Genomic DNA, 72,089 nt, shown 5'->3' with positions numbered 1-72,089 from the left:
ATGAGACTATCACAAAATGCTTGTTAAATAGTGCCATTGTGACCTCTTATTTTACTTTTTGAACGGACAGAAATTTCGGGTTTCCCTAACAAAATATGGACACTGCTATTCTTTCTATTATATTGAAGGGTATACCCATCTCTTATCCACAACCCCCCGTATACCACTGAATGAAATTTAATTATACTTTCACAGATTCTTTATTACATGATACAATTTTGCTGTGCACCTCCTTTTTTTTTACATTTTGATCCGAGACTTATTTCGGGTTTCCCCTAGCAAAACATGGACACTGTCCTTTCTTTCTATAAAATTACAGAGTGCCCATCTCTTATCCGCAACTCCTCGTTTACCACTGAAAGAATTTAATATTTCACAGTTTTTATTACATAATGCCATTGTACACCTCCTATTTTACATTTTGATCTGACACTTATTTCGAGTCTCCCAGAGCAAAACAGGGACTTGCCATGATTATAATCATATGGGAATCGGGGGTATCATTTAGTGGGCTCGGTGCTCTAGTTTGTGACCCATTGATCTATCGATCTCCATCCATTTATAATTTTATATATTCATAGTTTCATACATATAATCTTTACATGTTTAATTTTATTAATTAAATATATAATATAATTTTGAGCTTTACGTTGCCTTACGAACTTCACCTATGAAATGTTACCTTGACAAAACTGAACTACAAAAATATGGAACTACATATAGTATAAATATTAATACATCTAAGAAAATTACAGAAATTAATTATGAATTTTTTTATACCACTCGCTTGAAGGTGTATAGTGATCGGGATATGTACGTCTAGCTGTACGTCCGTCCGTCGGTAAGTCTGTCACGCGTTGGGGTACATTCTTAAGGGGATGAAGACTTTGACACAATTTCTCTAGTTCACGGCATTAAAATTTTTGAAAAACGAAATGAAGACAATTTTTTGAGAAATCCTCTTTCCATGTATGAGATCTTGATAATTTTTAATGTTTGAACTAATCCAGTCAAATACTGGAGACATGAATGATCTCAATACACTTTTGTGACAGCTAGCGAGACAACTTTTAGGATGCAACCAAATGTACTAGTAACATCCTATTAAAACGGGAAGAGACATAATTACATGTATTTATTGCTTAAATGCATGTGTCATTTCGTAAATATTCATATTGTATTTTCTGAATTTAGGATAAATCTACAAGGGAATGCAAAAAAAGAAAGAGTTGTTACATTTTATAATAAACAAACAGATTCATTTAGATTATGAATTGTACTGCATATCTTTCCTTAGTAAAGATCAAAACTATTATACAACATAAATTTATTGATAAATGTTCATATTAACTGTTAAAATCAACCTAATACTTCCCTAGCCCCCCTATCTCTATGACCATATTATCGTATTTGAGGACGGTTGCCATTATCTATAGATAAACAAACACTAGTAGTCTAAACAATTGTAGACTATGGTTCAATATTATTAACGCGCTATATGTCCGTCACCCATTGACCAATACTGTCCACTGCATTTGTTATCTATGTAGTGTTATGATTTGATCTAGGACAAACAGAAATTCAAAATCTAGGTGACCGGGTTCTCTCATAAGGTATCATCAAACAGTTGATATAGATCTGGGTCCCACTGTTTCAATTTCAAAATTTTGACAAAGAGTACTAGTAAAATGAAATTTTGAGATTAGCACTATCTTTAACATTCATATCTTAACGAATTTTTAAAAAAAAAAACATTTCTTTGCATGCAATCATAATTTGCAAGCTTTGACAATCAGCTAGAAAGTTGGGTCTTTAATGCTTGTGAAATTGTTCTTTGCAAAAACAATCTCTTGTCTTTTTTATTGTGATACAAGTAATCAACATTCAAATTTGATAGCTAACAGTTCTATTCTTTTTTATATGCAATTCATTCAAACTTAAGATAGGAAACTGTAAATTATTGATAAAATCGGCTGTTAAAGTGTTAGTAACATAAGAGCGGAAACATATCAGAGATACTTGGTTAACAATGACACAACGTTTACAAGAAAAAATATTCAAAACCGGAAACAGGAAAAGACTCAAACATAATTCATATATTTGGAAAATCTTCTGCATTAATTTTATCTTAATTTCGTCAGAAAAAGAGAAAGAAGCTGCTGACCAAGAATAATTATAAAAATAACTAAACGAATGAAATAAATGATAAAAATTGACAACCTCCGAATCCTAAATTTTTTTTCACATTCCAGAATTTGGCAACGAGCACTTGTCATTCATTGCAAATGCCTGTTGTCTTCTCAGGAGTTATCAAAGGTGAAAATTTCAAGGACAGGGTAGCTTTTAAAAGCAATTTTGGAAAATTGCATTCAAGATGGTTATCTCGAAAAATAAGTTGTTTTGATCAAAGGACCTTTTCTGTGAACAGCAATGAGTGATACATACCAGTATATCTGTTGATAGTACGATATCTCTAGCTGTGGCCAAATATTTTGTTAATAATAAAGATTCTTTTTACATTTTATCAATGATTTTTGTTTAATGTTATTGTTTATTTTATTTACAAAAAAATGAATTCATATCACAGTCAAGAATTTTGGGAATGCGGGCTTGATTTTGTTCTAATGTGTTTTGAAATGTAACATTACCAATTGTTTACTTAATGTAAAATGTTTACTCGCATAAACATAATATGTTGCTTTAAATCAAAATACTCAAAATACACTGTATATATACCATTTTACTGAAATGAGTGTACTAATATAAATGCTTTGATTGAGAACAGCCAAATGAAACGTAGTGAAATACATATTTAACGGCGCATACAGTGACATATAAAACCTTTAAAAACTTTTTCATCTCTGGAATCATTTGATGTACGTCTGGGTCTTTTTCTCTCCGTGTTTTTATTTTAACATATCCTCTGCCAAATTTTAATTGCTCTTTACTCATTACATGAGTTTCTTTAAATTCAGCACATAATAAATGACCTAAAATACCTTTTTTTCTTCTTCAAAAACTGCATTTCCTTAGTTTCTTTTTTTTCTTTTAAAGGGTAAATTTCTCAAATTAAAAATCTGAAATCTCAAAAATAAACAAACTGTATTCAATATAGATAAAAAAAAATACATTTGTTCAAAGTCTTAACACTGCTGTCAATACGTTTCTATCCATGTTTTCACAGTTAAAATATTATTAAACAATAAAAATGGATATTATTAAATTTCTACTATCACTTTTCTTTTATTTTTAAAACATTGTAACTTCCAGGACTTAAAATTTTAAATACATGTGAAAATAATATTGTATTTTGATGCTACTTTTGGTACAATATACGTTATAAAATTTTAAAATATTCTTTTTCGCCTAGGTTGAACCTTGTGATCCATGTACTAAATCTCCAAATAAATAATAAATATTGATTATACAATGTCTGTTTATGAAATAGTCGTTTAATTTCTAATTAGGTTAGTGAGAATCTTTGTTTATACTTGCTTTATTCTCCAATTCAAACAATACCGTAATTCGAGGTCATAAGACAGCCATTATCAAGGCTAATTAATGATTCTGACGCAGATACCTCATGACAACAACATATTAGTCGCTTTAATTCCTGATATATAAACAACACAATTCCAGGTTTGGGGTTTTCTTACAACACTAGGACTACACATAACCTATTATTTAAAATATATTCTACATGTATTATATTCTTTTTCTATGTGTTTGTATCTTTTCCTACCTCCTCTGTACAATGTTTGTTTGTACATTTAAGAAAATAAATCATTGTCATAACCTATCTATCTTCTATTAATTTTTACCAGGGCCAAGGTTATTCTTGGATATCATTATTTACGCCTTGCAATATCTATGTTCATCTAGATGTTTGTTCTCTATGACAGACAATAAATATAGCTTTAAAGAAATAATCTATTCACCCGGTCAGGACTTGCGTTAAAAGGGGAATAATGTAGAATTTTTAAAATTCAAAGTCGTGTGTTTAAGGTTCATGACTGTTTAGTAAAACTGAAAGCAAACACTGAGTTTTTTTATGAAAATGAATTATCACAATGCAGCAAGAGATAAAGTAAATAATTACAATGAGTACATGTATAGATTTATGGCAAAATGTTTAAAAAAAAAAAAAAAGAATAAAAAAAATTAACAAAGTGATTTTTGTGAATACAAACATTTTTTAAAAGGCGTTATTAAAAATTTGATATAGAGAAAAAGGGTTAAAACTTGTCTATAAATATTTCCTTCTATTGTTACTTTAAATCATGTTTAATTATATAAACTAATTTATAGAGTCAATGGTACTCATAAGCATTGCTGTCTTACGAACCGTTCGTGTTTTTTTTTTAAGTGAATGAAAATTTTTTGACAGCTGGAACAGTTTTATTTTTTTTCAAATATATTATTTTGCCTTGACCTATTTTAAGTTTTTTACTATATGATAACATTTGTATTTGGTAATCACGTAATGCTGACATCACATTCATATTGAATTTGTTACTACATGTATCTATAAGCAAATGTTATATACAATTTTATAAATATACAATGAAACTCTGTAATCAGGTTTACCCCTTTAAATTTTATAACAAGTTCGGTAACAAATTTCAGCCTCAGAGAATTGTTCATTTACAAGGTTCCTCAGTATCACATATCCTCTAATTTCAATATGTTTGAAATATCCCTTTTTTTGAATTTTCTAAATTGTGACATGGTTAACTAAGTGATGATAATAATGTCACATTTTTAATACTTATTCTTCCCTACATGTTGTACAATTTTGTTTCTTGAAGAATATACCGAGCGATTTGAGTACACATGATCTTAAAAATATGTTATTCATTTTTTGACATTGAATACTGTTTTAAATTTTGAGAAAACAAATGATATTAAAAAGTTTAAATCCTTATTATTAAGACATTCTGTAACTTCTCTCCTCTATTACGTCTCTGTCCCTTCCGGTTCAATAGTGCTTCTCTCCACTGAAGAGTTTTCTTTCCTGCTCACACCTTGCAAAAATTCTATCAATTCTGAAAAAAGAGACATTGTTTAAAAGAATGTTTCTTTTTTTTAAATAAAAAACATTGAGTTTAGTTGTCACTTAACAGAAGGAAGAAATTCTTCAAAATCGTATATCAGTTTTGAATATTTGTAATATACCAAAGAACCAATACATAAGAATCGAATGGATTTGAACTACCATATCTAAATTGGATTGCGAAACTTCATAAAAATCCTTACAACGATTCATAGCAGGAAGTAAATGTTCAACCAATTGCAAGCATCTTTCTTTATTCCTCACTAAGATATTAACAGTAGTGAAGGAGAAACTTCAAGAGCATTGTGCAACAATATATTCGAGAAGTGTAAATCAGATGTGGATGTTGCTTAAAAATTCCCAGGGACCTTTGGACAATTTGAAATCATAAGATTTTATCAAAATCAACATCTTTAAAACTTACGACTTTTCAACTTTATACACAACCATTGCACACGATAAATTAAATTCCATGGGCCCGTTTTACAAAGGGACTTACGACTTAAGACCAAATTTAATTCTTTATATAACTTTTTAATAAACATCATATCGAAAATTATTTTAATCATATTAAAAGAAATATGGTAAGGTATTTTTACACAAATAATTTTGAAGATAATTATTAATATTGCAAAATTTTACAATCACCTGAAGTTTTTGGTCTTAGTCGTCATTTCTTTTGTAAAACAGACCCCTATGCTTTTTGATATCATTGACAGCAGGTTTTTCAATAAAAATTGAACTCGTAAATTTATGAACCTAGTCATTGGTCATTTGCAAAATATTTTTTGTTACAAAACATTCTGATATAAAACAGAAGTACTCTGAAGTTCACATAAAAAAGATACTTAAGTTTCTGACTGACAATATCTATGTTGTTTTTGGAGAACAAGTCTTCCAACAATCTATAGCAGGGTACCAATTATTATGCCTATTTTTGTATTCATATGAAGCAGAATTTGTCAAAAATCTTATAAAAAGAAGAAAACACTTGTTGTGGCGTTCAACTCGACATTTAGAGATATCGACGACGTATTGTTAATTAACAATGGTTATTTCCATTCTTATGTCGATACGATATATCCCAGTGAGGTTGAGATAAAAGATACCACAGAGTCTGAGATATCTGTTTCATCTTTAGATATTTTACTTGGAAAATTCGTTAATGGTAATCTAACAACCAAGCTCTATGATAAGCTTTATGATAAACGGGATGACTTTAACTTTTCAATCGTCAACTTCCCTTACTTAGGCAGCAACATTACCTGCATATGAATTTTATATATATCTCAGTTGATTTGATACGCAAGACCATGCTCTACGTATGAATACTTTCTTAAAAGATGTAAATTAATGACAAACAAGTTGATGAAAGAAGAATATCAACAGTCTCGTTGAACCGGAAGGGACTGAGTCGTGATAGAGGGGAGAAGTTACACAATGTCTCAATGGATAAGGATTTAAACTCTTTAAAATAATTTGTTTTCTCAAATTTTAAAACAGTATTCAATGTCAAAAAATGAATAACATATTTTAAGGTAACGTGTACTCAGATCGCTAGGTATAGTTCAAGAAATTAATGACAAACAAGTTGATTATCAACAGTCTCAAAGTCATCATTTTACGTTCTATGGTCTGAATTTATCATTGAGTCAAATGCTGACTTACGTTTTTCATACTAATAGTTTGTTCATTATTTATACACTAAATTGACGACGGATCTTTCCGTTATTTCCCGATCATGACAAGGAGCACATGGCGGGTGTAACCGGTCGGCAGGGGATGCTTACTCCTCCATGGCACCTGACCCCACCTCTGACGTTTTGGAGGTCTGTGTTTGCTCTGCTCCCATTTTATATTGTTTAATGGATTTTGTGAAATCTTGAATACTGTTCGTTATCTCCATATATTTCATCTTGGAAGCACATAAACATATAGATCGACAGGTTGACGGGTTGGCAATATATACGTCAGGTAGACAATTTGATATTCTCATTAGTTGATGAGTTGACTGGTCAACAGATAGAAAGGTAAACCGGTTGACGAATGTGAATATGTTGAAATGTAAAACTTAGATTTTTGTCTACTTTTCAATCTGTCAACCTGTGTCATTTGGCTGTCAAACTTGTGGACATGTGTCTTTTTGTCAACCTATCGACATGAGTCTTTTTGTCAACCTGTTGACGTGTATATTTGTCAACCATTCGATTTCTCAAGTTTTGTTGACCTTTGTCAACCTGCCAACCTGTATGTTTTATTTTAAAAAATGCACTTCATATTTAGATTGAATGCTTTAAAGGGTTTTTATTATTAAAAATTAAATAAGATATTATAGTTTTTTGGGTTTTAACTTTCCATTTTTTCAAACTTTATTGAAGGGTTTCTAGCATGTCTCATTTTGCTTTGATATGACAAAGTTTATAATTAAAATAATGTTTTAAAATCTTATTCATTAAAATGCTTTGTTTTTTTTTTGTCATTTTAATGTTAATGTACTAGATTCATTCTCAATAATACATGTTTATTAAAAATTGATTTTATTTAAATAATCCATTGATAATTAAATAATCTGGAATCTGTTATGATTTGTACATTTGCGTACTTTAACAATAGGAATTTTTTGTGCCATATCATCACATGGCTGTTTTTTGTTTTATTTTATACAAAATGAATCCTGCATCACAATATTTGTATTTTATCAGTTTCAGCATTTTTATATACGTGTGTGTTCCAGAATAAAAGAATAATGAAATCACACTAAATAACACGGTATTTTCCTTTTCTATAAATTGGGGATAGTTTTACAGAAAAAATCAGGAAATAATTGATAGAAATCCGAGGACTTGACAAATATATATTTTCTTATCATTCTTTTTTTTTTATAAGGAGAGAAATATTGCTATCCATGCTTTTTTGAGTCGAATGCAGAAAAATAACCCAGGTAATAAAGTTCAAACACAGGCATGTAGGTAGCTATTTCAGATTGTATGATGCAACAGAACAAATTCAAAGTTCTTTGACGAACGAAAAAAAGAGCTCATGACACATTTTACTGAGGGTGAACACAAGGTCTGTTTTGGGTGCACATACCCTCAGTTTCTTCAAACTTACAGCAGCCACACTGTTCAGTAAAAAATCCAGGGGATGGGGTACGTGATATCATATCAAACTATAGAAAGTGAAGAAAACAAAATTATTGGATAGTTGTGTCCCTTCCATAATGATGACTTTTCGGGTGACCTTCATTTGCGTGTTAAGAATTTTCCTGTTGCCCCTTCCCGCTCCATGCAAATGGTGTTCCTTTCTATGGGCCTATACACACACTTATTCACAAGCTTAGTCTAATCTAATTAAAATAAGATGTTAGATCCGCTCGCATACTCGCTACACTAAGCTAGATCTAACATCTAATTTTAATTAGATTGCGCATAGCCTTACCTCGCCCTGTAATTTTTCCGACCCCGACTGAGTCCAGTTTCTTGAACTCCGCCATAACAATCCCAGCCTCGTCTTCCGTGAGTGGCTCCTCCCCCGCAGTCGTGAGGGTAGAGATTAGATCCTCCACCGAAATCTTTACATCCTCCACGGATTCCTTGCCATCTGTACCGTATAACTCCTTAATGGCGCTCACTAACTGTGTCTGGATCTCCTCTTTTGTGCTCCAGTTTCCTTTCATCCATGACACGAATTCTTCTTTGGTGATGTAAGATTTATCAGCTTCAAGTAATTATGTAAATTAATTGCAATAATTAATTGAAAATTAGATATGATGAAGTTATTGATATGGAAAAACCCAACGAAGAAAACGTAAAAACATTTTTAGTATATCGTGATTAAAAGCACAAAATGGTTGTTAATAGAACTATAATTATTAGCACATATATTGAAATTTGTCCTTATTAAAAGAGGAGATGTAGAAATTCATTTGGTGTCTAATGAGCACTCCAGTTTTAAAAATATTTTCTTTTTACTTTTCTAGGTTAATTCACTAGCTGGCATCAAAATTGTGTTGTCCTTAAAGTCCAGCAAAATATTAACATGGTAAAAGAAACTAAGGGTTCGAATCTTCTCTTGTTGATTGTTTAGATATATTAAAGTGTGAGTTAATCTGCTGAGAGATTTGAATCTTTTGGAAGGTCACAGATATACTGAAACACGATTTTATCTCCCTAAATACATATATATACTAAATTTGGCGCTCCAGGCTGACCCCAGGAGTGTAAGGATCCCAACCATGCCCGGGGCTGATCCCAGCAGGCATCAAAGAAACATCAAACCATGCCCGGGGCTGATCCCAGCAGGCATCTACGACCGAGAAAAACCATGCCCGGGGCTGATCCCAGCAGGCAACTGAGAGCGAGAAACCCATGCCCGGGGCTGATCCCAGCAGGCATCTACGACCTAGAAAAAACCATGCCCGGGGCTGATCCCAGCAGGCATCTACGACCGAGAAAAAACCATGCCCGGGGCTGATCCCAGCAGGCATCTGAGAGCGAGAAAACCATGCCTGGGGCTGATCCCAGCAGGCCAGTGGAAACTAAATACTAGTCTAAAACTATAACAATTCAACAACTACCTATGTATATGAATAAAAATTGCATGAAAAAAGGTGTAATATATATAATACTAATGAACAAAAAACAAACATAGACTTGGGGGTAAAATTCCCCAGGAATAGACGCCAAATGAACGAAGAATGAGTGAAGCCCCCAAGGATATGTATACAGTATAATTTCAGAGATTGTATACAAAAAAAAAAAAAATTTGTTAAACTTTACATTACATTTCAGGTTTTAAAATAGCAGCCAGTTTCAGAGATTGCATACAACATGTAGGAATGTTAAGCTTAACACTATTTTCCAGATTCAAAATGGCACAGTCTTCTTTGAGCTCTTTTAATAGCCTCAGAATCAGTTCTAATATATCTCACATAACAGTCTGAAGACCATCTTCCTAAGTCTTTTATAACGTGGTCTTCAATCCCTGCTGCAGCAGCAGCTGTGGCGGCACCTATTCTGAAGGAGTGTCCTGCGTAGTTAGTATCATTCAGGCCAATTCGCATAAGTAAAGATCTCAGCTGTTGTATAAAAGTATCTCTAAGCATAGGTAAATGGTTAAATTCATCATCAATAAACAAGGGTGACTGAGGATTACATGGTAAGGCTTTCCTAGCTTGCAGATATAGACGCATAGTATGTACAGGCTTAAAAACTTCATTTTCATAAATAGTAATATTTACACCTCTAGAAAATGGATCCGTTTTAGAAGATCTCAACTTTAATACATAAAAATCAATTCCAAAACTGACATCAATAATTTGTAAAAAATGTTCGGAATTAGCCTTCTGACAGGTAATTTCTCCACATCTAAGAAACCCAAAATATGCACATGAAAACATACATTTTAACATGAGATCTACAAAGGGAGAAAAAGCCCCCATATCTAATACCTGCCATAATTGCTTCAAAATATTAGGTGTTATCGGTAGACGCTTATCGTTTATAACATTGTTCTGAGATCTTTTAACACCACGCAATACATAATGAAGCTGATCACACCCATTCAAAATATCACCATAACCTGATCTTATATAATAATACCTTATGCCTGCTAAATACAACTTAATTGTGTCATATTTTAGTTTTAAAACAGATTTACAATGAGTGACAAAGTACACTAACAAGCTCTCATTTACTGAAGGTAGACAAGTAGAATGGAACACGATTCCACTCATGCATACGAAGGACAGAAAACACTGTAAAGCTGAGCTATACGTTCGCTTGGTTGAACTGCACAAGGATGAGTCCCACAGATACTGGAGCTGATCTTTTAGTTCTTTAGCAACTCGAAATGATGAAGGCAAGGCGTTGGAATCGGATCGGCTTCTGGTGCAAGGGACCGGAATTTCTTCATCTGATAACGAGAAAGAGAGTCTGCAATAGTATTCTTAACACCAGGGATATGTACAGCATGTATAACATAATGATTGCATGCTGCATGAAAGGTTAAGGTTCTCATTAATTTCATAATGCTTTTGACTTTCGATCTTCCTTTCTTTATAATATCAACTGTTGCTTGATTATCACAGTGAAAAAGAATGCGTTTCCTGGGCCAGGCATGACCCCATAGAAGACAAGCCATAACAATCGGATAGAGCTCAAAGAATGCCATAGATGTTGTCTCTTGAGAAAGGTCAGCAGGAAATTCTCCTTGAAACCATTTGTTTTGATAGAACCCTCCAAAGGCTGTAGGGGTAGCATCTGTGAACAACTGCATATCTGCAGCTTCTGTAACATTGTCATCGATGAAAAAAGACACTCCATTCCAAGATTGTAAGAAGTCTGACCACATGGCGAGATCTGCTCTACACATACTGTCCAATCTCACATGGTAATGCAGCTGCTCAACAGTTGTGGACAGGGCTATAAGATGCGAGACGAAGGATCGGCCAGGCAGGACAACTCTGCATGCAAAGTTAAGATGTCCTAACAAACTCAGCAATTCTCTTTTTGTACACGATTTACGTAGCTTAAATGAATTGACAATATCTAATATCCTCTTTATTTTTTCTTGGGGTAAACGTGCCTCCATCTTAATAGAATCCAGATATATTCCTAGATATTCCAATTCTGTGCTTGGTCCTTCGGTTTTCTTCTCTGAAAGTGGGATTCCAAGTGTTCTAAAGATCCCAAGAAATTTGTCCATAATTCTATGGGCGTCACAGTGTGGAGGTACCACCACCAAGAAGTCATCTAAGAGATGCAGAACATTTGGTATGTTGTATCCATGTTCAGCAATCCAACACACAGCTGACGAAAGGGAATCAAAAATCTTTGGACTAGATCTGCTGCCAAAAACTAAACGTTTAAAGAAGTAATATTGTTTGTTCCATTGAATTCCATGGTAGGGCCATAAATGGTATGCGATAGGCATAATCTTGAATGCATCAGTGATGTCCGTTTTAAGGAGCAAAGCTCCTTCTCCATGGGATTTGATAAGCTGTATAGCATCATCCATAGTTACATAACTAAGAGAAAATTCAGACTTGTCAATGAGGTCATTTAGGCTGGGATTGTCTTCATCATTGTGTGGTGCTGACATATCCACAATGAGACGTTTTTTCTTCGAGTATTTGCTCTCTGCTATGCCAATAGGGTTAATTCGATAGTGTTCAAAGGGAATTTCATCAAATGGCCCATATAAATAACCCAATGAAAGTTCTTTTTGTATAAGTTCTGTAACACTGTCTGAATTAAGTGATGCTGATCTTAAGTTCTTACATTCATGTGAATTCTTGGGAAGATGCTGAAAACCAGTATGAAAACCAAGTCTAAGTCCATTGAGTAGATAAGCTGTATATTGTTTATCAGGGTGGTCTGCCAAAAGAGTTTGTAACATGTCAATGTTCACTGGTGTTGAAATTTTGTCGCTGTAGCTTTCTCCTACATCTTCTGTGGATTGTGAGCCCCAGTCATGTGGGGCGCAGTCGAGTTTTTTGAGTAAGAACAGTTCTGTTTTGAATGTTCCCCTTTACATTCAATGCATAGGTGTGCATTACGGCATCTGGGTAATTGGCAACCCCTGACCCCATTAAAGTTATTGCAAATTTCTCTTCCGTCATGGAATTGCCTTTTCCTTCCATAAGAGTCCATGTCTCCATATCTTTTATCTCCAGTGGGACCATTTAATGGACAAAATCCCGATAAATGCAGTGTGCTATTGCATGTGGTACAGGTTTGAGCTTTACTGTTGGCAAAGAGGTTGCAGAAAAGCGTGTTGTTTCGTACCGACCAGTCCACTAAAATGTTGTTGTATTTCAGGTGTGATGCGGCCATGAGGCTGAATTGCCGATGGTACTCGTAAAACCCCTTTCCTGGATATCTGGTAGCCATGTCTATGATATCACGTTCGTATAGATCTAATTCTTGTCTTCTCTGGGGGTATGCTTGGCCCATTATGTTTTTATGAATCCCAAAAGCCTGGATAAATTCTCCAATAGTAAGAGAACGTAGGAGTCTTTTATCAGGCTTCTTATTCTCCTCTTTTTCATCTGGAGGTGAGTAATAGGGAATCAACAGAGACGCCAGATTGACGTCCTTACCTGCTGTGATCTGCGAACGAATCTGCGGCGAAATCGTTTCCACCAGAGGAAGGGACTCTGCAGCAAATCCATAGCGGGTTCTCCGAGGTTCCGCCATTTGTTCCGCTGAACCGGCCGCCGCTTCCGAAATGCGGGCAAAAGCTGTATCCAATGTAAAACTGTCTTGGGTCGAGGAACTAGTAGTGGCGGACGAACTTTCTTGGCTAAGTGGGCGGCTAATTTGGCTCTGCGCAGTACTGGAGGCATTGGCACTCGTCTGCAGACCAGCTCCTTGTGTCATAGAATTGACCTTCGATGTTAAATTTATAACGTTTTGTTGCAAGGACTGAACTGTTGATGTTAACTTTGAAACGATGTCCACCAGCGTGTTGTTTTGACGGTCGCCGCCATTTCTGTTTTGGTTTAGTGTATTGTGGGATTGCGGAGCATCACTGTTGAGCTGATCCGTTGCATTATGGGATCGCGCACTTGCTACATTGTCTGTATGTAAACGAATCAGCACAGACCTGCGCGCATTGCCTGGGAAAGCGATCCCGCGAGATTTTAAAGAATCTTTCAATTGTGCGGAAGTCCAATTTTCCGGTAAATCTGGATTATAACTGTAGGGCACAGTTCTTGTACGCTTGGGTCCCATGGCGTAGAATCAAGATAAAAAATCACAAATATCCTGATATAGAATAAATTGAGTTCAAAACAGATCCACAAGCTATTTAAATGACCATGTAACAATACAGAGGTATGTATTACATAGCGTAAATCGGTAGAAAATTAGGGAAAACGAACGAAAATAATAGCTGCAACACAGAGCGTCTAGATGCGAATGGAACAATACAGACTCCCCCTCTAGGCATCAATGCCCCTGGTTACTCTATTCTCATTGGTCAATATCATCTCCCCTGTCTGACCAAATTCTAAAATTAGATATGCTGCCCCACAACAGAATTATGCAAACTTTCTTGTTATATAAAAGACTTTATAGTAACAATAGTTAAACAGGTACAAGTGAAATAGAAAATACATTGTTTATAAACAATAATTTAATTCTATTAAATTTCAATTAAAAGAGGATATATAGAAATTCATTTGGTTTCTAATGAGCACTCCAGTTTTACAAATATTTTCTTTTTACTTTACTAGGTTAATTAACTAGCTGGCATCCAACTTGTGTTGTCCTTAAACTCCAGCAAAATATTAACATGGTAAAAGAAACTAAGTGTTCCAATCTTCTCTTGTTGATTGTTTAGATATATAAAAGTATGAGCTAATCTGCTGAGAGATTTGAATCTTTTGGAAGGTCACAGATATACTGAAACACGATTTTATCTCCCTAAATACATATATATACTAAATTTATTGTATATAAAGAGAGAAGGCATATCTAATTGCCAGGCATACGTACGGTCTTTATCGTGTTCTTTGAAAATCCTTTTGACGAATGCTTCTGATGGACACAGACGTAGACACTGCAAGATGGACCTAAAGCCTTCAGCATTGACCAACCCAGTGTCGGGATCGGCATACATATGGAAATATCTTTCAACCCCTGGCAAGGAAACACGTTTTTAAGGTTTTAAACATTTATCTTAAAAACATAATTATAATTCTATAAAAAAGAGTTGCACAAAATTATTTCCTTTTTCCAGTGGGATTTTTTAAAAGAGAAGTATTATTAAAAGAAAACAAAACAAGTATAAGGTAATAAAAATTATTGTGGTAGCAAGCTTTATACAGTGTTACAGATTTACAAAATATCGATAAAGCAATGTGTTCTTCAAAGCAAAAGTAAAATTTAAATTCTTACCATCTTGATATTCGGTAGGTACATTGTCCTTCATTTCAAAACAAAAAAGATAATGTCGATATTAATGCCTATGTTACAAGAATGAAAAGTATCAAGAAGTCACAAGAATACTCATAAAATCTAATTTACACAAGTTTAATCTTTATTTTAAATCTTACCATATTGTGTGTTTCACTCAATGAAGTTCTTTATAATGGTGTTAAAACATTTAAACTTAAATAAAAGAATTAACACACTGCATCATTAACTCTATACAAGAAAAGCAAATTTTCAAAGAGGTATATTTAAAGAACTTTTAAATGACTTTCAGTATATTGGTGTGTGTGTGTTTTTTTAATAATTAAGATACAATTGTTTACTAGTCATTATTTATGTAACAAAATACATCATAGTTTGATAACAATTCTCAATATGAATTATATGATATAGAAGAAACACTGTGCAGTAGATTCCTTCTTTTAAAATATGAGATTTTAACTAAAAAATTAGTAAGAGTATGCAATTAGTTTCAGTCCAAGTTTAATTTCCGCACTTTAATTGTTTGAACAGTAAGAAGATATGAACAAATTCAAAAGATTGATAGGTTCTTTTATGTATCATGTTTTATATTATGAATAAAATTGTATCCATTTTATGCTTTTCAAAGGAATGATATTTCATAATTTATTTCATTATTGCAGCTAGCGGCTAACAAGGCTAAGTAAATTCTGCTTAGATTTCCTTCTATTTTTTCATTCAAAATATATAATGAGAAATCGGATGACATAATCTGGAATGTCTGTATGGTTATTTTATGGAGCTAGAAAATTCTCTGTAGCATAAATGACCTTATTTTAATTAAAGAAAAAGAAATCCCTATGTACAAAGGAATTGCACGTGGTGGATTTTAAATTAGGACAGATAAAATTTAGCGTAAATGAACGTGTCGACATTCATCATTTACATGTACTGCCAAAGATTGAATAGAGCAAAATTTTATAAATACATGATTGTAACAATGGAGAAAGGAAGTTTATCTTTATTTCAAACTTATTTTCTAGCAGTCAGAAACCGAGTATTTGTTTACAAAATGGACATTTTTAATCTCTTATTGCAATAACTGACGCAATAATAGATTTTAATCTTTTTGTTTCCTCTTCACACATTAGTTGGAGTTACAAGAATTTTAATAGCGTCGTTTAAAGTCAACAAGTCCAGGCTTTTGGATATCATTGACAGCCTTTTCAATGAAAATGAAACTCGTAAATTTTGTTACCTTGTCACTGGTCATTTGCAAAATTATTTTGTTAAAAACATTCTGATTGTACAAACAAGTACTCTGAAGTTGAAATGAAAGAGATGCTTGAGTTTCTGATTAATAATACAATGTATCTATCTTGTTTTTGAAGACCAGGTCTTCCAACAATCTATTTGAATTCCAATGGGTACCCATTGTCGCAACCACGGCCAAAATGTACGATCCTTTCCCATTCTGAGAGAGATCTATATGGGGACTCCGAACCGTGTCTTGAGACGATGATGGGTACCAACAGCGCCCCGTTTTTAGTAGTCCTTTTTGTATTCTTATGAAGCAGAATTTGTCAAAAATCTATTGCATGAACAGAAGAAAAAACTCGTTTTGGTCTTCAACTCGACATTTAGGTAGATCGACGACGTATTGTGAATTAACAATGGTTATTTCTTTTCTTATGTCTATGAAACATAAATAGAGAACGAAAAATATTCAAGATCAAACATCCATAAACCAATACAAAATAGGACAAAACATATACACGGACCTCCAAAACATCAAAGGTGGGATCAGATGCCATGGAGGAGGAAGCATCCCCCGCCGACCGGTCACACCCGCCGTGTGCTCCTTGTCATGATCGGGAAATAACGGGAAAATCCGTCATCAATTCAGTATATAAACAATGGACTAAATTAGTATGAAAATCATCAGTCAGCATTTGACTCAATGATAAATTGTATTTACTAACAATGCCATTGTATCGACCATAAAACTTACGAAATGATGACTTTAAACGATACTGTTGATATTCTTGTTTCATCAACGTGTTTGTCAATAATTTACCTCGTTTTAGAAATTGTTCATACGTAGAGCATGCTCTTGCGTATCGAATCATCTTAGTTATATAAACTCCGTATGCAGGTGATTTAAACAATAAAATGCTTTCTTTGTTTGTTGTTACTGGAATGAAAGGAAGCAGCTGTTGCAGAAAAAATACATAACCCGCGTAAGCGGGTTATGTAAATTTTTTCTGCAATAGCTGCGACTGTTCATTCCAGTAATAACAAACAAAGAAAGGCATTTTATTGTTTATATTTATATCTGTTTAAATAATCAATTAAAGTAGGGTTAAAAAGATTAATTATTGTATAAACGATGCGAACGTCTTTATACGTTTCATTGATGGAACAGCCACTGATTAAGAAATCTGTACCGGCGACATGCCTACTGTAGTTTATGCAGTGATGAACGCAATGGGGTTTCTTTAGAAATAAAGGAGAAAATATTCAGTGGATGTAAATATAAAGGTATATTGCTGCATAAGCAAGGGAAGTTGAGGATAGTAAAGTTAAAGTCATCCCGTTTATCATAGAGCTTGGTTGTTAGATTACCATTAACGTCTTTTCAAGTAAAATATCCAAATATAAAACAGATGGTCCGACTTCGAGGTATCTTTTATCTCAAGCTCACCGGGATATATCGTTTCGACATAGGAATGGACATTACCATTGTTAATTGACAGTACGTCGTCGATATATCTAAATGTCGAGTTGAAGGCTAAAACAAGTGTTTCCCTCTTTTGCACGTATAAGATTTTAGACAAATTCTGCTTCATATGAATACAAAAATACCTCTACTTATAACGGATCGCAAGTGGTACCCATGGGAATTCAAATAGATTGTTGGAAGACCTGGCCTGGGGGCCATAAAACTTAGACGAGCTCACTTTTGGTCTTGGTCTCACTTTTAACAAAGGAATATATTGTGGAAAAGTGAGACTGATATCAGACGGGAGCTCGTCTAAGTTTTATGGCCCCCAGGCCTGGCCCCGGGATCATGAAGCATCTTAAGCTAAAGTCAAAAAATGCCTTAGATGCTGAATTTTTTTTAGAGGTCAAGCAGACCAAAATGAAAATGCCTTCCGATTTTGTATCATCAGTCTGCTGTTGTATGCAAATTATGAGTTTCCTTTCACAAGTTTTAAAGATTTTATAGATAATTGAAATTTTGACTTAAGTCTAAGTCTGTTTCATGATCCCGGGGCCAGGTCTTCAAAAATCCTTTAGATATTGTGAATCTGAAATTCAAGCATCTTTTTGCTGTCAATTTAGAGTACTTGTGTGTACAATCAAAATGGTTTCTGATATCCCGATGAGCTTGAGATAAAAGATACATGTCAGGCACGTAGCATCGTTTTTGAAAGTGGGGGGGGGGGGGGGGGGGGGCCAACCTCAGAAAAATGTTCTTACTTACCTAAAAAAAAAACGCAAATTGAAAATTACCCAAACTCGAAAATCCTATATTTCGTGGGGGGGGGGGGGGGGGGGGGGGGGGGGGTAGTGGCCAACTTTTTTCAAGGCAAAGTTCCTTTCACTGCCAATTTTTTCCTATATTTTCTTCCTATGTATATACTGTGGTCAAAAGTGGGGGGGGCCAACCAGCTTTTCAATAGACATTTTCTATAGTAAAGGTAATGTTGGGGAAAAAAGTGGGGGGGCCAGGCCCCCCCTGGCCCCCCTGATACTACGTGCCTGCATGTACCACAGAGTTTGAAACAGAATAAGCAAATACAATTTATCATTGAGTCAAATGCTGACTGACGTTTTTCATATTACACGTAATTGTTAGTCCATTATTTATACTCTGAATTGAAACCGGATTTTCCCGTTATTTTCTGATCATGACATCGAGCACACGGCGGGTGTGACTGGTCGGCAGGGGATGCTCACTCCTCCATGGCACCTGATCCCACTTCTGATGTTTTGGAGGCCCGTTTTTGCTCTGCTCCTCTTTTGTATTGTTTATTGACTTGTGATCTTGAATACTGTTCGTTATCTCCATATGTTTTATTGTAGGTTTTATTGGATCGATTAATGTTCATTATCTTTACCCTTCCCAAATTGATTATGAAAACCTGAATTATCAAATGGAGGACAAATCAAGAGTACTGAAATTTGAAAATTCAAATGGCAATCATGCTCATAATTGCAATTAAAGAATAAAAAATGTAAGCAGAACCAAAACAGACATCTGAGATCAGAAAGAGAATCAGGTGCCGTGGAGCAGAAAGCATTCCCATGTCGACCGGTCATATTAATCGTGTGCTCTTTGTCACGATCGGGTAAACAGCAATCAACGTGCAAATAAAGCCCCGACAACTGCATGAAAAATATTATTCAACAGTATACTGTATTGTACTGTGTTTTAAATAAGGTCATTGTATCAGTGACGATAGAATTTACGAAGTTGTTAATATCCTTGCATCAACAAAATTGTGAATAGCTTGACAATGTCTTGTTTTGTAAATAGTTCGTTTTTAAACATGTTCTTGCGTATCGAGTCATTTATGAGATAACGCCATATGCAGGTGCATGGTAATTGTATTTTACTACATAAAAGTGAGGAAAACTGACGATAGAAAAGTTGAAGCCATCAAGTCTATCACTAAGTTTAAATACTTTGCTGTATAGTATGTAACAGATGTGTCCGATTCTGTGGTGTCTTTTATATTGAAATACAACGCAGGATATGTGAATGACTTTACTGTCATAGCTTTGTTATTAGATATGGGCTTATTATTATGTTGAGTACAATATTAAGCAATCAATGTCGCTCTCTAACAGAAATATCCAAATATGAAACAAATGTGTCAGACTCTGCGATATCGAGTTCAATGGGATGTGTTCAATAAATGTAGGAGTGGAATGGATATTAATTGATAAACAATCTTATATTCATTAATTGTGAAAAGGACAAGGCAAGGAACTTCTGTTTATGTAGTTAAATCGGAATATGTTTTGGGGTGTCTCGTACAGGAACGTTTCAAAATTTCAACCTGGGGTTCATAGAGGAGCCAAAACTCAAAACATCCTGTTTTCTTTCCAAAACTCTTTAATTTGAAACTAATATCCGCTTTTAAAGCAAGCTGGGGGCGTGGGGGTCAACAAATTAACCATCAGATATAAGTTCATTTTAGATGTGATATCTTAAGCTGCATGTCAACTATCAGCAAAAAAAATTCAACATTTTAGTTTTCGATCATTTTTGTATATTTTTATATGGAGCACTTCTTCTAAAGATCAATAAAGTCTAAAAATGGCTACAACCACCCAGTCATCTTAAACATGAAAATTAACATGCATAAGGTAAAAAAAAATCAATTTAACTTGCGTACAAAATTTAATGCAAAATACGAGTAATGAAACAATAACATTATTTTTTAATAGAAAAACGATGAAACCGAAGTTTTTGACATTTAAATATATTTAGACACTTTCACTTCCTGAATAACCGATTCAAGATCGAATTTCAAATGTTTTTAGACCAAAAGTAACTTCACCGCATTATTAACATAAACATTGGATCTTAAACTTAATTTACATACGTTTGAAAAAATAAAAAAATATTTCAAAACTTTTAGAAAGAAACATAATCTTAGCAATCACATGAAACCTAGTTCTCTTTTTTAAAAATAAGTTTGCAACAGAAATCTTGCATTTTTTTTTTCAGATGAAACAATTCAGTGAACCGTGACTAGTCTCTTTCTTTGAATTTGAAAAATGATCTGTTTCTGGCGACATATTTGAAGAACATCATATTTTCCTCGGCTTCGGCCTCACTGATGTAGTTTCCGGGGTCATTCGGTATAGCACGGACATTCTGTCGGCTGCCTCCCATTAATAAGCTTCTATCAACGTCACTTGGTTTGCAGAAATATTTTGCCGGTCCAAAGCCGGTTAAGCGCGATTGCTTCGCGGATGCCATCCCATGGGGGTTGGGGAGAGGTTCTAATGTGGGTCTACTTGCATCAGATCGCGCCATTGCCCGGAAATAAAGGAGATTCTCCGCATCCCGCAGCTCCCTTCTTTTCTCTGCCAAGACTTCCTTTGACTCTTCCAGATGAGCCTCGTTTCGGAAGTAAGCCAGTTTCTGCATTATCGACCGTGTTTCAGCTAAAGATACCATGCCTGAATTCTTGTTCTCTTTTGGTACGCGAACCTCTGCGATCCTAGCTTTTTTCTTTTTCTTTTCCCCCTTCGACTTTTGCTTCGCGTCGGTAGCCGTTTTCTTCCTCCTTGATTTCGTTTGTTCCATCAAGTCATCGGGGAACACCACGCTGCTGGTGGCTGTGTCAGTTTTATCTTCACCAACTGCACTAGAATATGAGCAGTTTTCGTAGAAACTTGTGATGTCGTTATCTTCCGGTGGACACAAGTCCTCTGTGACCCACTGCGACATCTCCTGACACTGGCCGGAATATCCCTCTGAATCAAAATAGAACTGTTGGAAATTTCCTACATTCCCATCGTCCAGATCCTTCCAGAACTTGGCGTCTGCAACATCTGCTTCCGCCGGTAATGTCTGTGAGGAAGGACATTGGGTCGTTTGTTCTATCCTCCCCGTGCGTTCAAACTTAGCATAAGGATCCTTCTTCCGCTTTGGTGCTACATTTTTGGTACTTTGTGCTATTGTTATTTTATCGAAAACCTGATTTTTGTCTTGGTATTGCTGTGTTTCGCCTAAAATCAAGATTTAAAAAAACATCAATATATCAGTAACTATCAGTTAATGTAATTAATGTTATACTGTATATCGTTGACATCGCGAAGAAAATTCCTATTCAGATTCGAAGAGATGTTCAACTGACCACTGAGGTCTTTAGAAATATTACGCTGTCATGTTTTATAAGTACCTTAGTAAAATAGATCGAAAGGCTTTAAAATGAAGGTATGAAAAATAAAAAGTTTATTTTTTAATTGTCACCTTTCGTGACCTGTTAAAATGAATTTAATCAATACAATATTAATATGAAATTTTTGCCAAAAACCAAAGGACTCTATGTAAAAAGATAATGATGACAAGCAGTATACGCAGTTATAAAGTTTTTGCTTTTGAAATATAAAGACTCTCCAAGATGCACCTTTGAGTCCATGCATTTCCAGATTTGCTTAGCGTGAAAAAAAAAGAACTTGGGCGGATAACAGGTCATTGTTCGCCATACTAACCTGTAGGGATCGAGTGGTGCCTGGCGGTGTTGAATGACTCTGGTTCCTCTGTGGTCTCTGTGTAGGTTCTCAGATCGAGATCAGAAAGAACGATGACACTCCCACCCTCACACCCCTCGTTATCTGTCATGGAGAGAGAAATAAAAGTATATAAATCTGGGAATACTTGTGTGAGAATTATTTGTTTCGTGTGTTAATACCCTTCCTTTCAAGAAAAAAACTTTATGCAGCAAAGAAAAATATATCAGTTTTTTTTTTATCTGATAAGACCCATCCGCGTTCCAACCTTCTAAATCAAAATTACAAAATCCATTGCAGAGATGACAGTCTTGAGGAAAAAGAATGTTTTTACAAATCATTAAAAACCTTCAGTTTTTTCCCATGCTTTCGAAATACTAGTAAGGCGTATTTTATTATTTCTAAGCATTTTTTCAAATTAAGAGCTTAGAAAATTTTGATTTTTAAAAAAAATTTTCTTTGTGTCTGTTGGGGGGGGGTCGTGTGAGTGGTTAATGATACGTTGAAGGACACATACCCGTACCGGCGAACTCTGAATTGTCGGTGCTGGACGAATCCTGGACACACTCCACCTCCCTATAGATGCACTTTATCCCCTTTCTGGCCGGAGCGGTGTGGACATCGAGGTGTGTGGGGGCCTTCACGATGGCCACGCCCTCCTCATCTTCCTCCGTCTCGTGCTCCTCTTTGATCTGCTGTAAATTTGAAAGGAGTTTCTTGTAAATTTTGAATATCTCTAACATGACGCACGGGGGGGGGGGGGGGGGGGGGGGGGGTAAACCAGTCTGAGTTTTCAAAAATTGTTTTATAAATATAACATCATTTACATGCATATGGTATTACACTTTTACTAAAATCGAAATATTAAACATGTATGGCAAAATGGTAAAACCCTTGAAAATTTCCAAGTTTTTCAATAATGTGTCAGGGTCTTTAGACCATGGGGTAGAAAAATAAATAGTACTGCAGCTTAGACTTAAAATTAATATCGGGTGCACTGGTCCTCGCATAGTGACCAATTAGAGACTTATCATTCCTTGAAATTACCGTGTTGTAGTTGCAAAAAATGACATGTTAATTTACACGTAATGATACCCTTAAGACTTACAAGTATGATAACTACGGATACATGACCTGACTGACGTCATTAGGTGACTTAATGAAGCTGATTGTTTTAAACAAGTATTGGTTACAGAGTTTTAACCAGCAATTGTCTTTGAAGTAGAACATCTACAGTAGGCATGCGTAAGATTTGGTAGATGTTAGTCATTTTTCCAAACCTTATGGCCGCTGTTAAAGGTGAAGAAATTTAATATCAAAAGTTTTTATTTAAACAATTGAAGTCTTTGATGTGACAGCCCCTGAACAACTTTAGACTTTAAATTAGTTTTAAGGATCTTATATTGTGCGCTAAAAGTAGCTTTACAGTTAATAATCTGGGTGTTTCATTTGTAATTTATTGCTTTCAGATATATACTATTGATGAAAATTTGTTTACTATAGCTTTAAATAGTTATACACACACATTTAACACACATGCGTCACACACCCTCACACACATAACACACACACACACATCAATTTGAAAAATCCAATGAAAAGCACGAATCGTGAAGACAAAAACATGGAAACTTGTGAGGTGGGATGAGGTGTCTTGTAGAAATAAGTATCCCCTGTCCACCAGCTACATCCACTTTTGGTCCCCAGTAGTTAGGTAAACGGAGCAACCCATGGTCAAAATGCAATATTAAAAATTAATAGTAAATGGTGAGGACATGTAAATCAAAATACTCCCCATCAATAGGTCGTATTTGCAAATAACGTCATTATAATGACCACAGAATTTGCGAAATGTTGACTTTTAACGAGATAGATGAATTTTGAATATCCTGCATCAATTTACTTATTTGTATGTAGCCAGCCTGTGTTAAATAATTACCATACTCAGGACATACTTTTGAGCATTCATTGAATCAAAACTTGAATAGACTGTAGTGAAATATGGCTTCATAAATTAAATGCGTGTGCAATTTCAATACAAAACTGGAGCAGCCACGTAGCATCGATTTTGAGGTTGGGGGGGGGGGGAGGGCCAGCCAGAGAAAAAAATGTTTTACTCATCTGAAAAAGTTGACAACCAAAAAGGGGGGGGGGGGGGGAGGGAGGGTAACTTTTTTCCAATACCAACTTCTTTCAGTACCAATTTTTTTTTACATTTTCCTCACCATAGAAAAGTGGGGGGCCAACCAACCTTTCAATGAACATTTCCTATAGTATAAGTAAGGTTGGGACCAGGCCCCTCCTCCCCCCCCCCCCCGGTTGCTACGTGCCTGTGGAGGTCCTGTAGTTGGAATGTGTTTCAATATCGGGTACACTAGACCTTACAGAAACTGACCTAGATAATAGCTGTCCTTGTAAATAATACTGTGTTAATTGAAAAATGACAGGTCTATTTACACATAACTAAACTTGTACCTGATCTGACGTCACTTGGTGCCGTAATGAGGAAAATCTGATAATTAAAGAAAAATTGTCTAACAGTATTTAAGGCACATCTGTCTTTTAAGTAGAACATTAAAGCTTTACATCCAGAAGACGTAATTCAGTTTACACTAAAAAATACCAGTATACTCGTATATGTTATTTATGTATAAGAGAGGCTTGAAAACAAAAGACTTCTTCCAAGAAGTATTTGACAAAAATGTTTTTCTATTACTCCTCTAAGGAATGTAAAGAAATTAATTTGTATTGATGCCAAATTCATGAATTTTGGTTTAACATATATTAAGAGCAGATAACTGGGTTTAAATATTATTTGTTAATCATATTTTATGAAGCATATGCTTCACCATTTCAAAATCAGTATGCTTTTTTAAAAGTTTTTTTTTCTATTGGAGGACCTTTCAAAAGTCAATCATATCAAAACTTATAAACTGCTTCGCTATCTACAACCTTTCCTCATGATAAATTAAAAACTAGAATCTTTGACAAAAGATAACTGCTTCTTTAATAAAAATTGAAATCCAGATTTTGCATATTTTGTGACTTGTCATCCACAAAATAACTATAAATTAATAAATCAAATATTACCGATTCTACAAACATGTACTAGTTGTGAAGGTGACTTAAATTGAGACTGTTGATATTCTTTTATCATTAACTTATTTGTCAATATCTTACCATATTGCTACATAAATAAGAAAATTTGAAGTCAACACGTTTATCATTAAATTTTGTTGTTAGATATTTTTAGTGTCTTAATTACCTCCATTTTCACGATTTCATTCTTTACAAGCTCTTTTACGTCCCTTGCGCCATATTTAGTCCTCATTCTGTTCTCGAACTCCTTCCGTTCCGCTCTCTTTTGCTCTAGAAGGTTCCTCAGCTCCTGTAACCGCTCCATTCTCTGTCGACGGAGAATCTCAAAGTCGTCTGACGTCTGGGGCAGAGCTTCGCTGTCGCCATGACTGAACTGACAATCGTTCTCTCTTTCTAAAATGCTCTTCTCTGTGGAGATCTTCTTCTCCATCTCACTCTCTAGATGGGCAAGTTCTTGAATGGAGCATCCTCTGCTCCTTGACACAGAGGTTCCCGCGCTCATACTAGCTACTACAGGATAAGCGTTCCTACTTGACAGACGACTGTTGACTGTTGGCTTTTGGACGCTTTCAATGCATTTCTCTAACATGGAGCCAACAAGACTCCTGGAGACGGCCTCGGCGTCGGTTGCATTTTCTCCTAGGATGCTGGTCTGTGGAGCAAAGATTGAAAGGTGTCCAAACTTTTCTTCAAACGACGACTGAGGAGAGGCGGGGAAAGGCAGTGGCTCGACCTGATCGTCTGCTGAAATCTGATTCTCAACTTTCTGTTCGTCTCCTTTCTTTTCAGCTTCATTCGATTCATTTTTAACGCTTCTGTCTCGCTCAGGCTCCGGTGTGGTATTTGCATTTTGGGACAAATTGTATTTACTGATTTCAGAGAATGTGTACTTGTTTACGAGAATCTGCTTCTTGTCCCCCTTCTTAAACAGTTTATCGCAGGTTGTCTGAATCAGGTTTCGAAAACTTGTGACTTCTTCGTTATCCTCACTTTCCACGCACGCTGGATCAGTCAGATCAAATAGTTCTGAAGACTCAATATAAAGAGACTTCGACTGTTTTGTATCTTTGGTGTTTTGTTTGGGTGCTTCTTGGAAAGATGTGTCTCTTTGCTGAGACGATTTGTGTTGTAGTGTTTGTGCATCTTGTTGACTGGACAAAGTCTTGTCTTCGGCAGTATTGTTTCTGTTTTTGTTTGCTATCTCACTTGCCACACGTTTTACCCTATTTTGTGATTGTATTCTCGAGGTTAACTCCCTGCACTCAGCATCATCCTCTTCTTCTGAAATGGTGTCTAATCCTTTGCTTGACAAATCTTTCATGTTGTAGACTTAATCTCTACGCGTTATTCTGAAAATAAAGGTAAAAATGCAATTTTAGTTTAAAATCGTGCGATACGATTAGATTTTACATGTCATAATCTTAATGACATTTGTTAAAAAAAATAAAAGAGATGACTTTGTAAAATTTAGCATCTGAATGCAGCAAAAAAAAATGTAACATGAATTTCTGTTCTTCTGTGCGTGTAGTGCTTTATGTTTTATGGATTCCAGAAAAGGGTTGCTGAAAATGTTAATTTGTTACCATCTATCAAGCTATCTTACCTTTGCCGAATATATATATACCGGTAAATTTTGAATAGAAGTTGTCTATTTTAAAAATAATATAAAGTATACTTACGATTTTTGTTGTTCATGCATCCTCTATAAGAATAAGAATATCGCTAGGATAATGACGTCATAATCAAATGATTTTATTGTGATGTCAAGTGCATGTGTGACGTCACAATGCATGTTGAGATCATAATAAAGTTTCTCGCATTTGAATTAAATGAAAGTTAAGAAAATTAGTAATTTTAATTTTTTAAATAAAAAAAAATACAGTGTAAATAATTATAAATAATCAGGGACCTATATACTAACAGTACATAAGTCCCTGATATAATCATTATTATATAATCAAAGGTGAGGACTTCTAGATGTAAACAATAAATTTGCTTTGAGACAAACATGTCAAGCCTCTTTTAAAAACTAAGTTTAATATTTTTTTTCTTTGAAAAGGATGAGCCATATTTTGCAGCGAAAACCAAGAACTATTAATGATGCATAAATTTATATCCATATTTTCATTTCTTCTGTATATTAAAATTCTGAAAAATACTTTTTTTAAAAAATTAATTCTTGTAAATTTAAATTATAATATGACCGTTTTTATTTATTTATTTACATTAAATCCACTTTCTAAAAAGTATTTTGTAAATTGATTATGACATTAGAGATCATAGTAAAAATACCAAGGCTTTGGAATATCAGATTATTCTTTTTAAAGTAAATTGTTACTTTTGATAATAATTCCAATTTTTACTGGAGATTTTTTTTATCAGATGATATTTCCAATTTTTACTGCAGAATTTTTTATCAGATGAAAGTCGTGTAAATGTAATACGAGTAGTTTCCCCTAATCTAGATTTCATCGATCCAAACGTGAGTCGAAGCCTGACCAATGAAAACATTGTGACTGATCGCCATATTGCTCTGTTTTACCACACCCTGGATAAAGTATCGGTGAGACAGTGGACTGAAACGGGGTCACGCGGAGACCCTAATTGCAGCCCATGACCTCCGAATAATATTAAATGGAATTGGAAAATATCGTAGCAAATACGGTGTACATAAAAGCTCGTGAAGGTATGTATACCACCCCCATTCTATCTCCAAAAATCGACGATCGCCGTTTGCTCGATTATCAGTGTTATTATTTATTTGCATGCTGCATCGGTACTCAGGATAAATTTCTGTCAAATAAGTAACGATGAAAAATTTTATTTTAGGCTTGTACACAACCCTTTGTTATTTTTTTTCGATTATTTTATTGATGGAAAATGAAGGCCATTTTCCCCTTCTTTCACTGTGGCCTAAATATTGTGACGATGGTTTCGCATCTTTGGTTAATCTGTCAATTTAACCATTTTCCCGTCTTTCTTGTTAGGTCTATAATCTTTTTATTGTGATTTGGCGTATTGAAAAGAAAACTCGGTATGTAAGACGTACAGCAATGAATGGTTCAACAACTTTCAAATGTTATTTTTTTACTGAGCCCGCATTTCCTCGAAGTACACTGTAAGCCAAGTCGATATGACAGCTCTGCCATTACATGTTTTGAAACAAAATAAGCATATAGTAGTCCAAGTGTATGCATTGAAAAAACTATGAAAATGAATAATGGTTATCTGCTAAGTAATAATTCATCAAAAGCAGAAATTAATATTTTTTAAGCAAATATAAGCATTGTAAGGCTCCCATTCATTTGATAAAAAAATAATTATATAAACCCCCCCCCCCCCCCCCCCTGAAAACCATGGGCTAAAATGTGGTATATTGCTATAGACTTCTAGAGAAAATTGGATTTATTTTCCGTAATAATATATCATTAAATAGATATCATTAACTCTGTGAAATGGCTGTAAATTGTTCGATTTGAGTATTCAGAATTACATTTCTGATGATCTTGCTTGGTCACATTCAATACATGTTCCATAGACTAGTTTTATCTGTGTTTAACTGATTGCCTTTGTAAGTGGACCTGTGTGTGTTGTAAATAAAAATAGGTGTGGATTTCTTTAAAACTACCAATATGGATTTTTTTTCATGTTTTGTAAGTCAATGTTATCTGAAAACCCAAATTCAGTCATATGAATATTTTATTATCAAATTGTATAATGGTGCAGATTAAAGCATTTGAGTACATCTTTATTGTTGTTTGAAATTTCTGAATATTGAGTTTGCTTTAACTATTCTAATCTAGGAATTATTTTAGAATATAATATTTAAAAATCACACTTATAAATGGCATTGATGGTTTTGATTTATGGAAGACTCCATTTTATAATCTTCCGTATGATACTGGTGTGGGTTGTAAATTTTGTATAATAGGATCTAAGGTTAGAATCCCCAACTTAGCGTTACCATGAAATTCACCTTGAAATTCACGTCAGATACTCTCTGCCATTGGAAATAGCCTGCTCGTTGATACGGGAAATATAGGATTCCTTACACCTGGCTAGCTCTCAATAATGTGAACATGATGGCAAAAGGATCATTTTGTTAGATAGAAAAAAAAATCAGTAAGCTATTTACAGTGTTCAGAAAGGAGAGATGCAAGGCATAGGATGTAGTTTTTATGTTTGTGCAATTAATCAAAGTGGAATATATCGTAACATACATCTGCATTTTTTTTTTCATATATCAAATAGATATTTCTAATTACGTGTCAAAGTATCATCTAATATCTTGGAGTTTGTGGATAAGTAGGCAAAGATTTGTGCTATTTTATTTTACACACACTTATAAAAATAAGATTTGCTGTTCCCTTCACAAAAAGGTCATCTGCATATGCCAGTAAAAAAATAAAAGAAAAAGATTTGGAAAGAAGAAAAATTTGTGAATTCAGGAAGTAAGATGAATTATAGAATAGTACCCCCTCCCCTCCCCACAAGCAATCAGCTTAAGAGGTCAAAGGTGGAATAATACAACTAATTAGAATTGAATCTGATTCTATTCTCTCATACATGCAACACAACAGTATCCCATGACTAGTGATGCACTAGTAACAATATAGCAAATAATAGACCCGAAAAGTTACAGATTTTGATTATTGATTAATTGTCAGAATCGATCATAGAATATGTATTAACTGCATGACACTTAAGAGTTCTAGCTGTTAGGAGATTTACGTATCTTCTTTGAGTTTTAACTTCAGCATGAGGATTTTACTTAGTATCATGAAAAATGGGGGGGGGGGGGTCTTTTATGAATATGTACATGTATGCATTTATAATGTTTTTATGTCATTTCCTTGTTTTTAAATTGAATTAGTACCATAAACCCTACTACTGACAGTAAGTCAAGTACTTCATAATAAACCCCACTACTTACAGTAAGTCAAGTACTTCATAGTTGCTAATCAAAGATGACTTGTTAACAGTTGAAGTTGCTATACTTTTCCTAGATAACATGATAAATTTTAAATATATTACTTAACATGCTATGAACCCACCAATAACTGACTGATTTCTAATGAACATCAAATTACTAATTATATCGTACAATACTGCATTGGAGGCCTCAAGTCAGAAGGAACATTATTTGAAGTAGGAGTAATCTAGACTTTTTGCGATATATTCTTATGGACCTCCCTATACCTCTTAATACTTGCTCATGCATTTACATAATTTTTGAAATGAGCCAAAGTATCTGAAAATTTTTACCCCAATTTATGTTTGAATGCATGTGTATCACAACCATGTACATATTAACTTAATACTGATGTCTATGAATATACTAGCATTTCTAGAGAATTTATTTTGAGTAGACATATTTTCAATAATTTCCTATAACCTTAAGTGCTTTAACATTTCTTTGGAGTTATTGACATATATTTTAAGGGAATTTAAGTAGGATGTGATAATGAATTACACATAATGCTGACGCTTACTTTTACAGTGTTAATGATTGGGAGTCCATGTGTCCCTGTTTTCTTGTCCTAATTTTTTACGTAATACAAATTGAGATAGGATTTTTTTTCACTCAAGCATATTTTAGCTTGTTTCAAACTAAAAGTTGAATAAGTAAAATACAATGAGACTTGTTTATTAAATATTTCAAGGGAGACAAGTCTGTATCGGTGTAGGGAAGTTGTTGATGTATTAATTAGCTGAAAACATAAAAAATAGTCAAGTCACAGTGAAATGGACTACACAGGTAGGGGATTAAACAGTTTTCACTGTAATAGAAAAAAAATAACTGCAGGTTTGAACAATTAATGGAATTCCTCACCAAATTAAAAAAAAAAAAAAATTAAAAGATCCTTCCCTCTTAAAAAATATTTTACCTTGTGAAATCAAATTTGAAAAAATTAAATTAGTAGAGTTTGTCATATTATAATTTGGACATGATTCATGATTGGCAGTTTATGGACTTAATTATTAGAGTGGAAGTGTGTCCTATTGAATGTCTATTGAATAGTAATGGTTAGAAAAACAGCCATAGAAATAGAAATAATGTGCATAAAAGCACATACCCTGATACCTATAACCAGTGGAAATAGAATCGCTAAATGTTCATAAAGGCACATAATTATTACCAGTGTACATTTGAAGGGAGGTCTATAGCACAAAGCATTTTCCATACAGGAGCAGGAACTATAAGTATGTGATAATTACGGCAAAATTTTCCTTTTTTCACGCACACCGATACAGTCATGACAATGCTAGAATTGAGGGTGATAATGTTGGTCATTTGCTACTGTTATAGTTACATCAAGGTTTGGTTTTGCCATGTAAGGTGTATTATAAGTTATTGAATTAATGTGTGTGTGTAAGTTTAAAGAACTGGGGTTGTTATTGCATGCATTACTCGCTATGATAATGGTACCTGAATGAAAGATTATTTTTATTTTCTAATAGATCGCGTATATGTGTTGCAGGAATAAATGGTAATCCTAATCTGAGAGAATAAAATTAATTATAATTTCTTATGGACATCATATTCATGAGATTCAGTTTAATGATGATAGGGTTTCTTGATATTCATGAGATTCAATTTAATGATGGAGGGGTTTCTTGCCGACAGAAATGATATATCTGTATTAATAATATACAAAATATACCTAATACATTGATAATATAATCATTATAGAAATTGCAGAGTTGATAAATCATATGGGTGAAAAGTTTGAATTCCTCCCCTGATTAGAAATGCTTGCCTTTCTGCAACAGATGTTGTATTGAAACTAATTGGACATTTGTTAAAAGAAAGTATGCCCACGATTTGGTGGATGCTGTTGACACAGTAAATTGGTTGGAAGTGCACATTGCAGATTGCCAGAAGACATTGCTTGGTAGAAAGTCCTTTTTCTGTTTTCATTTTATTATTGGCCTTTGGAAAATGAAAGGATATGATGAATTCAAGCTATTTTAATTAAGCATGTCTAAGAAAGTGAATTAATCTATTAAAATTATACATTTTTTCATCACATGATGTTTTTAACACAATTAAAAACTTATTAGAGGAAGCTAATTAATTTTTTTGAAACATTTTGTTTAAACATTTCAATTGAATTGTATTATAATGAATTCTTTATGTTAAGTAATTGTGGTCATTCATTGAAGATGAGTTTACCTTTCTCTGATTAGCATATAATTATGGGATTCTGATTAGCATATAATTATGGGATAAAATATCATACACAGTGAAACCCATTATTTCAATGTGCACTGGAAAACAAAAATGGTCAGAATAGATAGGTTTACAGATTACACATTGTAGAGAAAATTAAAAATAGTAAAAATGGGAATGAAAATAAACGTTGGAATTCACAGTGAAATAGAGTACACAGGGGTTAGATTAGAAAGTTTACACTGCATGTTTATTTTTGATATGTTACACAAATGTCTACCCTATGCCCTTATTCCACATAACTCCTTTAACACGTTTAATTATCTTAAATATAGTTCTGAATGCTATCGTTCCATGTTAGGCTAAGTGGAAGGAAATATTGATGTCATTTTAGCTGAACAAACAGACAGGTTGAAAAACGGAGAAAAATTGGGAGTTATAATAAGATCAACAACTATTTTTGTTAGAAGTGGCTACTGTGGCGCCCCCTGATTTTATCCTCCCCCATATTTCCTAATATTAGCAGGTTCCCCCTGTCATCCTTTGATAGGGATTCATTAATTAAGTCATTAATTAAATTTCCCAGTCATCATCCTCTCCATCCATTCTTTGAAGTGGACCAGTCCAAGAATCTTCATAAATAGCATTTCAAAATTAATGAATGTTGCATGATGCTGATAATGTAGAGTATGAGTTCATTCATTTAGGGAGGTCAATTTGTTTCTAATGAACGGAAAAAAGTTTCATCAATCAATTTGGGCAAGAACTCATTGGACATGTCCAATAACTTCGATTTATGAGAAAATTCCATTAAAAACGGATTATACAAGTTATGTATCTACGGTTGTCATTTCAGAGGAACTTCAAATCCTGATTAATTGCATAACTAGAAATATATCAGTAATAATACCAGTTCGATTCAGAATGACGATCTTAAATAGAATTATATCCCTGCTTATGGTCGAAGGTTTGTTCTGGTCAGTTTCGCTATAGCCCACTTCTGAGAGGATAAACCACGCACATGTCCTGTATGAGTGTTGCGGGAAATGAATTATTTTACGGTTAGTCACAGCTTCCTCTGGTCAATACTGGTGCCTGGTCTCAGTTGTGGAAATTAAGCAATTATTGGACAGGAATTGTCTTGACTTGCAGGTCAGTTTTCCAATCAATTGATTTGAAGCTAAGGATAAGGACTGAGTGTGATAAATTGGCCGGGGCTTTTGCATGTCCCAGTGTTCTTATTGGATTTAATGATCATGATGAAAATCGTATTTGGATCGTGGAGAAGGACTTGGAAGACACTTGCCTTGTATGTTGGGATACACATGTTAGGACCAGTATCCTTATACAGTCAAACTTCTGTATCTCAAACTTTGTTACCCTGAATAACATGAATATGTCAAAGCGAGGATTGAACTCTGACTTCTTTTCTTTTTGTATTTCAACCCTATTGTCTCAAATTCTCCAATATCTTGAAGTTTTTTCCTTAGTACAGTGTACTATCAAGTACCAGACAAGAGGTCTGAATTTAATTGTACCTTATGCATAAATGATGGCTGTAAAATATAAATAAAGAGTGACTGTATTTAAATGACTGACTTCCTCATTACTTAAAAGAAGTTTATTTTGTTTGCAGTTACAATTTAGCTTATTTTCCTCCTTTTTGTAAGAATTTTTTTTTAAAATTTGATTTCTCTGCTTAAATTTTCCAAGAAATGCTCTCAGCTGTTAATTTGTGCATTTGGATCAATTGTGTAAATTTTCTTCTCTAGGAATTTTAAATATAGGTGCAGATGCAGCTGGGAAGACATAAATGTTTACATAGCGCTTCAAGTTCAGTCTTCGAGGACTGTTAATGTATCGGATGGCGGGGCTAGGTGGTGGTGATATTATTAAGAAATCGTGCAGTTTGTCCTTTGTTTGTCAAGGTCCGTGTCAAGTTTGGACCACGTTTACGTTTGAGAGGACTGTATTATCTGTTAGCGAGCAAACATTTGTGTTTATCCTCCACATAAAACTGATGTTTACGTCTTTGTTTCAAGCAGCTCATGTAGAAAAGGAAAGGGGTTGGGGGGTTAGTTTGGAATAGCTCACTGTGAAATATGATTCACAAGTGAAAACATCCTTCAGAGATTGGGGAGAATTCTTCAGGTGAACAAGAGATGTTTGTGGAATTGGAAATCGAGCTTATACTAACACATTCTCAGCTGTCTATTTCTCTAAATTAGAAAATCACTTCTGGGAACTAACATGTAATTGTGTAAAAACATGTTTTCCTGAAAGTTTTTCAAAGGCATGTTCAAGTATCCGAGATCAGTCTACTATGTAAGATGGTGAATTTTTGTTAAAAGAACTCCTGTGGCTTTAAAATCACTGATGCTAAGCTTTATTCATCAACTGCCCACTATGAACATGATGAATGCTTGTTCATTATTGCATACACTTCAACTCTTGGGCATTCGGCTTCATGGCTCTTCACACGGAGAAACCTAGCAGCACATTGAGGAAAATCGCTGTTGTATGAAACTCATTTTAATTGAAAATACTGCCACAGGCGACTTCAACTTTTTAATAAATTCTTCATCATTTCTTATCACATGGCTGTACCGGCCATTTATCTTTTGAATTCTGAGGAGAGTAGATATATATTTTTACATATTCATACAAGTTCTGATAGACTGCCTGGTCGGCCCTTCCCATACCGAAAAAAGTTATAACTAAGTTATAACTAAAGTATAACTTAGTTATACCTAGCCTGTGAGGTACAAAAAAGTTATAACTAAAATGTAACTTTTTTGGACTTTGTCATTTTCATGTATAACTAAAATGTAACTTTTTGGACTTAGCCATTTTCATGTGTAACTAAAACATAACTTTTCTGGACTTTGTCATTTTCATGTATAACTAAAATGTAACTTTTTGGACTTAGCCATTTTCATGTATAACTAAAACATAACTTTTCTGGACTTTGTCATTTTCATGTATAACTAAAACATAACTTTTCTGAACTTAGCCATTTTCAAGCATTACCAGTATAAATTTACAAGTTTTGGGGGTAATATTTAATGGATACTACTTGACACGACTTTTTTTTTTTTCAAAAATAACATTATAACTAAGTGTTAATTTGAATGAATTTTGATCATGTTCAAAATGTTTTTTTTTTTTCAAACACTGCAGCAGAAAACTTTGTCAATTCCTGAACAATAATATTGTTTACTACCAGTGATCGACCTCTCATTCATAATAAATATGCTGTCCACAGCCATGTCAAGTTCAACAGAAGGGATGTGAAATAAAATCTTGTAAATTACATCTATAAATGAGAATCTCTCTCTCTCTCTCTCTCTCTCTCTCTCTCTCTCTCTGTGGTGTTTGAGGGTGTGTACACAGTACATGTCATGTGTGTGTAATAAATATTATTGTCTATTTAAATTGATATTTGTCATGTAAGTTTCAACTAAAGTTGAGAATAATTAATTTCTCTCTCTCTCTTTCTCTCTCTCTCTCTCTCTCTCTCTTAGAAAATACGTATTTATTGAGACCCTGATGAGACATAATATTTGTCTTGTAAATTATAATAATGCACTTACATCTGAAGTTGGGAATGAATATATTTCATAATGTACTGCAAGAGATATAAACAGTATGAAATGTAATCTCATGAAGTCATGTGAATTTTGCACGGATTCTTCGTGTGCAAAACTGTGTAAATTTCCCTATTGTTTTCTGTGAGACAGGTGTTTGTACTAGGTGACCTTTGTGGCCAACACATCGTAAATATTTCAGCTTGGGTATTACACAATCTCTGAATGGTACAATTCTACACAGGTTGCTTGAAATCTATAGAAAAAACAGTCGTAATATGGGTGGCTAAAAAGATAAACAACAGCATAGAGTATGTGCATGTTCATGTTGAACAGATATTACGATGTTGTAAATAAAGACTGCCAGTTATATTAAGATTTAAGCAGATGACTAGTACATGTAGATTTTATTGTTTGCATAATTAAATAACCCAGTTATAATAGTTATTTTCACAAATAAACAAATATTAAATTCAAAATGGCGGCAACAAAAAATATGGCGGCCTCCGATGTCCGTTTTGTTGATACTAAGATAAATTCAAAATTTTAACACCAACTGGTATTTATATTTTTAATTTAAGTTTAAAATTACACAATTAGGTTTATTTGCATTTAAAATAAATTAATTATGAATTATTTATTTATTTTTTTCTCACGTGACGTTTTTGAGTTCTATGATTGGTCAATAACAGAGCGCGGATTTTTCCATGGACGATTTGAATGTTTGGATGTTGAAAGTGTTGATAGAAAAAAAGGAGATAAAACCAGTTGGTAAGGCGATATTTATGCTAACATTTTATTGATTTTGGTAAAGTATACTTAGTACCTCTGGAATAACATTCCAAAAAGAAGAAATATTGGGAATGAACAAAATTCTAGGCGTGTGAATCTTAGATTTCTTGTTTGTTTTGATTGGTATGTCGAATGACAAAGACTGAAGTAAACAAATTGAAAGTATTTGAAACGCATAATATTTTTCAGCATTTAGTATATTAATCAAATATGTTGTTCTTTGTCATATTTATTCCCACAATTGTTTATAGATTCCCTGAACTGTTAAAATATTGTGAAGCCTTATACGCATCAGCATGATCATAACATGATCCAGCTGCAACGTTAATTAATGCAATGAAATGAGTAATTTAACATTAATTTTCTTTTTTTTTTTTTTATAAAGCAGAATATTGGTACATGATGTTTCCATGAGCTGAATCTGTCCTGACCTGGAGTACATGAAATTCTTCAAAATATTACTTGTTTTAGGTAAAGTAAATTTTTTTTTCATTTCAAAATTCAATAAATCTTTCAATCTAAAACTGATTCCTGTAAGTATAGATCTTAAATTAGTCTTGTATTTTCCATGTTTTGGATGAATTAATGAATTTGAATTAATTGATATGGAAGAGTTTTTTTTAAATTTGATATGCAAATGAGTGCTGGAAATATACTATCTAAATATCTATAATCTAAATTTTGAACCTTTACAATTTTTTGCAGAATTGAAGAAAAGGTTAAAATTGCAAGCATATTTCAACGAAAACTTAGCCGACTACCAGTCACACTGCCTGCCAGCCAAGACGTCTGACCAGCTAAAATGAGGGACGCAGACCACCAGCCAAGTCCCTCGGCCAGCTCGGCTGACCCAGTGCGGCCTGTCAAGGGATGACCAAGTCCATCAACTAGCTCGGCTGACTACCAGTGCAGCCTGTCAAGTCCTTCAACTAACTTGGCCTATTACCAGTGCGGCTGTCATTGAACAACCAAGTCCATCAACAAGATTGGCTTACTACCAGAGCGGCTTTTCAAGGGATGGTCAAGTCCGTCAACTAACTTAACCTACTACCAGTGCCGCATGTCAAGAGATGGCCAAGTCCGTCAACTAGCTCGGCTTACTACCAGTACAGCCTGTCAATATAGGGGCTTACTACCAGTACGGCCTGTCAATATAGGGACGGTTAAGACCGTTGACTAACTTGGCCTTCTACCAGTGCTGCTTGTCAAGGGACGGTTAAGTCCGTCAACTAACTTGACCAACTACAGATGCGACCTGTCAAGGGATGGCCAAGTCCGTCAACTATCTTGACCAACTACCAGTGTGGCCTGTCAAACGATGGCTAAGTCTGTCAGCTAACTTGGTCTACTACCAGTGCGGCCTGTCAAACGATGGCTAAGTCTGTCAGCTAACTCAGCCAACTTTCGGTGCAGCCTATCTTCAAATAATAAAGATAAACAACTGTACACCTGCAAGGATACCTGTGCAAGGAGGGTGGTATGCAGCTAGAAACTGTAACTGAAATCAATGTTTAGAACCTTTCTTTTTTTTGAAATACAGCTAGATCAAAAATAAATAGGGTGTTAATATTTAAAAATTAGTGATGTCTGTTTATACAAATAGCAAGAGTAGAATGCAGTTTGCTAGGTAATTTTACAAAGACCCTAATTGCTATATGCTAAAAATGTATTCTTTAAAACAACCAGAGAAATTTCAATCTGTTGTAGATGACATGATGAAAAATAAGGTACACTTGAATTTTGAAAACAATTGCATGTGCATTCATTTAGTTGTATTTGACAATAAACCAAGCTATCTTTATCGTGTTTGTTAGGTAAAATTGTTATTGCCTTTAATATGTTTTAAATAATCTTTTTTGTATAAATTTCAAAAATCTTTTTTTTTTAAATTTTAATGAGTAGCTTTTTAAAAGCTTATAACTGAGTAAATCCACAACAGGTTAACATACAGTGTATAATTTCACTGGAACTTTTACGAAAGTTTTTATTAATAGGTATAACTTTTTATAGTTATAACTTTTTGCAGTTATAACTTTTTTTAGGTATAACTTTTCTATAACTTTTTCATAACTTTCTTGGGGTATAACTTTTTTGTAACTTTTTCATAACTTTATAATAGGTATAACTTTATTTAGTTATAACTTTTCCTGGGTATAACTTTTTCCGGGTATAACTTTTTTGTAACTTTTTCATAACTTTTTTTGGGTATAACTTTTTTGTAACTTTTCCACTGTTTATTTGGGTATAACTAAAGTATAACTTTGTAACTATTTTATAACTTTTTGTGTAACTTTTAATAAGTATAACTTTTTGTAGTTATCACTTTTTTATAACTTTTATGTACTTGCTGTATTTATGTTGAATAAAAGGTGAAAAGTTATGTAAAAGTTATAACTTTTTTGTAACTAAGTTATAACTAAATTATACCTCACTTAAAACATGCCATTCCAAACTCCGATAACTTAGTTATAACTTTTTTGTAACTTTTTTTAGTTACAAAAGTTATAACTAAGTTATAACTTTTTTCGGTATGGGTTTGTATAAGATGTCTAAGTAAACAGTGTCTATAAGTGCCGGTTGTGTTTTCTTAATCCTAGCTACCTAGATAATGTATTTCTCGCTGACCCCCGGTGACCTTGAAGCCAGTCAGGAAAAAAGGCTTTTCCTGTATAAGTGAACTTTCAATTTTTATCACTAAATGTATCAGAATTGATAGCCCAATTTATTTCCTGTATGCAACGGATTGTAAACCTGTATAAACAGACTCGCTGTAATCAAACAGGAAAGAGGCAGAAGAGAGTCGGAAAGCTATGCATTATCTCATTAAAAACAACAAATCTTGTCAGATTAAGTCATTAAGAGTTGAATTTTCTTGATTTGTCAGGTTAAAAAATATCTGTTTCAATGTTGGTGTATCAGCTCCTAGCGCAATTCCAGGACATTCCATGTTATCTTCTTGTGCGTTGGAGAAAATTCAGATTGTTGCATGCTTATACCTCAATCTGTTTTGATTTAATGTTTATTTTTTTGATAGTTTGGGTCTGGCTAATTTTTTTTATCCCGACTTGAGGAGTATTGAGTTTTCCTTGGCATTCCTTGATGTGATTTCTTGATAGAGAGTGAATTCGGTATCACTACTAACAAAGATATGTATGGTTATGAATGTCAGTTTTAGACAACTTTGTTTTTCAAGGACTTCACATGGTTTAAACTCTAATGTTTAGTAACAATGTGTAATTATTATATTGCCTTGAATTTGTGTGAAATTCACATATTTTCAGGTTTTGATATTTAGGGTATTAATAGCTTAAATTATTTTCATAGGAAAGAGACTTTCTTTCAATATCTGAAGTACTTTTGTCTTTTTAGCTCACCTGAGCCGAAGGCTCAAGTGAGCTTTTCTGATCACATTTTGTCCGGCGTCCGTCTGTCCGTCTGTCCATCTGTCTGTCTGTCCGTAAACTTTTCACATTTTCGACTTCTTCTCAAGAACCGCTGGGCCAATTTCAACCAAACTTGCCACAAAGCATCCTTGGGTAAAGGGGATTCAAGTTTGTTCAAATGAAGGGCCACGCCCTTTTCCAAGGGGAGATAATTATGAATTATTATTAGAGAAAAATTAATGGCATTTTTAAAAAATCTTCTTCTCAAGAACCAGTCTGGGCCAGGAAAGATGAAACTCATGTGGAATCATCCTCAGGTAGTGTAGATTCAAGTTTGTTCAAATCATGACCCCCGGGGGCAAGGGTGGGGCCAAAATGGCCGACCCAAGTTTTACATAGAAATATATAGGAAAAATCTTTAAAAATCTTCTTCTCAAGAACCACTGGGCCAGGAAAGATGAAACTCATGTGGAATCATCCTCAGGTAGTGTAGATTCAAATTTGTTCAAATCATGACTCCCGGGGCTAGGGTGGGGCCAAAATGGCCGACCCAAGTTTTACATAGGAATATATAGGAAAAATCTTTAAAAATCTTCTTCTCAAGAACCACTGGGCCAGGAAAGATGAAACTCATATGGAATCATCCTCAGGTAGTGTAGATTCAAGTTTGTTCAAATCATGACCCCCGGGGCTAGGGTGGGGCCAAAATGGCCGACCCAAGTTTTACATAGAAATATATAGGAAAAATCTTTAAAAATCTTCTTCTCAAGAACCACTGGGCCAGGAAAGATGAAACTCATGTGGAATCATCCTCAGGTAGTGTAGATTCAAGTTTGTTCAAATCATGACCCCCGGGGCTAGGGTGGGGCCAAAATGGCCGACCCAAGTTTTACATAGAAATATGTAGGAAAAATCTTTAAAAATCTTCTTCTCAAGAACCACTGGGCCAGGAAAGATGAAACTCATGTGGAATCATCCTCAGGTAGTGTAGATTCAAGTTTGTTCAAATCATGACCCCCGGGGCAAGGGTGGGGCCAAAATGGCCGACCCAAGTTTTACATAGAAATATATAGGAAAAATCTTTAAAAATCTTCTTCTCAAGAACCACTGGGCCAGGAAAGATGAAACTCATGTGGAATCGGATCCTCAGGTAGTGTAGATTCAAATTTGTTCAAATCATGACTCCCGGGGCTAGGGTGGGGCCAATTTTAATGGCCGACCCAAGTTTTACATAGGAATATATAGGAAAAATCTTTAAAAATCTTCTTCTTAAGAACCACTAGGCCAGGAAAGATGAAACTCATATGGAATCATCCTCAGGTAGCGTAGATTCAAATTTGTTCAAATCAAGACCCCCGGGGGTAGGGTGGGGACAAAAGTGAACACCAAAGAGTTAAATGTGAATATATAGGAAAAATCTTTAAAAATCTTCTTCTGAAGAACCACTGGGCCATGAAAGATGAAACTCATGTGGAATCATCCTTAGGTAGTGTAGATTCAAATTTGTTCAAATCATGACCCCCGGGGCTAGGGTGGGGCCAAAATGGCCGACCCAAGTTTCACATAGAAATATATAGGAAAAATCTTTAAAAATCTTCTTCTCAAGAACCACTGGGCCAGGAAAGATGAAACTCATGTGGAATCATCCTCAGGTAGTGTAGATTCAAGTTTGTTCAAATCATGACTCCCGGGGCTAGGGTGGGGCCAAAATGGCCGACCAAGTTTTACATAGGAATATATAGGAAAAATCTTTAAAAATCTTCTTCTCAAGAACCACTAGGCCAGGAAAGATGAAACTCATGTGGAATCATCCTCAGGTAGTGTAGATTCAAGTTTGTTCAAATCATGACCCCCGGGGCTAGGGTGGGGCCAAAATGGCCGACCAAAGTTTTACATAGGGATTTATAGGGAAACCTTTTAAAATCATCTTCTCAAGTACTTCAAAGCTATGATTAGTGATATTAATATGGAATCATCTTCAGGTAGTGTAGATTCTAGTTTGTTCAAATCATGAACCCCTGGGGGGTCATTTCATTTCTGATCTGATATGTGCTTTTTCCAAGCCAATGTGCTCAGGTGAGCGCTGTGGCCCCTGGGCCTCTTGTTAAGGAAATGAGAAGGCAATATGTAATGCCCCCAGTTCTCCCATTTCAAAAATTATGCCTTGATCCAGAAATGACCCTTCTTTACAACACAGATGCCCTTATTACCCCCCACCCCACCACCACCACCACCCTCACCCCAGCTACCCTGCTCACCCACTTGTCCTGATATAACAGGGATTGGGGGGGAGGGGGGTTATAGTTGGAGGAATCTTGAATTATAGCACCTGAACCGCACAAGCTAAAATGCTTATGAAACTTAGTATCTACTGTAACAGTATACTTTCATCTATAGTGTGAATGCATTGTTCATTCCTTTTGGTTAGCATGTATAGAAGCAGGGAAAAAAATCTGTAAACCTTTGTATGACATGCTATGAAAGGCTTTAGCCATGGTGTTTGATGCAGTCAGGGACCGCTTAATTAGTCATATGATGTGCAGCCCTGTATATATATTAGTAGGAAAGCCGAGGGATCGATTTTCTACCTGTGCTCAAACTGTATTGATTTGTCAGGTAAAATGAATTTTGATCATGGTTATGATGATAAATCCTCATAATTACTTAATGTTGCTGCACGTATGGCCAGCACAAGCCAGGATGAGAAGTCCATGCTGAAGGAATCGTGTTCAGTCATTAATGGCGTAATTAATAGGGAACATTGTGTTACCTGTTGGAACTTGTCATTTGCCATGTTTGCATTATATTGTATTCAGGGGGAAAAGTGAGGAAAAATTTCAACTTGTAGCATATTCATGGTTGAAGCTAGATTATTATAATTTTGTAGTTCCGATACAGTGGAGCGTCATTTATCCAGACGCTTTGGTTCCTAGTTAATTTGTCCGGATATCTGAACTACCAGTTTAACAAGACAAAATAACATTTTAAAAAATCTGTTCCGATGAAAAGTTGTCCGGATACTGAAGCATCCAGATATCTGAAGGTCCACTGTATACTCTGTAAAACATCAAACTTAAAAAGAGAAAATACGAAGTAACTATAAGACACTATGTATATATGTACACTCAAAGGCAGTCACCAGGTTTTTGGAAAGGGGGAGGGGGTAGTGGCCAAGGGTCTAGGAGAGAGTATTCCCTTATTCAATAATCAAGAAGAATTTTAAAATGGGTATTTCTTTTGCTATTTCTAGCATTTTCTGAAAATTATTTTTTCCCCAATAATTTGCTTGAAATAAATTATTGTGTCGAAAATAATATGAGATTTCTTCTAAAGGGAAATGGCACTCAATGTACCCTTCCTTTTAACCATTCCATGATTTGGATACCACTGAAAGGTGAATCGGAGAATTAATGTGTTGAATTTAAAGACAGATCAGTCCTTATTAGTTTTGGTTGAGGACTAAAGTTGATAATTTCTATTCAGTCTAATCTAACACACTTTGTGTAACCCTAGTTTTAATTAGGAGATTGGCATGAAGCATGAATGGCAGATACACAACTGGTCTCGAAACACAGGTAATATCTTTTTTTTTATCCATGGCAAAATGCCAGGTGGTATAAAGAGTTCAAAATCATATGTAGATGGACAAGGGAATTCAGAAGGTTATTGTTCAAGTGCAGTAAGGGTATTTGATGTAAACTACAGTCAAATCAGCTTTTCCTGACCCTAGATACAGTGTAACCTGTTTTCAAACCTCAAAATATAGACGTTACAGAGTAACACTTTTTTAAACCCTTGTACTATGATTTCATTAGCAGAAAAAGAATTTTTTTCATCATTTCTGCATGTAACACTCAAAAATTTTCACTGTCTGCTATATTGTTGGGGATTTGACTCCAGTGACCTCTCCAAGAATATTAATGAAAACTCTAGTCTACCTCCTGGTGTCTCCCATATTGCAGGAATGGGTCTGAAGCTATTTCAGTGTGTGTGTGAGATTATATCGGGAGAATGGGAATGCTCTTATGTTGATATCATTTCCATATCATTACAATAAACGCTCTTGGTCGGTATGAGCAGGACACAGCAGTTGATGATGTCGATGGTGATAATTGGGTAGATGTAGTACATTTCTCAGCGGGAAAATCATTTCGTTTAAAGATTTCAGCCAAGGTAGATGCGTTCAGATGAGTTAAAAGGATTGAAAAATCTGTTTTGTTGCTCCCTATTAATTTTTTTATCTTCAATTCTTCTTATTTTTGAGGTTTTCTTAATGTATTTGATAGTGTGATTTAGTAAATATATTAAGAATTCTTTTCTGTAAAAAAAAAAGAAATAAAGTGCATGATTTTCTTAAATGACGTACAACGAAGCAGACATTGGTATCACGCAGATTTCACAGTCATTTGAGTAATGTTGCTCCGATTACGGAACTTTGTAGCCAGACCTGCTGTTAGATTTCATTCACAGGAAAATAATAATAACCCACAAACCATGAAAATAATAAACCCACAAGTCATGCCCAGAATATGATGCAAGACTTGGTCCTGATTAAAATTACATTGTACATGTACCTTATTTTAAACATAATATGTTTACAATATGAAAAGAATTACGTCTGCTGAAGGCATTTTAGTGCTCATTTTCTTTTTTATTCCAAAAATGAAATATTTGTCATGTGAGAAGTTAAAAAAAGAGAGAATTAAGTTGTAAAAAAAATTCTTTTATCCACACCCTAAATTTGAATATTAAGGTTGTTTGTTCAGTACTTTTATAAAGAGAGGCTCTTAAGTGGAAATAAGAATTTGTGCAGATGAAGGATACGTCATTTGTTGAATCTAAAAATTTTAAAACCATAACATAATCATGATAATGGGGATAGTTTCTGTGGTTTAAAATTTTTGAGAACTCTTTTTGAAAAGTAACATATTAATATTTGTGCTTAAAACAATTTTATGTAATTCTATTTGATTTGCAGTAGCAAAAAAAAGGGGGGTTGCTGTTGTGATAATTTTGATTGAATATCTAATTGCAGTTTTCATTTAAAGTTGAAATATGAACAATTCAGCCACAAAACATTCCTACTAAAGCCAAAGAAGACACTTTTTCAGATGGTCGACAAATCTTTAATAAAATTAGGTCAATTTATCAAATCATGTAATTCTGCAAATTAAGGCTTTGGGCATGCATGCAGGTTTCTCATGGAAATACACTTTGAAGGATATTATCACCAATATCTTGTTATCCACAGTTGCCTATAGCATGATAGGCCGGCCAGCTGTTGGTTTTTGTTGTTATTGACGAGAGTATTACCGGGTCATTACCAGGTGACATTTTATTGGTGACCTATCATATACTAATGTCCTAGGCTGCCCCATACCTAGGCACAGGTACCTAGTACACAAGGGGTCTATACAATAAAACATCCATGTGTTTACCTGAGCTTTTGAAAAAAAAATTGATATTGCTTGTTTGATTATTTACTTATTGACTGATAAATCAAGTATGTACATGCACTAGTAAATAACATCACATGCACTTGTAAATATAAGTAGAGTGCAAACTTTTAGTAGAACGTCGGTACTATTTGATCACTATTTAAGTACTGATAGGCAGGTTAAATTCAGTATGTAAATGTACATAAAGAAGTGTTTGAGAGGCTTGACCTAAATTTCTTCATCAGATGTTTTGAATATAAAACCATCCACTTTTTAAAGTCTCTCTGTTATACATATATATACATATTAGCTCTTAAGTACCTTTAAAGATCTTTTTTTGATTTTTACTGACACAATTGAGCCTTCTTTGAAACATAATACGCAGTATTCTGATATATTGTTTGAGTGTTTTTAGATCCTTTGAAATTTGCCAGTCATATGCTATACGTGTCTCTAAACCCTATATAACTTTCTTATTTTCTTTAATTGGCTTAATTAAAATGAGTCATTTTGGTACAATCTTGAGAATTAGTAACCCAAAAACTTTTTGCGTCATGTTTTCATCATGGTGCAGAGTTGCTTTCTGTTGCTGTAATAAAGTGATTTGAGATTGGAAGACCCATTTTGGAAGTTGCCAGATTTGATGGGTAAATGTGGCAAATCCTGCAACCAAAGATGGATAGGGCATTAAGGAGAAAGAAATGAAATGGCTTGATCAACGATTGAAATTTATGCTTCATACAAAAAAAGAATTTTATCTCCTTCTTTTTCTAAGATTCCATTTTTCTGCTGAATTTTAGTTGTCTGTGCCTAGCTGTATTGGTTCCATCATTGTGTGAATGGTTTATTATGCTCGTTGAAGTTTGAAATATTAAAGGCTCGCTCTAATCTCAGGTAGGGGGGAAAGGGAAGACAGGCCCGCTGAGTCTGGGCTCGCTCGGAATCGAAAAGATGAACGTATAATTCAGACTTAAGTCATTCACTTATGCTACCCTCTCCTGATGCCATATTGATTTTGAAATCTTTAAAGTGCTTCATTACTTTTTTAAGACCCTTTCTTTAGGTCGAAATTTTTTTCTTTTTGCTCTGTTATCTAATCGGAACTTCTTATCACGAGTTACATAAGAATAACTACTCTCTTTGCTAAAACCTCACGACAAGAAAGCAAAAAATGGTATTGTTGGTTTTATATTTGGCAAAATTTCACTGCAAACGTCTTCATATTCTCATAGATCTTTTTAGGATAATGTGTGGAGTTATTTTGTCATCCTTATCTTCACAGTTTTTGGGTTTTTTTTTTATGAAAATCTTTCATTCAGTTGCAATCTATCTTGTCTAAATAGCAGAGGTTCCAGGGGTCAAAAGAATTCCATTCCTCATAAATAATTACTGTTGTAATATATATTGTATTTAGACTGCTTAAAAAGTATTGTTACAGTAGCTTATTGCTGGCTTGTTGCATATATAGACAGCAATAGCTAGAATTCCTTCCATCTCAACTGCCAATATGTTAAAACTATTTTACAGACTTTATGATAAACCATGTGGAATCATTTGCACTAGAGAGGTCATAAATGCCTCATCTAGACCTAACGTATGGTGTGGTTTGCCATCTTGGAGTGTTTATAATTCATCAAATCCACAGAAGTCTAGATTTTATTAGGAGTGTATCAGTTAAAAGAATTTGAATTGAACATCTTTATGAATTATAAACACCAGGCCTAAATTTATCATTATGTAGAGGGTGATAAGGGGAGAAATTTTACTGTGTATTGTTTTAGTTTGATTGTTCTACATGTGGGCTTTTTGCTCCTTTTTACTACAAATTTAAAGCTAGAAGAATATTTTATATCTATGATAATGAGTAAAGTTAGTAAACTGGTAAAAATTTATTTATATGTGCCTTACTTTGAAAAACCAAAAAAAAAAAAAATCTCACTGTAAATTGAGAGACAATTTTCCATGACTTTTAATTGTGGCTTAAATTCTTATTGAGAGAACCTGAGGGATAGATGACCATAATCAGATAGTAAATATAAATTAAAAAATTATTATTACGTATGCCCTACCTTGAAGAAAGGGGAAGCATGTTTATTTCTAGGGTTGTCTGTCTGTTTGCCTGCTTCTGTGCAGCTTTTGCAACAGTGGCTATAACTTGAATTATTGGGATTATCATATTGGGCACATTGAAGGTCAAGGCAAAGTGAGCCAGATAAAGGTCACTCAAATGCACAAATCTGTTGAGTCAAGGTCACTTAAATACAAATAGGATATGGCTGCTCTCAGAATGCATTGTATTACCGTGGTAGTTTACCTCATAACACTACCAGTATAACCTAAATTGTTGTTTAAGTCAAAGTATATAATGTTTAAAAACAAATATTACTGAAATGTTTTCAGCAAAACACTTTTCTTTATTCTTTTTTTCTAATTTTACAGGAAAGCGAAAAGGAAAGAGTAAAAAATGGAAGCAAATCCTTAAATTTCCACACATATCCACCTGTTTACATCTACGGAATACGATACGTAAGTCGATACTGGGATATATTTTATATATTATCTGATACCTTTGATCACATTCCTTGTCACTTTATAGAGAATATTGCAGAAAAAGGCCATATTTGGCAGTGTAGAGTTCAAACTTACACACATTTGATTTTTGCAAGGTCTGGATCATTATATGATTCATAAATTCTTAATTTAGTGAAAGAGGACATTACTTACTTGCGTAATAAATATTTATTGTGCTCCTTCAATGGGGGGGGGGGGGGGGTTAGACAATATTTATAATGTTTTAATCAAGACTTTAAGTTAGCTCATCTTTGATTTTGAAGCATTATTTGGACTGATCATTTGAAATGATGGATTTTTAGAGTTGATCCTTTGTCAAATAAAACTGGGACACACATTGTAATTTTTCAATAGCAAATAAATGTCCTCTGTGTTCCCCACCCACCCACAGACCTTGAGCCCCGAGGGTTTGTGGTCAAGATCATATTTACCTGTTACATTTCTATTGTCCTTGTGTGTGTGTAAACAAATAGCACAACAAGAGACAATAAGTTCCCGTGACACAGATCTGTCGATATATGCCCTGACTTCCCCTGACCTGGGGATGTTTTACGCGGTATTGATCGGGTTATGATCAGTACGGGACACAGATACGGTAAATCAAGATCTGTGCTACCTGGGAAGGAGAGATTTGTGGCCTGTGAAAATAAACCCATCGTCTATCAGCTGTTAAAAAACGTTTAAATGATTGTAAGAAATTTTCGAAATTAAAACCATCGAGAGAAATAAATTTTAAGGCCGTGTAAAAAAAGGAAAACAAACCCAGCTGTGTTTAGTCTGTGTATTGGACGTACTTTGTTGACTATATTCAGAGATATGATAATCAGAGAGACAATATGAATGTGTCAGATACATGAATATACTAAAGTAGCCAAGAAATATTATTCGGAAACACGTGTTGTATTGATGTAATATATCAGAGGGAGAAAAGTAATAAGTTCATACATTTTATATTTCAGTCGGTCATGCCATGAGTTTTTGTAAGGTGCTAAATGGATTACTGTCTGGTACTTAAATAAGCTACATCTTAAGTTTTTTTTTTTCTTAAAGATTGTCAGACTTAAAGGGCATCTTATTATAGAAATACAGGACAAGGACAATGGGTGAAGTTTGAGCCAGATAGGTCCCAATGGAGGGAATATATTTTGGGCAAGTCATATCAAATGGACAGACAGACAGATAGACAGCTAGACAAACAGTTCAACAGACTGACTACTTGTAGTGTAATTCTACTTTGACAGTGACAGAAGAAATGTATTTCATGTGAGCTCTGTTTTGGTTTTAATTATGGCATTCAAATAATGGCATTGGGGTAATAAAACAGAGAGAAATAAGTCCCTGTTTTGGGAACCTGGCATATCTCAAGAGCCCAGTATTCACCTGAAACACATTCCCCCTTTATATTTATGCAAATGTGAATGCCAATGATTACAAAAATAAAGCAACTCTTTTCATGGATTACTTGAAATCGTGGTTGGTTCTACATCTGTTGGGTCATTGTAAAACTTTTTTTTTGATTTGGGTAACATTGTTCCCGACTGATAAGCTTTAGAGCTGCCATAAATCACAGAATTCGTGAGTAACCCAGATTTATCTCGTGTTATTTTTTCTCTCTCTCTTTCCCCTCTCTCCTAAGAATTGTGGATTCTAGTAATTGACCTCATTTATTTATTAGCCTAGTGAAGCACCCTATTTCAAGATTCTGGAATGCTTTCCTTCTCTGATGATTAGCATTGAAATGAAAGAATTGGTTAATTTTGTCTTATCAACAAGTTCTTGAAGATGCAACACGAACTCTATTAAAAAAACGTGGCCTAGTTAATTATACCTTGTCTGATTGCACCTTAGTGATTAAATCATTGAGTTTGTTGTGTCATTCAAGGTTTTTACTTTTGACTGGTGTGTATTAAACGTTAATGTTATGGCAGGTTTACCTATTGATTTAATTATTTCCTCAAGGTGTGTGGGAGGATAATATGATAAAAATTTATCTCGTTTTCACACCTGACTGGTTTTTATGTCTCAGGTGATTAAAAACTAGAATGCATATTTGTCACCTTCTTACTTTCAGAAAATAGATATTGCATTTAATACCTCAAAGATATATAAACAAATTTTACATTGAAATATTGAAAAGATTTAATATTAGTCAGTGCAAACCTCAGGAATATGAAGACTATACTGATGACTTTTAAATGGTCATCATTTTTCCCCATAAACAAAGTGTCAGTCATGTTGAAAATTTCACAATTATTTTAAAACTTAATTAGATATTTCCAATGCTTCCGACAGGCGACAATCAAAATAAAAAGAGGGAGGATTTAGAAAGGTGTGTTTTTGATGCAGGTTATATATGTATCAATATATACATACTGACCCATGTGACAAATGCCAGGGTTGTAATACAAGATAACAATTTCAACAAGAGGGAAAAATTAAATGTTTTGCCTATACAAGTCCCTGAGTTCACAGGTTGAAGGATAATTTTTTTAAGTCCACGAACCAAAGAGCTTCTATCTAAGCTAGCTCAAGAATCTTGAGATGAAACATGAAAAATTAGCTTTATAAAAAGCATAAAGTGGACTTGAAATGTACATTTTAGGCTTCTATTCTGTTAATTATGATTAAATTCTCAGTTTCTTTGAATTCTTTTATTTTTTTGTAGCTAATACATATGAATACCTTGTTGACCAACAACCAATAGGGAGGGAATTGTTCCGATTATTTTGTTCCAAGAAACCAGAACTTGCCCGTGCCATCAAGTTCTTGGACCAAGTGGTAAGAAATTCAAAAAAAATATTTCTTAAAAAATTAACAAATCATGGTCTTTCAATTCTGATACAATAAAGAGAAGCTGTAAATATCCTGATTTGTGATTATTTGTCAGGTGTGAAGCACCTGGCAAGCTTCTCTGTATTTACCACAAAAACATGATTTTCAAGTGATCAATATCTATAATAGCATGTTGAAAATGAGATTCAAGGATTAACTGCCATTATTTATATCGACTTGAAGAGAGTTTCATGTTTTCAGGATTATAAAGATAATTGAAAATTGTTAGTGTTTGATGTAGATCTGCCATCGTTCTGTTTTTCAGGCAATCTATGAAGTGGCACCAGATGAAAAACGGCAGGAAGAAGCAAAAGCAGTATATGAGACATATCTAGACCCCAAGGTAACCCTCAGAGATGTTGCTACTAGGCCCGATTGAAGATCTACCCAAATAACAAGCCATTACACAGCTCTGATTGAAAGTGCACACATACCCACAAAGCATGCAGTTAACTTGGCTTTAATTGAAAGAGCACATGCACACACAAAGCATATAGTTACACTGAGCTGTGATTGAAAGTGCACATGTACCCACAAAACATATACTGTATGCAGGGAAATTTTCACACCCCTTTTATTTTCGCCCCTTTTACTCTAATCTCAATCAGGCGAATTTAAAAAGGGGCAATTAAAAAAAACCAGTATAATTTCTTAAACAAAACTATGACTGGGCAAATTTAAAATGGGACAAAATTGTTTGCAGGTGTGAAAAGGCGAATGATCCGAAGAGCCTGTATGTACAGTAGTTAACACTGGATCATCAGATCAAACTGTGCGATACTCAAAACAAGCGTTTCGTTAGATCTGATGATCCACACCTGTCAACTCGACGTGATTCAACCCTTTGGATCAAGTTACTGTTAAAATAATATATATATCTAACCTTTTATTTCAAGACATCATAAATTTTTATAGATGCTATTACACTATGCTTTGATTGAACATGGATATCTTCTCACAAAGTACCAAATATAGTAATCTAATTATACATCTACAACAGGTTGAAATTAAGCACCCAAAAAATATATATTCTGTTTGTAGGGAAAGAAAATAGACTACTTGTAGAAATGATAATAAATACACATGTAAATATTCACAAAGCAACCGGAAACTGTAAACCAACTATTATTTGCATCATCATTTATTCACAATGCGTCAGTTTGGAATCAATCCACAACGATTAATTTTTGCGACTGAGGAAACATTCTATATAAATACAAAGCAAAATAAATGGTTTGCAGCAATTAATTTTCATGAGTAAAAGTAGGTGCCAAAACTCACGGATATTTGTCGTGCGCGAATAGAAGTTGGTTTACAGTATAATAGTTATCTAATCTACCCATCTGTCTAGTATATTAAACACCAGTGAATGATGTTTATATTCATTGGAAATGAAACAAGTTGAGTTTGCAGTCAACTTGACAGTTCCTTATACCCTATGCTGACCATTTAGCCCACAAAAAAATTATTTAATATTTTATAATTTTGTTTCAGTCTGATTCTTACGTGAGTCAGGTCAATGGAAATCAAATTACAGCCATTCAGGAGAGTATACACAGTCACAACTGCAGTAAAGAAATATTTAACCCTTGTGTAGAGTAAGTACACTGAACCATTCCTAAAATGTTTAAGGCTGTACATCCCTATCCACTCTTGTATTATTTTGTTTTAACTCTGAGAATTTTCAACAAAAAAATATTCATACTTCAAAATTTCACAACTGCAACTTACTGTATTGGGAAAATTTGATGGGAATGGATTCTTTTAACTTGCCTTTTTTAAGGAATGGTAGTTATGTATTTCAGTAAGAGTTATCTCTCTTATCAAAGTCACTGTGTACCTTAAGCTTGTATAACGCACTTGATAACAACATAATAAAATAAAAAGAAAGATGGTAAACTTTTGATGGTTAAAGCTCCAAAATGTACTTGAACAATTTATTTAACAAATAAGATATCATTTTTAGAGTGCCATTGGGATATGACATGAAATTGGTCACGTGATCAAATTCTATAACGCCCGAAGGGCACTATAGTAGATTTGATCACGTACCGACTTTATGTCATATTCCATTGACACTCTAAAAATGATATCTTATTTCTTATATTTATATTTTTATTTCTATTCATGTTACAAAGACGAAATGCTCTATTTAGACTTTGTTATTGAATGCAACATAATGAATATATATACTACGTCATATGAAGTCACAGTCAAGACTTTCTAAAAGTCTTGTGCAGTTTGCTTTCCATACACAAGAAAGTCTGACTGATGTCATTGAAAATTGAATTTCATTTTTTTAGCATTGTCATAGAAGGAAAGACACTGGCAAATGTAAAAAATTTTTTTGTAATGTGTTCTTTGTTTTCATTTTTCAGATTAATTCTAGAACATTTAAAAAATGAACCATTTAAAGAGTTCCTAGACAGTCTGTTTTATAAAAGATATTTACAATGGAAGTGGTTGGAAAGGTAAGGAAACTGATTATATCACAAAAGTAAGACTGGATTCTTATCTTTCTCAAAGTGGAGGTTTTCAAAATTGTATCTACAGCAAGATCATATTTTGGGGAGAAGCATGAGTGTGCTTTTTGATTAAAATGTTGAGTTATCTAATATCAGAAATACATTAAATGGCAAAATGATGTTTTTCAGTATGGAATATTTTCTGAGACATTTTTACTTTATGCATTTGACTCAGGTGTGATTTGGTAAAAGTATTAATGATTGAAAGGTATCATATTATACCAAAACTTTAAAAAAAAAAATAGAAGAAGAAATGAACACGGGTATAAGAAAGAAAGTTTAACCCCACCCTCCAAAAAGTTGTGTTTAAAAGTGTAACAAAATGGGATACAAACATTATATTTGGAGAAAAAGGGTGTTTGGGGTTGAGGAGTAAGAATTCGATTTTAACAAATTCATATTGTACTGAATAATGTGTATCAATCTACAAATTTTAGAATGTATATATTGTACTGAATAATGTGTATCAATCTACAAATTTTAGAATGTATATATTGTACTGAATAATGTGTATCAATCTACAAATTTTAGAATGTATATCTTTACTTCTTTTTTTCAGTCAACCAGTCACAAAAAATACATTTCGAATGTATCGGGTATTGGGTAAAGGCGGGTTCGGGGAGGTGTGTGCGTGCCAGGTCAGGGCCACGGGGAAAATGTATGCATGTAAAAAGCTGGAGAAAAAGCGAATCAAGAAACGCAATGGGGAGAGAATGGCACTGAATGAAAAACAGATTCTACAAAAGGTCAACTCAAGGTTTGTCGTAAGTATCTGGGTTTTATTTCTATCTCAGTTGCAGTTTAAGGTGAATTGACATTTAAATAAGGGAGACAACTTTTATTTGGATAATTGTCTGTTATTCCCTTATACAATTGTCTAGTGGAAAGGCTATTTTTGTTCAAATTTTGCTCCTCAACCTATGCTGAAATTGTGCATATTTTAGTAGTAAACAAATGAATTTCAGTTGAAAAAATTGTAAAGAAAAATTTTATGTGTTGCAATCAGAGGGTTAGAGAGCCTTAATGCGAATCAAAGTCGTGTATTTGTTTTCCACTTTCCTTTCATACTATTCTCTTGATATATAACTATGTTATTCCAGAAGTGACCACAAAAATGTTTAGAACGTGCAGCATATAATTTTTTCCTCCTTGTTATGAGGCAATTTTTGTAAAGTTCATAACAAACTGGTACAGGTGGTGGATCGTTACGTTCCTTTCCTTGTGTCTTTGATCAGAGCTGTGTAGTTCTAAGTGGAGGGGGTTGTAGATACAGTGGGGGTTTTTATGATGCAGACAACAGAAGAGGTGTGAAGATAATGGTATAAACATACACCTCTCATTGTAAAAGTAAATAGCTGGGGTTTTGTGGAGGACTCAAGCTATTATCACTTCTCTCGGCTTTTGAAGTCAGGGAATGAGTTCTTGAAGGGAAAAGAATTTATTTACAGAGAAATATATATGTTGGCTCTGAGAAATGTATTAACACCATGGTTTTTTGCTGGTATTCACTAAATGCCTTTTCCTTTTTAAGAGGTTCAGAATACATGTACAGTTATGATTATGATAGATTGAATTTTAATTGATGAAAAGTAAAAACAGAAACTTAGTAGTGTACGTGGGTTCAACTTTCTGTGTGCATTATTTGTTGCAGCCTTCATATCCAGAAAACTGCATGTTGTGGATTTAAAAATAGCTAGCTCATATGTTTTGAAAATTGATTCTCATGATGTATTCTGGCATTCAGATTTTTTGTAGTTTTCAATGTGATTTTAAAGTGTTCAGCATAAAAAGTCTCTGTCTAATTGACAAAAGGCATGTATATTGCAGGGCAGGGTTGAATGCAGAAAAGTCATACCATCTTCATTTACTTAAAATATTAGGGTTTTTTGTTCTTCTGCAAAGATTTTTATGCTTTGCTGTATGCATTTCAAAACACAAAACTTTTATTGGTATCACTGATTTTTATTAAGTTTTGAAATCAAGAAAAAAATTGAAATTCAAAATTAATGAAAGTTTAAATCCAGTATTTTGAACAGTGATTGCGCTATGATAAATCAAGTGCTATGAAATTTGTAAATTTTGCAACTTTGTTTGATATACTTGTACTCATATGTCAAATGATTTCATATTGCAGGTTAGTTTAGCCTATGCATTTGAAACCAAAGAGGCCCTGTGTTTAGTGTTGACTATAATGAATGGGGGAGATTTAAAGTTTCATATACACAATATGGGTAACCCAGGTTTTGAGGAGGAAAGAGCCATTTTTTATGCAGCAGAAATTACGTGTGGATTAGAGGACCTCCATTTAAAGGGGATTGTATATAGGTATGTTATATGTAATGTGTGTTCTTTTTTCCATCAGAAGCTGTAATAAAGCTTCAAATTATTTTTTAAGGTGAAGAGAGAGAGAAAAGATAATGGAGAAATAATGCACACAGCTTACACAGGGAATTTATTGGTTTTGTTTCCCTTTGTATGTGAACCAATTCAAAATACATTAGTGTTAAAAAAAAAATCTTGGGAAAAAAAAAGGTTTTTTAAAACGATTATATTATGAAACAATTAAAGCAATATGAGCTGCAACTTTGATGTCAGAATTTTTTGTTCTAAATTGTAAATAGTTATTTCAATGACGGAAAAAATAATGTAAATAAACTTCTGTTGTTCATATTTCCAAAGGAAGAACTATATTTATAAGCTTCGATTTAATCAAAATTACATTATTGTCGTCCTGTACAATAATGATTTCTTATTTAAAACTATATATATTGGATTGTATTTTGAAGTCTTTCTTCTGCTTTATTTTAGTTTAATTGATCATAAAAGTTTAAGTTGCATACAAATTTATCATAATACATAACACATTTTAACAGCAAAAAGAAAAATTTCAAAAATGCAACTCATATATTGCTTTAAGCACTGATGTTCAGTAACCCAGATTGTATAAGGCATCGACGTGTAAAATTCTATATTAAATTTTATGTAGTCTAATTTTAATATTTATAATTAGTTGATAAATTTTATTAATACATGTACGTAAATGATCATAAAATTAATATATATACCCAATACCAATTACACTTCTTGGTTTTAAAAAATGCTTATTTAAAAGAAATACTTAATGCTGACTAATGTACTCAAGTTCTTTTGTAGGGATTTGAAACCAGAGAATATATTATTGGATGATCACGGTAAGTGTTAACAATTTAAACACTTCTATGTCTCGGATTTCTGTTGCTTATGTCGTTTAAGCTATGGATTGATTTATCATTTGCATAATTTTACCTAACATGCTACGTGCTACGTGCTCAACATCAAGTCAAAGACAGGCTATGTAATTAATTATCACGTCTTTTACGATAATTACCAGTTTTCATAAATTTAAGGGTTAATTGAAATGACTTTTAAAATGTGTCAGCAAAGAATTAGTTGATTTGTCAAGGAAGTAGATTTGGGTCACCATGGATACACAGTGATCTGTGCACAATTATATTTGCCAGTTAAGATAGCAGGGTTCTCCATCATTTGAGATTTTACTGTGTTGCAGAGTTTACGTGAAGCACTAATATTTCGCACAGTGTGACAAATATCATGTGCTGCAACTGAATCTCAATTCATTATAATTACAAAAGATTACAAGCATACATTTATTTAAAAACAGCTAATTCTTTACACAAATGGCATGGTCGTACATGTTTTCAAGGGGAACTTAAACGTTCTGAAAATCATGTCAGGAAATTCTGACCGATAGTCAACTACTTAACATTTTTTAGAAAGTAGATTTGCCGTGTTTATTTATCAGGATTATTAAAAGTTACCGCATTACAAAAAAGGGACTTATGAATATGCATAAAAATATTTTAAAGAGTTCCTTTTACATGCTGAAATTTCAAATTTTTCGGCAATTTATTTACATCAATTAAATGACTTCGATACGATGTTATGTTTGACTTACATAATTCTAGAGCCGTGGCTCTATAGGAAAGACATATTTAAATATTTTTCATAAATAATTCAATGTATTTTATTGCAAGCCAACTACCAATTAACCGGTACATTGAATTGTGAAAACAATTTATTTGTCTTTGTTCCGTCATGCATAAAGTCCAGTGAGGGTGTAGGAGATAATTGATTGATTACTCAAGGTGAAACCCTAGTAATTAAGTGTTATAACTTTTTGAATTGAAAGACGGTATAATTGTTTGATTAAAGTTTCAGTTAGAGAAAATTTGTGTGTTTAGATTTTCTAATTATCCCAACTCTTACTGTGTCGGCAAAATTTTTACTGTGTCGCATGCATGAAATTTGAATCGTTACTGTGCTCAAATGAAAATTTTACTGTGTCGGGAGCAACACAGTAAAACAGCTGATGGGGAACCCTGAGATAGTGTGAAATGTCTAGAGGGCTGTGCACATCCATTGTCTTTTGTGCTAGTGTGCTATGCCTTTTAAGAGCTGTGCACATTCATTTGTATGTTGTCACTTGTGCTATATTATACTGTAAATGTATTATATTTAGCGTGTACAATATTTGGCGGAAATTAATTTTTGAACAAGTTAGCAAAAATCTGATTTAGCATGTTTCTCAATGGTCTTATTTATGTCTACGTTTTTAAGACATTTATTGTTGTACTTAAATTAGCGGTAGTTTCTCTCTGCAAAAAGCTGTAAATAGATACTTAGCCAAATGTAATATGTTTACAGTAATTTGTCCTTCAAACACTTACAGTACATTATAAGTTGGTTGTGCTTAAATGTTCATAATTTTGAGGGATATACACGTTTATTACATCTATTGGTGCATCAATTAGTATATATTTGGCTTATGATGTGAGCATTTAGAAATATTTCAGAGTCAGATCTATCCACTTTATAATTTTGCATATTATAGAATACAGAGTGCACAATTTCTTCAACATGATGTAGAAAGTATACATACTATATAAGCCATGACCATTCTACCAAAGTTGGAGTGAGACCTCTTCTTTTTTGAAAAATAAAATAAATTAATTTATAAAACTACATATATATATGACTGCCAAAAATTCCCAGCCAGGAAGAGTTGCATAGAAGTAAAAAATGTTTACAGTTTATTTTTCCATATTTGTTTGGAATAAAGACCCCCCCTCCCTCCTGTTTACAAAAGGAAATAATGACTGATCTTTTTACAGGTCATGTGCGTATTTCTGACCTTGGACTGGCGGAAGAAGTACCAGAAGGGGAGACAATCAAGGGTCGGGTTGGCACCGTTGGCTACATGGGTGAGAAAACTTGGATCTAATAATTTTTTTATAGAAAGAAATTGTTTATTTGTATAACTATAGATGAGTTTGAATGTACATAAAATTTGACCTTGACTTGATCAATTTTATTTTTTAGCCCCTGAGGTGGTGAAGAACGAGCGTTACTCCTTTAGCCCAGACTGGTGGGGTCTAGGTTGTATCATTTATGAAATGATTGAAGGAAAGGTGAGTCATTTACAGAATTTATATCTGTAATCATTGTTTCAGCTCACCTCGACAAGGTCCAGTTCCTGACTTGCTTTTGATGTAGCAAATGAAAGACATTTTCTCGATTAGTAAACAGGTTAAAGATTTTGAAACAGGTCAATTCTCATCTCAATGAACTATTAGACCTACTTAAACAGAATTTGCATGAATATTGTTGTCAGGATGCATACTAACTATAAAGAAAATAAGATGTGAGGTTTGCAATACTTAAATTGATAACATTTATTGAGGTGAGCTTTGTAAACTTTAATTACATATGTTTTTCCATTTAGATCAGATTTCTATTGAATCAAAATTTCTGTTCAATCCATCAATAGTTAATAGATATTTTTTAAATAGAGAAAGGGTGTATAGTATTCCAAACCTGTTAAGATGCATTAAATCTGATTTGCAAAAAGTGATAAAACAAAGAAAGACATCTCATCGTTTAAATAAACACTGAATCAGTATAAATTAAGGTAATGACATTATTATTTTATCAGGGGCCGTTCCGGGCACGGAAGGAGAAGGTGAAGCGTGAGGAGGTGGATCGCAGAGTTAAGGAGGATCAGGAGGAGTACTCCGTCAAATTCTCCGAGGACTGTCAGGACATCTGTAAAAAGGTACGGCGATATCCTAGTGTGTAATAAAGTACGACTAAATCGTAATGTCAGGACATCTGTAAAAAGGTACGACAAAAACATAAAAAGGTACGGAAAAATCGTAATGTCAGGACATCTGTAAAAAGGTACGGATAAATAGCACAAAGGTACGACAAAATTGTAAAAGGGAAGGCAAAATCGTAACGTCAGGAGATCTGTAAAAAGATTAGTCAAAATCATAAAAAGGTATGGAAAAAACGTAAAAAGGTACGGCTAAATTATAATGTCAGGACATCTGTAAAAAGGTATGACAAAATCTTAATTTAAGGACGTCTGTAAAAAGCAAAATCGTAATAAAGTACGGCTAAATCATAAAAGGGTATGGCAAAAACGCAACGTCAGTACATCTGTGAAAAGGTAAGGTGATATCGTAATGTCAGAACATCTGTAAAAAGGTACAACAAAATTTGTTTTCAGGTTATTGGCTGGACATCTTTAAAAAGGTAATTAATTTGGGTTGCGTGGGATTGGAGGGGGGGTTGTTAGAGCTATGGCTATACATCTTATCATTAACAGGTTATTTAAACAATTTAGATGGCGTTAAAATGCAAAAAAGTCTATATATATTTTTTTTTTGGTATACTGACTTTTGTGGTTTAAAGAAAGGCACTTGATAAGGGAAAAATGGGTTGGGAGGGGGGCTGAAAGTGAGGGGTGGGGGTTCAGCAGAGTTATTTCTTCTGTATTATAAAAGATTGTTTTAATTTGTTTTGTTTTTTTTAGCTTCTTAACAAAGATCCAAAGTCAAGACTGGGATGTGGGCCCTATGGTGCCAAAGACGTCAAGTCACATGAATTCTTCAAAACGATAAACTTTAAAAGGTTGCGGGCAGGAATATTAAATCCTCCATTTGAACCTGATGTAAGTTAAGTTGTTAATTGATCATACATGTTTTAGATGAATCATACAAGACTAAACTGAAAAAAGTAAAGTAATTCAAATTAAATGGGATCAAGAAAAAACTTTGAGATAGCCAATGATTAGAGATAACGAGGGTTAATTAATTGAAGAATAAGCCATAGGGACTTCTAAATCATTAGACATACCCAGGATCTTAGGCATTCCAGATATTATTGTAAACCATCTATCATTTGTGTCATCTTTTATTCACAATTTGTCAATTTGAAATCAATCTGCGACAAATAATTTTCCCAACTGAGGAAATGCTCTTAACAAATACTTCAGGAAAATGAATGGTTCAGAGCGATTAATATTTGCACGTTAGAGTAGGTCGCAAAACTTTTGATATTTCTCGCACACAAATGAAATTTGTTTACAATATTGTGTGAGATACAGAGGCTCAACTGAGTCTATGCTCGAAAGTTGATAAATCAGGTATTTAATGGCAAATTCATTTATATTATACATAGAATTTAATAACTAATTCTTTAATGTTGCAGAAAAGAGCCGTATACTGTAAAGATGTTCTTGATATAGAGCAGTTTTCCACGGTCAAAGGAGTCAATCTTGACGCAACGGACGACTCATTTTATACAAAGTTCAGTACGGGCAGTGTATCAATACCATGGCAGAATGAGGTAAATAAATCATAGTCCATCATAAACTCACTACTTCTGTTTAACACGATGTATCAATACTATGGCAGAATGAGGTAAAGATAGGCCTTTATAAAGTCAGTACATTAAAATATGGTGATACCGAACCTGCTTATAAATTACAAACTGTTGCTTACAGTGAAATGTGTTTCATTCCCCATTGCTTTAAAATGTATTGTGAACTTAACGGATACAACAAATTACGTTTATAGCAAATCAAAATAGTTTGTGCTTGGTACTTCATTATTAGCATGTTCTATGGCACTTCTGTTTTATACAATTTATCAATACCATAACAGAATGAGGCAATCATAGGCTGCAACTTTAGCACCAGTAGAGACAGGACAGGACTTACACATTTTTTAACATTCATTACGTATAATGGCACCTTTTGGAATTTTTAAATATATATGACCTCATGACCTTGACTGATGCAGTCTCGTAAACCAGTCTTTAGCCAGAACTTTTATTACTTGAAATAATTTTTATTTTTTGGTATGAACAGACGAGACAATTACAATATGCCATAAATAATAATTCCCTCTTCAAAAAAAGCAGGAGACCACATTTCTTTTAAGTGATGCATAAAAATCAATGATATCAGAAATCAACTGAATACATTAAATGTATCATATTTGGCAAGAATGATATTTGGAGGAAATTAGGTTTTCAACAAGTTAGCATAGATTTCAGGAAGTGCCATCGGAATGTGTTGGATATAAATTTATTGTATTCGAGACATTAAGCGATGCACTCGCTAAATGTAATATGTTTACAGTATATTGTAATATGCATGGGGGTTGGACTTTAGAATTTTTGCATATTAATTAATCACAGGCTGATGGTGGAGTGTTTTTAAGTGAAGTAAAGTAGCATCCAGTTGTAAATTTATTAGAAATGTTTTATTGTTCATGTTATTTCATTATCTTATTGTTTACCTGAAATATTGATGCAATACACATTGCACTTCGACATTGTAATGTAAACAAATGCTGTTTTTGTGTTACTAGACGATCTAGTGAGATATTGTTGAACAGACAGTAAGGAACAGTTATGCTGAGATGTTATATGTCAGTTTTTCATCATTATCTACCATATTACGACTGTAATTTACTTACTTATTTCAGCATTATCACATGTGTTGTAAATTGGGCGCTTGCCATCTTTCTTACGAAGGAAGTAGTCATGTGACGTAAACATTGTCGTTTTACAATTGATGAGATCGAAATAACACTGTCCGTGTCCTCAAATATTTATAATTAATAGTTTAATGTTATTTTATTGCAGTATTGTCGTTTAATTATGTTTTATTTGACGAAATGTTTTGGAACTTGAATGTGTAGCGTAATACTTATGTGTTTGCATTATTGTTCGGTATTACTACGCCATGGATTGTGTGTGTCCGTTTTATTATATATTGTTTGGTGAACTTGTTTTATTATGTATATCGAATAGAATTTATAGCTCCCACTTTACATGTAGAAAGGACATTTTGAGCGATGTTATTTTCTTTGTATTACACAAAATGTATGTAAAGTAGTTCTGAGAGACTCCAGAAAGGACAATTATTCATTGGTTGTTGTGATCACGTGACCAATTATAGAAGGTTATATACAGGTGACACTCGATGGCTCGAACTCCGATCTCTCGAAGTTCTCTATCTCTCGAAGTGAACCTCCGGTCCCGTTTTTTTCCTCTATATAACTAAGCAAATTTACTCCTGATCTCTCGAACTTCCATCTCTCGAAGTTCTCTATCTCTCGAACTAAAACCTGGGCCCCGTTACACATATTTCATTGAATTTTACTCTCTATCTCGAGAAGTTTTGATTGCGCGTGTATACACGCCAATCAAGCGTAAAATTGATGCAGTCTGGACTTACCTGGAAACCGTGAAGGCCTTGGGCTGGCATGGAGGTGTTAATTGGGTGTTTACATAGATGACACAACACCTGTGGGTCGTCCATGTGTTGTTATAATCAATTGGTTATTATTCACGGGGTAAATTAAAAACAAATTCACAACTTATTTTGATGTGAAACCGAGACGATGATTTTTTTTAAATTAATTTATAGATGTTCGTTTTAGTAAGTTCTCATACACTATGAACTTTCATTTTGATTATATAGAGTCTACATAATCCTAGTATGGGAAATATTACACAAGAAATTCTTTTCTCAAGGTCAGAATACCGATTAAGAAAAATCTGGTGAACACTGGTGAAGGACCCATTCAAAGCCGCGGAATAGCCAAACCTACAATTGCTTTTCGGGTTTCATGTAATCATGAAATAAGAACAAATAACTATTGAATCTTTAGGAATTCGTTTTATTTATTTGAAATACAATCATTGTTGTTGAAATCAAGTAAATTACCTGTAAAATACGATTGAAGACGTGCATTGACATTATTTACATATACTTCCGGTATCTGTAAAAGTAGAACTTCGATGATCGGAACTGAAAATTCCGGATTTTATTACTTTCCATCTCTCGAACCCCTCGATCTCTCGAACTTTTCTCGCGGTCCCTTGAACTTCGAGAGATCGAGAGTCACCTGTATACGAGCAGCGAACGCCAGTTTCATCACGAAGATCGTAACGATCAGGTCACATTACGTCATCAACATCACTGACTGTAAATTACTAGTGACTTAGGTAAAAGAAAATAATGTAAACTAATACAAATTAAGTAGTGTATAATTTCTCCACCGCACGGACACCGCAATCCACTGTATTTTATTAGGCCAGAGATGTTAAGCTAGGACTTTATATACTCATACATGTACTGACTGTTTTGTTATATTTCATTGAACTTTGAAGTCTTTATTAAATGAAATATTTGAAACGAAAAATGGAACTTGGTTATGATTTACAAGGATGTGAAGTAAATTATCAAGGGTGTTTAAATACATGTGACGGGCTGAGGATGCCCCCCCCCCTTTTTTTTATATGTGGACGGATGTCATGAGTAGTCCTGATAAAAATATAATTTATTGAATTTACACGGGATGGAAACATTGTAAGCTGATTGTCATTTGACAGGGTGCTGAGGAAGCTTACAATATTTTACTGATATGATTGACTTCTTCAATTTGACATGATTTTAAAAAGCAGTTATGTTTTTATTTTAGATGATTGAGATGGATTGTTTTAAGGAACTAAATGTGTTCAATGAAGACGGGGACCCCCCACCTGACCTGATTGAGGAACTTCCCCCTCCCCCGCCCCGGGGTGGGCTTTTTAGCAGGCTCTTCAGAAGGCAGGTAGGTGTCATCTATGGAGGTTATATTGTAAAGTTAACCAACTATTATTCATGTCATCTTTTACTCACTATTCATCCATTTGTAATTAATCTGCGATGATTAATTTTCACAGCCAAGGAAACATCTCTACAAATACTAATCAAAATTATTGGTTCAGGGTGATTAATATTTGCGGAATAAAGTTGGTTGCAGACTCGCCAATATTTATCGCACGCAAATAAAAGTTGGTTTACAGTATCAGGCTCAAAGAAAATACTTTCAATCAACTTTTATTGGCTTTGCGAGAAATATAGTTTTGGAACCTTCTTTCAATTGCGAAAAAAAAAAAATTAATGCAAGTAAATCATTTATTTTGCTTAGAATGTGTTGAGATTGTTCATAGGTCAAGGAATTTAATTGTCACAGATTGACCCAGATTAAAAGATGACCCAAATAATAGCTGGTTTATAGTATACACATACAGTATATGGACTTAAGATATTGGTAGACATTGAATGTATCTCTAACCATCCTGTGTAATAATTAGATGCTTTGCCTGTAGGGGTACTTTTATACGCATTATAACGGTATGTTATTATTTCAGAATCGCGAGGCTCACTGACGTAGGGGAAATGGTGGTGCTGTCGGCTTCCATTGCTGCGATTAAGATCCTCCAAAAAGAAAATTTTAAAAACAAACACGTGGACTGAACCTGCTAACTATTGAGTCAGTGATCAGAGGCAAACCACCATGTTTTTATTACATACAAACTCAGGCTGGGACATAGAGATAGAGAGAAGAAAAAACGCTGTAGAAAAAAAATTGATACAGTGACAGGATCATTTTTTTCTTTCGTCTCAACTTTCAAATCAAAAATTGTCGACGGACATCAGGAGGTGTGGACAATTTTTGGAGGACTGAAATTTTGCTCGGACTTGCCAGTATTGTCTCATTAAGAAAAATATCTTACCTGTATATCTTTTGTAATCGTGTCATAGGGCGATTGATACAGTAGGTGAAAGTACAAATGTGTGTTTGTATAAGAGAACGATTCATATTGGTTGAATTTTTCTATATATTAGAATCACTTTTAAATATTTTTAATTATTGATAGAGATTATTCTATGTTCATGTTGTGCCCTGCCCCCCAAAATTATGTTTATTGTATGTGTGTATGATGATTATATACTTCAAAAAGTGTTAAACATTTTACTTAGGAGGGACCCCCTCCCCCCGCCCGGGGTGCCCCTCCGCCCTCACACATTCACCATCCACCAAAATAAAGGTTTTGTTATTGATGCCTCTGCCACAGTTATCATTAATTTCAGCTTCACAGAAATATAAATTTTTGTTCTTAATCTTAATTTCAAGTCTGTGGACAATTTTTTCCTTTCATGAAACGATTCCCAATGTTTAAGTGTATTCTCTTTTTTTTCCCCTTACAAATTGGTTGAGATTTATCTTCAAGTTTATTTTTCAAATCATGGAATATAATTTTGATGTGGAGTAGAAGAGAAAAGGCAAGGTGAAGAAATAAAATCATTTTATCTACAAAGGATTCCATTTACAGTGTCCTTTTTGTTAAAAAATTACTTACATAAAAGTAGTGCTAAAATATCTATTTCTAGAATGGTAGTTAAAGGTAGACTAATCTGGCATGTTTAGTTAGGAACATTCGCAGGCTACATCAGTGTCATCAATTTGCCGTTGGATCGTATTTAAATTTTTAGTGCTGCATCAGAGCAGGGAGAGAGTTGTATTTTAGGAGAAATTTGTGCAACATTAATTGAAAAAAAAAATCCTGGCTCACACTTGAATTAAAACATTTTATAAAAAAATTTATAAGCCATTTAGAGCTGGTTTCATATGAAAATTTACAAGTGTTAAAAAAATAAATTTGACACCATTTTAAAGTAAAAAACACTACTTGTATTTTTAACATGATTTTATGAAAATGGCACGTTTTCCCCTACGGAAATTTTTTTTTCAGTCAGATTTAAAAGGACTTTTCACATCTGACAATGCTCTAGCTTTAAGTAGTCATAATGAAGTATAGTTTGTAAAGAATCTCAAATGGGAATCTCCAGTTTTAATTATAGAAATGACATCACTTCCTGTCAGGAAACTGGGAATTGGTAAATCCCCATAGAGAGCATTTTGGAGCTCTGAATTCAGATTCAGTGCTTAATATTTTGGAACTTTTATAATATTGAGGCTGAAAATGTATGAATGATTCCTTCTATTTCTTACAAAGATTGTCTTTGATTTACAATTCATGATTGTTTGGCATTTTATTCATTGATTTTCTGCATAAATTATGTTTTAAATTGATGGTTTAATTTAAAAGATATTTTTTATAGCAAAATGTTTGTATATACATTAACACATTTGTGTCATATCAAATGCATTTCAAAATTTAAAGGCAAACCATGAAAATAAAAACGTCATAGAATGAGGCTGCTGGTTTCAGTCTTGTATTTTTTAATTGTTGAAGAAAATATTTATTGTATGGTACTTGTATCCGAATCCAGTACAAGTTTTCTACTTGATTCTTTGTACAGATAACATTGTATTTCAATATTATTTGAAGAAAAATGCACAGTTTTTGAAATTGTTTTCCCTGCACACTGAAACAAACCTTTATCATGGGTGTTCTTTGTGTCATATTTAAATTTTTTTTTATTTCAGCAGTCTCATTAAGTGGGTATTTAATTGATATTCCTTTATGCGCTAACCCCCCTTTTTTTTATATATATTAATTTAATGCTTTCCTGCTTGGCTTCTAGCATTTGGACACCCTTTCTCTTCCAAGGCTTTTGCACATTTTTTTATTCATGCAAATATATACTGGAAAAAAGTTGCTCAATATTTAAGTGATTTCAGTATTTGTTGGGAAGGAAAATTCACATTATTCTCTTGAGAGGTAAATGCCAAAGCAATATCTACACAAAACACATGAAATATCATTAGTACTTTGGATATTACGGTCCCTGTAGCATCATGACACAGAAGCACTAAGTAATATGTTTGGAAAAAAATTGCAGAATTTTTTAAGCACAGTAGACAGAACATTAAAATGGAAGGACATTTCCACAGTGTGGGCAAGATTGAACAAGAAGATGTGTACTAACACTATTTATATTAAGAAGGACTATAAGGTTCCAAATGTCTTGTTAAAAAGGCAAACATCGGTTGTGCAATGTATCTTAATATTTTTATTCTGTGTGCTTATGAACATTTGGAAAAATGATGTCAAATATTGAGTTTGATAAAAATGCTTCCTGAGTATTTTAACCAATATTTGATGTATGTTTCACTTTTTTATTTTTAATCACGGAGCATATTTTTTGTGGGGTTAAAAGAGTGAAAATTCATCTGTATTATAGCTAGGGTTAAGACATTACAATACAGCATTGATAAACATATCTGCCTCAGATGTTTTTAGCTGATAAATTCTTATGTTTAAAATTGAATGTTAATTTTTTTTATTATAAAAAAGGCAACAATTCTGGTACCCGATACCCCCCCCCCCCCCCATTCCCTCATCAAAATGTGTATGTCATGCAGATCCTTAAAATTGATAAGATGAACGACCTTTAGACTAGTTTACAAACCAGAATACTGTTTTTTAATGTAGATGTGGCCCGAGGTCATAATTACAACAATTTCTATAATTATTACCCCCCCCTTTTCTGAAACTGACCAACATCATAGAAGGTGTTGCGACTTCAAACATTTTTTTGATATCCAGTTTATGTCATGGAGATACATGAATTTTCTAACTTCACCTTCTGGTTTTGATTTTTTTTTTAAATGAAATTTATTTATTTCTTCGTTTTTTTTTTCGCGGCACTTGAAAATCTGCAGGACAGAGGTCTGTATTGGTAGCATTTGTACTCTAGGATTATCTTTATTCTGCGGAACAGGTTATGACAGCATTAAGACAAGAAACACAACACTTGGCAAAGCAAATAAACTTGGTGCTTATTGGTTTCTTGCCTATTTTATCATGAGTTATGGCCCTTTCAAGGCATGAGGTTATGTCCCCTAATAATATATTATTGTTTTGTTTTCCTTTCATTAATGTGATCAGATTTTGCTATCATTTACTGATATTAATTAATACTACATGTACTAATTATACAATGTTTGCTCATTCATTGACAAAATACCTGTCATTTCTGTGAAGTTGTACGTGGAAGCAAATTAATTTCTTTTCTTTTCATTTTGCCATTCTATGCTTATGTACAGCTCCCCAAACACTTCTTGCCTCCCTTAATTATGGCTTGAATGGTCAGTTGATCGCAATTTATTTCATGATATTTCATTCTGTAAGACCATGCACAAATATATATATATAAGATTACGTCACAATTAACATTCATATTTTTTTTCTTCCAAATGGATGAATAGTAATTGTCAGCTGTTGTGCAAGGTGTATCTCATTTAGTATATAAAACAAAAACAAATGTTTAAAGAGAAAATTCCATATTTGTTGAGTATATCTATATATCTCTAGTCAGTCTATATGTTTACCCCATCCTATATGTATTCATTCATATATAATTTATACAAAATGTCATCAACAATCATTATTTAACAACAAAGAACAATAAATGTTTTACAAAAAGTAAAAGATGTTTCTTGTTTTCTTATGTTGATTAAAGTATAGAATTAATGATCAATTACCGGGGTATTAGGGGATATGACTCCTTAAAAGAACCCTTCCTGCTCAATGGACCTGATTGCCGATTATGGAACAAAATTTGCAGCTTTCCACAGGCAAGTAATGACATCTCCATATGAGTAAAAAATTCTCAAGAGGGACGTAAAACAATATATAATCAATCTTTAAAAATTGTATTCAATAACAGATTCTCTAATCCCATCTGTCAATCGTATCCCGAAATCCCACCCCTTACACATTCAAACTAGGGCTAATTGTAATGGGAACCGTTACAGATGTTCCCCAAACGCTCCCCAACTTCCTTTTGGTGCCTCATTCCCTCTAAGCTTCATTTAATAAGGCAAACTCTATGCATCTTACACTCTAACAATGTTATTCCTAAGTACATTTGTATATCAAGTATATTGCAAATTTTTGCTTTGCACGTGAGCGCACGTGCATGCATATGCAAAATGACATCATTTTATCTACACTATCAAAATACTTTAATTTATATTAAGGTATCTAATCAAAAAGTATAAAAAAAAAAAATACGCTAAATCAAGTGCATTTGTAACTTTATTCATTGCATGTGTACGCACGTGCATGCATATGCATGATGACCATACCTTCTTATAGGAGTCCATTATGTCTGTCTATGTTCTATATCCCATCCTGTTTGGTTGAAAAACAAGTGAGTTATAGCCATTTAAAGTTTAAGCCAATCAGATTGCAGCACACGTGCATGCGCGTGTTTTCATTACAATTGTTATATATCATACTGTAGGATATACTAATGCATGACTATGTTTTAAATTTTCAAAGTATTTCGTCAAAAAACAGAAAAGATATTGAGATTTTTGTTTCAGCCAATCAGAGCAAAGCGAATGTGCATGCGCGTGAGTCTTGCTAATTTGACAGGGTCTTTTTATCTACACTATTAATTCATCTTTATATAATGAGTTTTAAAGCATTTCATCAAAAAATGTAAAAATTATGGCTGTATTAATTATATGTCATTTCACTAATTTCACGCGCCCGCACGTGCATGCGTATGCGCGCAAAATGACCTTCGTTCCGCACACCTACACTACACACCAATTAACCCTAAAAGGTTTTAGCTCAGCTGCGTGAACAGTTTCTGAGAACACTCGCGGACAGAAAAGTACCGGAAAAGAAATAAGAAAAAAGAATAATAATAGTTAGAAACCGAGTAAAAACAATATGTTCCCAAACTCCGTTTGGGAAACATAATAAGGACTAGTATTGTGTTATAGTTTGGATTTCATACCACAGGCACTTGTTTCGGAAATAAATTTTTAACCCATAGTATAATTATTATACTGTGGGTTAAAATTTATTTCTGAAACAAGTGCTTGTGTTTCATACATCATGTATATCATAGGTATTGGCCTGGGTAGCTCATTAATTAAAGCACCTGTCGGTGACTAGTGATGCAGGGACCCCTGGCTAGGTCATGATTCATCAGTTAGATTCTCTAATCCCTCCTGTCTGTCACATCCCTCAAATTCCATCCCTACACTGTTTTTAACAATAAGATAAGGATGGATCATAAGATATTGCTATTGTGTACAAGTTTGGGCTTTATAAATCACTGATATTGGCCTGGGTTAGGCTCAGTGATTAGAGCACCTGACAAGACCACAGGCCTTTGGATTGCTTTAAAAAAAATTGGGTGTGTTAAAAATCTTTTTTTTACACACACAATTTTTTAATGCGACCCAAAGGCCTTTGGACTAGACACAGGGTACCGTGGCTTGGTCATTGTCCAGCCATAAATTGTCTCCTCTCTTGTTACTACTTGGTATTTCTTTCTGGTCCATTATATTTTCATGTCCAATTTTGAATCTTGAACTTCATCTTGACATATAACCACCACAAATATAAACGATACTTCACACTTATATATTTTTTTTATATCATACAGGGAAAACAATCAAGTTACATACATGTATATAAAGATTTGCCTACAGCCAGATTCAATAAAGTTGAGGGACTAAGTACTGTACAAATATCACATACAAGTTCACATACATGTACCTGCTATTTTATTTTGTATGCACGGAAACAATTGTCAGGCAGCAAAGAAAATGTTTGTACATGCATATACCTTATTACTAGTGATATATTAGAGATCTGTACATTTAGTGATGTCATTTTTTAAAGGAAAATATTATTTATCTAGCAAAACATTTATCCAGAGAAATGGGAATTTTAACAAGCCTAATCTATTTTAGTGACTTTATCCTAAAAGTGGACAATTATTATAAGCAAAATCAGTTTTCAGTCCAATTCTGGAATACATTTTCTTGGTTTTCTATTTTAATGCCTCTAAAATGAGATCCACTGCAGCAAAGAGCATCAGGTTTTACAGTCGGATGTTCCTAATCCTGAGGCCTAAAATCAACAGACACGGAATTCTCAATAAATCAACGGATCTGGGGCTTTCATTCGTTATATTGTCATGTTGTAAATTTTGAATTTACCGGGTGGCAGTAAATACAAAATTTACAACTGTTGTAAATTTTGTATTTACTGCCACCCGGTAAATTCAAAATTTACAACATGACAATATAAATAACCAACTGAAAGTTCTTCGTCTTATTTCAATTAAAATTTTTATTTAAAAACAAGAGGCCCAAGGGCCACATCGCTCACCTGAGCTTTTGGCTATGTAAAACTAAAATCAAAAATCAGTTCGGTATTGAAAAAAAATTAAATATAAAAGTGGGTTCAAGAGGGATCATGATTTGAACAAACTTGAATCTACACCAAATGAGGATGCTTCCATACTCGTAACTATGACCAATCATGGCTTTTGCTGTTCTTGAGAAGAATTTTAA

The 72,089-nt window shown here is 33.8% G+C and overlaps 4 protein-coding genes and 1 long non-coding RNA gene across 6 annotated transcripts; 2 read left to right on the top strand and 3 right to left on the bottom strand.

Moving 5' to 3' along the window:
* Window positions 1-4,932: 4,932 nt before the first annotated feature.
* LOC134229253 (uncharacterized) lies at window positions 4,933-15,161 on the bottom strand. The gene is made up of 5 exons (XM_062710969.1): window positions 15,114-15,161; window positions 14,956-14,983; window positions 14,554-14,697; window positions 8,492-8,770; window positions 4,933-5,045 (listed from the first exon to the last, which is right to left on the bottom strand). Exons 1-5 carry the CDS (start codon window positions 15,114-15,116, stop codon window positions 4,957-4,959), a joined length of 543 nt encoding a protein of 180 aa, XP_062566953.1. The 5' UTR covers window positions 15,117-15,161; the 3' UTR covers window positions 4,933-4,956.
* LOC134229313 (uncharacterized) lies at window positions 9,253-13,788 on the bottom strand. Its single transcript, XM_062711041.1, has 2 exons — window positions 13,155-13,788; window positions 9,253-10,966 (listed from the first exon to the last, which is right to left on the bottom strand). The coding sequence occupies exons 1-2, from the start codon at window positions 13,786-13,788 to the stop codon at window positions 9,906-9,908; spliced, it is 1,695 nt and encodes a 564-aa protein (XP_062567025.1). The 3' UTR covers window positions 9,253-9,905.
* A 5,527-nt stretch (window positions 15,162-20,688) lies between the features above and the next one.
* Window positions 20,689-26,649, bottom strand: LOC134229301 (uncharacterized). Of its 2 annotated transcripts, none has more exons than XM_062711020.1 (4): window positions 25,475-26,649; window positions 22,727-22,904; window positions 22,192-22,314; window positions 20,689-21,705 (listed from the first exon to the last, which is right to left on the bottom strand). In XM_062711020.1, the coding sequence occupies exons 1-4, from the start codon at window positions 26,627-26,629 to the stop codon at window positions 20,720-20,722; spliced, it is 2,442 nt and encodes an 813-aa protein (XP_062567004.1). In that variant the 5' UTR covers window positions 26,630-26,649; the 3' UTR covers window positions 20,689-20,719. The 2 variants fall into 2 exon arrangements, with proteins under 2 accessions (XP_062567004.1, XP_062567012.1); XM_062711028.1 differs by having other exon boundaries at window positions 22,727-22,901.
* Window positions 26,650-27,802: 1,153 nt separating this feature from the next.
* LOC134229290 (G protein-coupled receptor kinase 5-like) lies at window positions 27,803-65,504 on the top strand. The gene is made up of 16 exons (XM_062711009.1): window positions 27,803-27,994; window positions 48,122-48,208; window positions 50,919-51,031; window positions 51,351-51,428; window positions 52,580-52,683; window positions 53,464-53,556; window positions 54,170-54,374; window positions 55,745-55,935; window positions 56,764-56,801; window positions 58,782-58,871; window positions 58,990-59,078; window positions 59,603-59,722; window positions 60,485-60,622; window positions 61,162-61,299; window positions 64,449-64,580; window positions 65,164-65,504. The coding sequence occupies exons 1-16, from the start codon at window positions 27,943-27,945 to the stop codon at window positions 65,179-65,181; spliced, it is 1,686 nt and encodes a 561-aa protein (XP_062566993.1). The 5' UTR covers window positions 27,803-27,942; the 3' UTR covers window positions 65,182-65,504.
* LOC134229282 (uncharacterized) lies at window positions 36,728-37,693 on the top strand. Its single transcript, XR_009984153.1, has 3 exons — window positions 36,728-36,840; window positions 37,247-37,332; window positions 37,567-37,693. It is a non-coding gene; the product is annotated as an uncharacterized LOC134229282 (long non-coding RNA).
* Window positions 65,505-72,089: the final 6,585 nt, after the last annotated feature.

This window comes from Saccostrea cucullata, unplaced genomic scaffold, assembly GCF_032062105.1.
Source record: "Saccostrea cucullata isolate Sc308-1 unplaced genomic scaffold, CSIRO_AGI_Scuc_v1 ctg3378, whole genome shotgun sequence".
NCBI lineage: Eukaryota > Metazoa > Mollusca > Bivalvia > Ostreida > Ostreidae > Saccostrea > Saccostrea cuccullata.
Note: the sequence above shows the minus strand (reverse complement) of the source record. Positions and strands in the feature narration are given on the sequence as shown.

Coding starts and splice junctions, on each gene's coding strand:
- LOC134229290 (XM_062711009.1), top strand. CDS start 27,943: ATGGAATTGGAAAATATCGTAGCAAATACGGTGTACATAAAAGCTCGT. Junction 54,375..55,744: donor AGGTCAACTCAAGGTTTGTC/GTAAGTATCTGG, acceptor TTCATATTGCAG/GTTAGTTTAGCCTATGCATT. Junction 56,802..58,781: donor TATATTATTGGATGATCACG/GTAAGTGTTAAC, acceptor ATCTTTTTACAG/GTCATGTGCGTATTTCTGAC.
- LOC134229301 (XM_062711020.1), bottom strand. CDS start 26,629: ATGAAAGATTTGTCAAGCAAAGGATTAGACACCATTTCAGAAGAAGAG. Junction 22,905..25,474: donor ATGAAATCGTGAAAATGGAG/GTAATTAAGACA, acceptor TCAAATTTACAG/CAGATCAAAGAGGAGCACGA. Junction 22,315..22,726: donor TTCAGAGTTCGCCGGTACGG/GTATGTGTCCTT, acceptor TCTCCATGACAG/ATAACGAGGGGTGTGAGGGT.
- LOC134229313 (XM_062711041.1), bottom strand. CDS start 13,788: ATGGGACCCAAGCGTACAAGAACTGTGCCCTACAGTTATAATCCAGAT. Junction 10,967..13,154: donor TCGTTCGCAGATCACAGCAG/GTAAGGACGTCA, acceptor TCTCGTTATCAG/ATGAAGAAATTCCGGTCCCT.
- LOC134229253 (XM_062710969.1), bottom strand. Junction 14,698..14,955: donor ACCTACCGAATATCAAGATG/GTAAGAATTTAA, acceptor TTTCCTTGCCAG/GGGTTGAAAGATATTTCCAT. Junction 8,771..14,553: donor CAAAGAACACGATAAAGACC/GTACGTATGCCT, acceptor AATTACTTGAAG/CTGATAAATCTTACATCACC.